Raw genomic sequence first — 66,323 nt, 5'->3', positions numbered from 1 at the left:
TCTATCTATCTATCTATCTATCTATCTATCTATCTATCTATCTATCTATCTGTCTATCTCTCCTATTAGTCCTGGCCCTCTAGAGAACTCTGACTACTACAGATTTTGGTACGGGGAGTGGTTCTAGAGGAACATAATATTAAAGATGGAGTGCTTTCATTGGTTTTGGGGTTTTTGGAGTTGGCTGCTTAATATTATTAGACCCCAAAATACTAAGGACTCTACTTCTAATAGTGTGGAGAACACTGATAGTCCTTAGCATGAACTGTTTAGAGAATTATGCAGAATAAATGCATTTAACATTCCTGATTCACTGCTCATGAGAGGCAAGGAGTTTAGTGACTCTATACATAATACCTTTGACTATATGTGAAGACCCGATGAACATAATGAAGCTGGTTGCTTGCTCCTAAGTTCAGTGGATAAAGTGATGAAAGAAAATGAGGAACTTAGGGATTCCGTCTCCTGACTTCAGAAGCAGATACTGAGCCTGAAATCCGCTAAGATTGCCTTAAGTGAGAGCCTTATCTCCTGTAGAGAAAGCGCTGAAATTGTGGAAAGACAGACACAAGTTCGTATCATGTGAGTGGCTGACCTGCAACGAAAGGTGTGTGCACAGCCTCACCAGGTGTCTACTGTTAAAGTGAGGGCATTGATAGCAAAAGAATAGGACCCTGCAACTTGGAATGGGACGTGTGGGAGGACCCTGATCCAGAGTTTGCAAACTCTGATGAACCTTTTTTGCCAGAAAGAACAGCTTCTCCATCCCCAGTAGTGGCAAAATCCCCTCCCTGACCCATGCTGCCATTAGCCTTTCCACCTTTGTTTGAGGAGATAAACCCTGCACTGCCCGAGGCAACAGTGATGGCCTCCCCTGAAGCAGTTGCCAGGCAAAATAATGTTGATTCTTCTTAGGAGCCACCCCCACCACCCTTGTTTGTTTCCTGACCTATAACTAGACTAAAGTCCTTGCGGGCCCCTAGAGGTGAGGTTGAGAGTGTGACCCATGAGGAGGTGCGCTACATTCGAGAAGAACTGCTTAAGTTCCCTAATGCATATAAACAGAAATCTGGAGAACAGGCATGGAAATGGACATTAAGGGTATGGGATAATGGTGGAAGGAACATAGAGTTGGATCAGGCTTAATTTATTGATTTGGACCCACTAAGTAGGGACTCTGCTTTTAATGTTGCAGCTTGGGGAGTTAAAAAAAGGTTCTAATAGCTTATTTGCTCAGTTAGCTGAAATATGGATTAAAAGATAGCTCACTGAGAGCAAGCTGGAAATGCCTGACCTCCCTTGGTTTAATGTAGAGGAGGGAATCCAAAGGCTTAGGGAGATTGGGATGGTGGAGTGGCTTAGTTACTTTACACCTACTCATTCCAGCTGGGAGGGTCCAGAAGATACAGCCTTTACCAATGCATTGTGATACAGATTTGTGAGGGCAGCACTTGCATCTTTGAAGAGCCCTGTAATTGCTCTTTTCTGTATGTCAGATCTAATGGTGGGAACCATAGTCATTCAACTACAAAATTTAAATACAATGGGCATAATTGGATCCCAAGGAGGCAGGGGCCAAGTGACAGCACTCAACCGTCAAATGCAAGGTGGGCGTAGCTAACATAATGAACAGCAGAGGCAAAGCAGCAATCAGAATAGTCTGACTCGTGTGGAGCTCTGCCATTGGTTAATTAATCACAGTGTTCCTAGAAGTGAAATTGATGGGAAGCCTATTGCATTCCTTCTTAATTTATATAAGGAGAAAAATTCTAGTTCGAATGGACACAAGACTAATTTGAATTACAAAAACAGGGAATCATGGCAGCTCAATCAATTTCCAGACTTGAGCTAGTTTATAAACCCAGAACCCCTTGAGGCTGGGTCCCCTTGAGGAAGGACCCTACTACATCACTGACAATTTATGCAGTGAATCTTTTCCCCATCCTTCCCCAAGGAGACCTCCAGCCTTTCACCAGGGTAACTGTGCATTGGGAAAGGGAAATGATCAGACATTTTGGGGACTACTGGACCCTGGCTCTGAGCTGATGTTGATTCCAGGGGACCCAAAATGTCATTATGGTCCTCCAGTTAAAGTAGGGGCTTACGGAGGTCAGGTAATTAAAGGAGCTCTAGCTCAGGTCTGACTTACACTAGGTTCCAGTGGGTCCCCAGACTCATCCTGTGGTCATTTCCCCAGTGCCAGAATGCAAAATTGGCATAGACATACTTAGCAGCTGGCAGAACCCCCATATTGGCTCCCTGACTGATAGGCTGAGGGTTTTCATGGTGGGAAAGGCCAAATGGAAACCATTAGAGCTGCTTCTACCTAGAAAAATAATAAATCAAAAAGAATATTGCATACCTGGAGGAACTGAGGAGATTAGTGCCACCATCAAGGACTTGAAAGATGCAGGGGAGGTGATTCAGATTCCCTCAACATTCCCATTAAACTCTCCTGTTTGGCCTGTGCAGAAGACAGATGGATCTTGGAGAATGACAGTGGATTATCATAAGCTTAACCAAGTGGTGACTCCAATTGCAGCTGCAGTACCAGATGTAGTTTCATTGCTTGAGCAAATTACCACATCTCCTGGTATCCAGTATGCAGACATTGACTTGGCAAATGCCATTTTCTCCATTCCTGTCCATAAGGCCCACCAGAAGCAATTTTCCTTCATCTGGCAAGGCCAGCAAAATACCTTTATTGTCCTACCTCAGGGGTATATCAACTCTCTGGGTTTGTGTCATAATCTTATTCTTGTGATGGTTAATACTGAGTGTCAACTTGATTGGATTGAAGTATACAAAATATTGATCCTGGGTGTGTCTGTGAGGGTGTTGCCAAAAGAGATGAACAGTTGAGTCAGTGGGCTGGGGTAGGCAGACCTACCCTTAATCTAGTGGGAGCCATCTAATCAGCTGCCAGCGAATATAAAGCAGGCAGAAAAATGTGAAGAGGTGAGACTGGCCTAGCCTCCTAGCCTACATCTTTCTCCCATACTGGATGCTTCCTGCCCTCGGGCATCGGATTCCAAAGTTCTTCAGTTCTGAGACTTGGACTGGGACTCCTTGTTGCTCAAACTTGCAGACACCCTGTTGTGGGATCTTGTGATTGTGTAAGTTAATACTTAATAAACTCCTATATATATGTGTGTAGGAGTTTATTAAGTATTCATATATATATATATATATATATCTCCTGTTAGTTCTGTCTAGAGAACCTCAAGTTTATATTACCAATATTACCAATATTTTGGGGGAGATATAGCAATGGATTTTTTCAATACTTGTGACTTTTCTGTTTTTAAAAATGTTTAAGAAAATCAACTATATTAAATATGCGATTGTATTTTGAAATGTTTAATAGGGTTTGTTGGTGTTAAATAAGGAAACTTCACTTGTTTAATTTATTAGCTAAGTTGTAAAGAAAATAAGTGACTTGAGTTTGAAGGCTTAAAATAGCTTGTAACACTTACAGTTTAAAAAACTTTGGATTACTTTAAACGTTAGTTACTAAGTACCCGTTTTTACACAGATAACCCCTCCTTAAACACTAAATAATAAATTAGCAAGTGTTACTGAGGGCATGTTCACATGAACACTTCAAGTTGCCTCTAAACAAATTAGCAAGAGACAGGGCAAGCAGCATTTAGTTGGGGCAGTTAGAAAAGTAGTCAAAGATATGCAATGAACAAAGAACAAAAGCAAAGAGTGACTTAGCTATAGGCAACCAGTTTATTTACAATAAAAGCATTGTGTTGGCAAACTAGATCCCTGAAGCTAGATGCTCCACAAAGATGAGGATTTTACCCACTGTGGTGGCTCCGCTGTGTTTTCACTGCCTACTCCACAGTGTGAATTCACATCATTTTTGTTGAATGAATAAAGGTGGGTTTCAAAGGACCACTTGCTTCAGAACTACCCAGAGTCCCTTAAAATGCAGATTTACAGGATTCTTCTGGGGGACTGCATCCCGAACCTGCATTTTTTTTACAGCCTCTCTTTCACATGATATACAGTCTGAGAACCACTGAAGTTCAACCTCTTAACTTTGCTAGAGAGAAGACTAAATGGTTTTCTCAGGGTCCAATGGAAAGTAGGTCCAGCTGAAAGTAGACCCCAAACTGTCAGTCTCGAAAACTTCATTGCTTTGTTTATTTCCTCTAGCTTTCAACGTATAGGAAAAGGGAAATAATTCAGCTTTCAGGTTTTGCTGTCATTTGCTCCTGATGGATGGTTGATTAAAAAATCCATTTGTCATGGTTTCAGTATCACTTCTTCTCCAGCATTATTTCATACTGCATTTCTCCATCGTTTTTCGGACTAGTCCCTATTTTTTTATTTTCCAATAAAATTATTTTTGAACTGCCTGTCAATGTCTGTGTTTTCTTATTTCACTTGAGTAGAACTGTGAGAAAGCGTTTATTCCACCTAAGTAGGGCCTTCAGACTCTTAACCTGTTTTTCTAGGAAGACTCTTCTGGGTCTCCGGTGGTGGAAGCCATTCTGTTACACCGCTGTATTTGCTTAGGAAATACCATATTCCTATGCAAGCTTGACAGTGAAACGAGTGGAAGAAGCAGTCTTCACCTGTGTAACAACTTCCTCAAAAGAGCTTCATCCAAAGGCACGATTTCACAGGGCTCCTGCAAAGCTTGCTTTGTTTCCCCCATTTTTGGGGCATGTCGGACATGCCAAACCCAGATAAACGATTTGAAGGAACTGAGGTCATTTTTTAGGATCTTGACCAACAAGATTTCTTTTTGTAGAGTAATGTAACATTGGGCAATGCCTAAGGAGTAATGGAGCCTCAGTTTCCTTAGTTATTCCTGCCCTCTTCCTTTCACCTGTTTGCACTTTGCATATGAGGAGATAATTAGTAGTCAATTGATTAGAGAGCAATTTCAACATTTTTCAATATACTTAATAAAAAGCAATAAAGCAGGCGGCTGAAATAACAAACAACAGCAGTTTACAGAGCGCGGTTTGATCAGAGATGCTCACTTTATTTTAATCAGAACGACTGGCCTTAATTTCATTTTTTAAGTTGTTAACACTAAAACTCTTTAGAAAAGTTCCCTCATTTGAAGAAAAATCCAGCCGGCTGCTTTCTTGGGCGCACCGGTCAACCCTGGCGATTTCACCTGCGGAAGCACTGAAACCGGCCACTCCCCGCAGGGAGGCCAGGGAAGCTGGGCGTGTGTCCCCACTGCCCAGCCCCAGACCTCCTCCGCCCTCTTCTCCCCCACGCGGAAGAGAACGCGGTGCTGGGCCCAGGAGGGCAGGTCGGGCCTCCAGAGCTGGGGCAGGGGCGGCTGGCGTGACGGAGTGGCCATGGTTCCTGAGCTAGCAGGGGCTCGGCAGGTGAGCGCACCCTGCACCTTTGCGCCCAAGGCGCGGCCATCTCCGCTCATCCAGGCCGCACCCCGGCGCTGCTTTTTTCCGTCCCGACCTAGGCACCGCGGGTTCTACTGACCCCGCCAACTAGGGGAATCCGTGACTGACCCCGAGGCTTGAGGGGTGGGGGCGGCGGGAGACAGAGCCCAGGGAGCGCCGCCGGGGCGACGCGGCGGGTACCCTACTGGGTCCTCCCAGGGACGGCGACCAGTGAGCGAGCCTAGGGTCCGGGTCCAAGGCAGGCGTTGCGTAGGGAGCCCTGAGACCCCCTGAGTCCGAGGCTGGTGTCCGCCTGGGCAGGCTGCGCGGACTTCCGAGGGTCCCGCGCGCTGGGACACGCCCTCATCCTGGGGGACGACCCGGTGGCCCCAGGCACCGCCTCCCGTTCCCGCCCCGCGCCCCGCAGCGCTTAGGCTTCGGCACACTGGGGGCCGAGTTTCAGTGCAGCTCCAGCCGACCCCCGGGACGCAGACAAGAGCAGGCACGCGGTGAGGACTGTGGCCGGCCGCGTAGCCGCGCTCTGGTCCAGCTGGCCATCTCTTGGGCTGCGCACCCTCCGGAACTGCGTCAGGATCCTCCAAGAGCCTCCCACTCTCTTCTGCCGGCTTGCGAACATGTGGCCCCTCAAGCCCGGCGCCCCGATGCCCGCACTCCTCCTGCTGGCGCTGGCTTTGTCCCCGCCTGGAGTCCATGGGAGGCCGCGGGGGCGCAGGGGAGCGTACCTCACGGGTGAGGAGCCCAAGCCATTACTTTTCCTCCCCGCGGCCGGGGCCGGCCGGACTCCCAGCGGCTCCCGGAGCGCAGGTAAGATGTCCCCGCCCCGCCCCATCCTTTGCCCTGCGCCTGGGGCTCCATGGATTCCCCTAGGAGCTGGGCGAGGCACTCGCTTTGGGAAGCTTGAGATTAGTACAGCAGAAGAGGTCGTAAGCGTATTAGATTTACCACAGTTGAGAGTTAAGTAAAGAAATCCGGTTGGCAATGGGACCAGCCTTCTATGTCCCCTCCTAGGTGTGGGAGGCCTTTTTGGAAATAAAGTGGTAAAGCAGCCCAAAGATATGAGTTTCAGTCCCACCAGCCTAGGGGTGGTGGACAGGTTAGGTCCCTGTCAGCGCCTCATTTCTGGGTCTTCCGGGGTTTTGAGAATTAACTAGATTGCTGTCCGTAGACACCTGACGGTGCCAGGAATGCCCAGTTCTCTTCCCCTTCACGCTGGCCACAGCGAGTGGCTGAGGATGCGCCAATTTCAGCAGGCGGCAGCTTATGTTACTGGAACCTTTCCTAGATCATTTTAGAAGGGTCCAAGACGCAGACGGCTGCTCCCAAATCAACTTTGGACAAGTCAGGTTCCTGCTACTTTGATGCCCAAGGGGAGTGGAAGGAATGAGGAAGGAAAAAGTCACGCTCTAGAGAGTCATGAGACACCCACAGGCAGAGAAGAGGTCGTGTGAATGCAGGGAAAACGGAAAAGGCTCTGGAAAAGGAGGTCCGAGGGGGCGGCCTGGCATTTGAGGCATCGCTGAAGGCAGGAGGGCAGGACACGCAGGGAAGGAAGATGAGGACAGAAGCGAGAAGCTCCTCACACGTTTCTGTTCACACCCAGCAACAGTAAAGCAACGTGAAGCTGCCGGCGAGGCTGGGACAGAAGGGCCCCTCTGCAGGGACATTTGGTGGCCTCCACCAGGCTTGGGAGGAGGAGAGGGCCTAGGGTGGCCTGGGGATGCCCCGCAGCTAGTGGCTGGCCGTGGGAGCACAGCTCCTGATCCCTTCTCCTCAGGCTTCATGGCTAAGAAAGCAAACAATGGCTTCTTAGTATCATTTTTTTCCACAGTAGCTGTGATATAAATATATACTTATTCACTCCACAAACTTTCTTCGAGTTCCTGTCTGTCACCATGCAGAGGGCGGAGGCCACCCAGAGGAGCAGACAGCAGTGTCTGCGCTCTCCTGCACACTTGGGTGTGGAGGGAGGGCTTGGTGCACACCTACACTGAGTGAGCAGGGTGTCCTGCCCCGGGGAGGGGATGGAGAAGATGGGAAGCTGAGGTGGGCTGCCCAGCTGGTGTGTGGACAACCCGGGCAGAGCCTCTCAGTCCAGCTGGCCACTGGGGAGCCCTCAGGAGGGGGAGGGCACAGGGTCAGTGTCCGCAGCACGGCCATGCAGCAATGGTGCACACGGATCATGCACTTTAACTTAAAATTATTGGTAGCCTGAAATATTTATCTCAGAGAATAAAATGTGACTTTGGAATGTGAAAAGTCTGGGAGAAAGGCTCTCAAAGTACAGAAACATCGAGGGCACACATTCATTCAGACCTGTTTCATTCAACAGATCTTTTCTCTTTGATTCAGACAGTGAAGACTTACTGAAGTGAGTTACGAGGGATAAAACAATATTTTATTTATTTATTTATTTGTTTTGAGATGGAGTTTCGCTCTTGTCACCCAGGCTGGAGTGCAGTGGCGTGATCTCGGCTCGCTGCAACCTCTGCCTCCCAGGTTCAAGCCATTCTCCTGCCTCAGCCTCCCAAGTATTACAGGTGGACCACCACGCCCGGCTAATTTTTATTTTTATTTTTTTATTTTTTTGTTTTTTTTTTTTTGAGACGGAGTCTTGCTCTGTCGCCCGAGCTGGAGTGCAGTGGCCAGATCTCAGCTCACTGCAAGCTCCGCCTCCCGGGTTCATGCCATTCTCCTGCCTCAGCCTCCGGAGTAGCTGGGACTACAGGCGCCCGCCACCTCGCCCGGCTAGTTTTTTGTATTTTTAGTAGAGACGGGGTTTCACCGTGTTAGCCAGGATGGTCTCGATCTCCTGACCTCGTGATCCGCCCGTCTCGGCCTCCCAAAGTGCTGGGATCAGGCTTGAGCCACCGTGCCCGGCTATTTTTATTTTTTTGTAGTTTTAGTAGAGAAGGGATTTCACGATGTTGCACTAGGCTGGTCTCGAACTCCTGACCTCAGGTGATCTGCCCGCCTCAACCTCCCAAAGTGCTGGAATTACAGACGTGAGCCACTGTGCCTGGCCAAAAATATTTTATTAAAAGTTAAAAGTGGCAACCATCTGAAGTTTTAAACAACAATATAGTCAGACAGAAAGTGCCCTGTGGGCACCCTCAAAGACATTGCTTTCTGTGACTGTAGTTGTTTAATTTTTTGATTGCTATACTACATTCACAAGGGGAGAAAAGCGTGGCTCATAACATCCATATCTGAGTCTGTGAATAGAGTACTTGCACGTGGATCAGGGACAAACAAGGACATGAGAATATAGAGGACAAGGGCCTATCTGGATGTTCTCAAGGGGCGCACTCAGCAGGTGGCAGGGGTTATCGTTCATTCAGGAGGAAAATGTCTCGCAGGTCGGGGAGATCAAGGACTCTCATCCCTGTCAGATGTGCCTGGAATGACGGCTCCATATTTCTCTAGTGGCATAATACGCACCATCGCCCAGACCTAACGTACCTGTTCTAGGTTCAGAAATCTTTGCTGCCCCTGCAGTTGCGCTGTCTGCCTTTTTCTGTAGGCCTGGCAACTTCCCTAAGTGCAGATGTGAGCTGGAGGTGGGGGGATCATTTCCAGGGAGGGGGAGTAGTAACTAGGAAACCTTGAGGCAGGAGGGGCCAGACAGCATGCCGTGAGGATTGCAGAGAGTGGGGGACTGGAGGAGATGTGTTAGGTTCCCAGGAACACTCCTGATTCACCATCCTTGGTCCTCCTTCCTTCTCACAGCCCACTTGTTCCTGCATGTATCTGTCCTGTCATTTAGCCATTTAACACACAGCTGAGGTCGCTGCGATGCGCAACATTGTTGACAATTGTGCTTGAGGAGCACAATTCAGTTCGTAATTCCTGCCTCCGATGTCTCTCGAATCTGGGTCTTCCTTCTTAGTGTCCTTCCCACCACTCCAGTTCAGACCCTCTTGAAGCTTTATGGTGACCTTCTAGATCATCTCCAACTCTATTAGTGCCCCTGACAGTGTGTCCTATTGGGATAAGAATTCCCAGTAACCTTCACTCCTGCTGTCTCATTCCTGTTCCTTCCTCCCTTTGTCTTTGGTCCCTGTGCCACCAGCAGAATGGCACAAACAAGGGACCATACCTCAAACTCTGCCAAAGGAAAGAAACATCAGAGCACTCACCCACTGAAAGAAAAACAGAGTCAGAAGGCTGAGAACAGGGCCGTGGTGGGAGTAGAGAGGAGGTTCAGAGTTTTTGACAGAAAGGAAATTGGCTTGAGGTGTGAGAGGTAGCAGTGTAAGGGGACTGTTAGCAAGTATTGATGTATATGATGTTTCCTTTGCTACCTCTGCCTTTTCAAGGTATTTCATGTTTACCTTATTTCTACAGGCTTTCTGGGGTCAGATTTGTGTTGTTGTGGTTGCTGTTGCTGTTTTAATGTAAAACCTCGCTGACGTGGAGCTTAAGGAGAGCATATGAAGGAGTTTTGATGAGGTTATGCTAAACAATGGCAAATGAACGTGCTTAATAAGTAGCATGGGGCTGGTCTCTTCCCGGTCATAAATCTGCTGTGGCTTCTCTTGATTTTCCAAGAAGGTCCTAGCTTCCTTGGAAAGAAAGGCAGACATATACATTATATATATATATATAGTAGAGACAGGGTTTTGCCATGTTGGCCAGGCTTGTCTTGAACTCCTGACCTCAAGTGATCCACCTGCCTCGGCCTCCTAAAGTGCTGGGATTACAGGAGTGAGCCACTGCATCAGGCCCCATTATGAACATTTTATACTTCTTCTTCTTTTTTTTTTTTTTTTTTGAGACAGTCTCACTCTGGTTGCCCAGGCTGGAGTGAAATGGTTCGATCTCAGCTCACTACAGCCTCAACTTCCCACCTTAGCCTCACAAGTAGCTGGGACTACAGGCACATGCCACCACACCCAGTAATTTTTTGTGTGTTTTTAGTAGAGATGGGTTTTGCTACATTGCCCAGGCTGGTCTCAAACTCCCGACCTCAAGTGATCTGCAGTCCTTGGCCTTCCAGAGTGCTAGAATTACAGGCGTGAGCTACCACCACGACCAACATTTTATACTTCTGTTAATATTTTACAATCTGAATATATGAGTCTTCAACTTTGCTTAACTTCTACAGAATCCATAATTACTATTCATCTTATGTTTGTGTCTACTCACACTTGGTAGGCTCTGTTTTCTCTGTAAACATAAGGCAAATTATATAAGCCAACTGTTAAAAAAAAGTCTTATCTTTATTACGCAATGGTTACATGTGAGAAAACAGGAAAACAAAAACACCAAAAAATTGAAACCCCAAAAGGTGATTATTTCTGGCTGATAGTTTTGTAAAAGGTTTTATTGACAGTATCAGATTGGCTATTGATCATTTCCATGAGACAGAAAGCACTGGTTCCAGGCTTGCTGTGGAATTGGGAAGGAGTGGATCTCTGAGTTCCAGGTGCCTTGTCTGCGTCACAGGGAAGACCTCATCATGAGGCTTCTCGTGAAGATGTAACAACAGGGGAGATATGTGGAGCACCTGACCAGGCTCCTGGCCTAGGAGCTGCAAGCAGGCAGCTTCTTACTCTCTCCAAGCACCACCTAGGCATCAGCCATGGTGAACCTGAAAAGATGGATATCATCATGACTGCCTCAGAGCTTGGTTGTATTTGTTTATAGGAGATTCTCTATCGCCAGCAGATATGCCTGATGCTAAGAAAGGAAAAACAACAAGTTACACGTTGGGTTTGGAATACTATCTGTTTGTGTAACTTTTTCTTATAACTATTTTCTGTGATTTCTAACAGATTTGAAAACAAAGTCTCTAATAGATTTAAAAACAAAGTAGGGCAGGGGTCATACTCTGAACTTTAAGTCAAAAGAATAAAAATTAATTACTACATTAAAGAATTACTCATTACTAGTGTATTAATTGATGAATTGTTAAAATAGCCACACCTTAAAGAATTCTTTATAGATATAGCAAAAATAAAAGATACTTCACAAGAAAGAAAGGAAATGTAACACATAGGTTAGGTTATGTGGACAATGAGCAATAAACTTGCTTATCTCATTTGTTGATGAATTAAATTTTGGTTCAGTTGTATTATGTATCATTCCTGTTGAGAGCTTTATCCATCCAGTCTTCTAAACCCACATATATTCCATTCTTAGGAAAAATATTTCTTATGACTGCTTATTCTATTTTACTATCTAATCCAATATTTTACATTACTTTGGTAAAATCTTTAACGTATGGTAATCAGGTAGTAATTACACATTTCAAAAACATTCACAATAAGGTATCTTGAAATACACTGTAAAACTCTTGCTGCATAAAGAATTTCATTGCCTCATCTAGGAAACAACACGCTGTATTTAGAAAAAGTTAGTTTAAAATTGTTATGGAAGATTAGAAGGAGAGATAAAAGCTTTCTTGTAGCCAATTTTTGCATCATTTCCAGCGTATATAAAGTATGTATGACTAGATCACCATTCCATGCAGGATCTACCACCAAGCTTGTTTTAAAATATACCTGGGAATTGTTTTAATCAGAGATAGTGAGACACAGACGCCTGGAAATGACTATCATGAAGGAAGAAGTTTGTCTTCACGTGTCCCTAAAGACAGGAGCACAGCAAACCACACAAGTCCACAGGGGAAGCACCAGGGCGGGTCATGAGGAAGGAGGAACGGGGAAAAAGTGGGCAAGAGGTTGTACTGTGATTTCCCCAGGAAAGCCAAGGCATGGCAGGGTAAGCGGGCTTAGGATTGGCTGGTTTGAATGATTTCAGTGGGCTCTGGCACTAAGGGCTGCCGCTAGTCGTCCGGTACCTGGACCTGGAGTGATTAGGGTGGAGGAATGTTGGCCCAGAGTTAGACAGCCCCAGTAGAAGAAGTGGTGAAGGTGTGGGTTTTGCATTGGCTACTTTGTAAATGAAAGGTGAGCTTGCACTGTTTCTTTACCTTGTCCTTTAAATTTATATATGAATTATCTGTTGACTATCTCAGCTACAGAATCTCGATCTTGACCCTTTCCTACCTAAACCTGTGTCCTGTCTCTGTGAGTTTACTCTCTCTAGGAATAGCTACCCTGGGAGGGGTATTCTCTCCAGGGTCAGCAAGGCCCCAAGATGTCAAAGCACTGGAAATACAGAAAATAAAAATTCATGGTTAATACAGCTCACAGGGCAAAATCCAATATCCTCTGCCAGCTTCATCTGTGTTCCAGCCCTCCATCGCCTCTTCCTGCCCATGATCCCACTTGGACTCCAGTTGACTCCAGTGGGCATTTGTCGGCCTTTATCTTACTTGGCCTGCTGGATGCTTTGCTGCAGTTGACCCGTCTCTTCCTCTTTAAATGTTTCCTGATTCCACAGTTATTCTTGCTTTGTTCTCTTCTTCTCTGACTATTCCTTCTTTCTCTCTCCAAACATCTCTTCTTCAGCCTTTAAGTGTTTGTGTACCCCAAGATTCCATGCTTATCATGGATTTTTCACAAAATCCATGGAAGATTCCAAAAATCTTCTTCCTTTTTCTTTACCTTGTCCTTTAAATTTGTATATTCATTATCTGCTGAATATCTCAGCTACAGAATCTCAAACTTGACCCTTTTCTACCTAAACCTGTATTCTGCCTTCAAATCTGCTCTCTGTCCTTTATTTCTGGTCAAAGTAAAGGCAAATTTTTTATTGTTAGAGATTGTGTTTCTAGGGTGGTTAATTTATTGCTGGATTAACAGCCCTCTGGAGTTTCCCAGTCGCTTAGTTTGTTGGTAAGTCTTCTCACTGCCTAATCCAAGAACATTATTAGGGCTAGATCCTGTGTTTTCTGCAAGTACTAATCTACTGTCATTTGGTTGTCGTTCCTAATAACTGATTACACATAAAAATCTTATCACTTTGTGAAATGTGGTACGTCTATTTGTTTTTGAAATGTTTTAGCTTTTTTTTTTTTTTGTGACAGAGCTTCACTCTTATTGCCCAGGCTGGAGTACAATGGTGCGATCTCGGCTCACCACAACCTCCACCTCCCCTGCCTCAGCGTCCCGAGTAGCTGGGATTACAGGCATGTGCCACCATGCCCAGCTAATTTTTGTATTTTTAGTGGAGACGGGATTTCTCCATGTTGGTCAGGCTGGTTTTGAACTCCTGACCTCAGGTGATCTGCCCACCTAGGCCTCCCAAAGTGCTGGGATTATAGGCATGAGCCACCGCACCCGGTCCTGTTTTAGCATTTTTATAAGAATCTCGTTTATCTTTTTAAGTGTCTATGGAAAAGACCATTTTAAATCTGGAGGAGGGATTAACTAGATTAAACTAGAAACTGAATAAATCATTTTCATGAGATCAGTCTTCAGATGAAATTGCTAAAATTTAAATTAAACATGAATTGTTCTGTGGTTTACAACAAGAAAATAGTCTCCTTTATAACATGATTTTGTATTTTTTCAAGTTTTCTGGGCTCATTTAATATTCTGTCCTTTTGTGAATATGCAATCTAATGGTAGAATTTTATCATAATATTGCATAATATAAGAGGACTTCAAAGGGACTTTAGAGATTATTTAGTTTGTCTACCTGAATTTATAAAAAAACCCAAGGCATGTTTGGAGGTCTGGCTGGACACAGAACTTTACTTTTGCTGAGAAAGCAAAGCGTGACAGTCCAGTCCAAAGAAAGGACATAGGACACGGTTGAGTATAGAGTCTGATTCGATATGATTCTGTGTTTGAAGTCAGATCATTTAAAATAAATTTTAGGCAGTTCTTATAATCAGTGAAATGTTACAGATGCTGCATCTTCCAATTTTTTTTTTTTAAGAGATGGAGTGTCACTCTGTGGGCAGTGGCACGATCAGAGCTCACTGCAGCTTCTAACTCCTGGGCTCAAGGGATCTTTCTGCCTCAGCCTCCCAAGTAATGGACCACAGTCATGCACCACCATGCTCAGCTCATTTTAAAAGTTTTTGTAGAGATAGAGTCTCACTATGTTGTACAGGCTGGTCTCGAACTTCTGGCTTCAAGTGATTTTTCCACCTTGGCCTCCCAAAGTGTTGGGATGACATTGCACCCAGCTCCCAAAACATATCCTATTAAGCACCGTAGTCCAATTTTAGAAATAATTTAAACACCAGATGTATAAAAATCAAGGTGCTCACTTACACCGTACGCATTTTTCCTTGCTCTGTCAGCTTCGAGGGACTAGAAGCAACTACACTCTAGTCACCAGGAGCGCACCAAATGCCCTCATCTTGGTTTCTAATGCCATTCTCCAGTACAAGAATCAAGGTTCACTGGGGAAATCCCTAAAACCAAGACTAGGACGGAAAATAATAAGAAATGAGCCTAGAGTATCTGGTAATGCCAGAAAGTTTTTAAAAGTGATAAAAAATACAAAGCAATAAAAATAACAACAGAAACTTACCAATGACAGAGTCAAAGGAACACAGGAGCCAACTAAAACATTTCGTAATGGCCAGAGCCAGAACCATCTGAGATACAAAATAAAGAAAGTAGTATTAGATTATAACACAAAATATAAATTATTCATCAGTCATTGCTTGTGTAAATAAATGATTGAGTAAATAAATAACTGGAGGAGAAGAGACAAACCTCTCATGCAGAAGAATTCTAAATAATGCATGTAGATACTGTGTCCTCAAAGAAGGGACGCATAACTCCCCTGTCCTCAAGTGTGGGCTGAGCATAGTGACCTCCTTCTGAGAAGTTCAGTGTGGGGCAGGGGGAGGGGAGCGGGGAAGGAGTAGCTTTGCAGTAAGAATCCTGACACACAGGGACTCAGCCAGGAGGTCAAGGTCAACATCAGCAAAAGTAAATTATGCTAAAAGTGGGCACTCTTCACAGGATGTGATGAAAATGGCATTTTCCCTTGGTGGTCTTCCTCCCTAAAACCCATAATCTCAGTTTAATTACAAGGAAAACATCAGGCAAATCTCAAATGAGGGACATTCTATAACATACCTGACCAAGACTCCTCCAAATGCTCAAAGTTATCAAAACAGGGAAATTTTGAGAGACTGTCACAGCCAAGAGGCGCTTAAGGAGACATAATGACTAAGTGTAATGTGGAATCCTGGGACAAAAAAAGGACATCAAGGAAAAGTGAAGGAAATCTGAAAGGAGTGTGGACTTCAGTGAGTAAGAATTTATCAGTATTGGCTCACTAATTGCAAGAAATGTGCCATACTAATGTAATGTTAATAATAGGAGACACTAGGGCAGGGCATATGGGAATGCTTTGTATTACGTCATTTTTCTGTGCATCTAAAACTGCTCAATAATAAAAGACTTATTTTAAAAATTTTAGCTCACTCTTGAAGGTGGTTGACATCTTCCAAAACATTGGGTTTTAGTTTTAGGATGTAAATACTGCCTTTTAAAGCTATCTGTCACAGAAAGAATAATTATAAATAAATAATAATTTATTTTTTTCAAAAGCTACTTAGAAAATAAGAAAAAAAATCTAAATAACACTACTACAAAAACTTTAAGTAATATAAATAACCTGGAGTGAGTGATGTTTTAAAAATATTTCTGGTGGGGCAAAGTGGCTCCCACCTGAAATCTCAACTCGTTGGGAGGCTGAGGCAGGAGGATCTCTTGAGGCCAGGAGTTCAGGACCAGCTTGGGCAACAAAGTAAGACCCCTTCTCTACAAAAAGTTAAAAAAAAAAAAATTAACCAGGCATGGTGGCATGCCTGTAGTCCCAGCTACTTGGGAGGCTGAGGCAGGAGGATTGCTTAAGCCCAGCAGTTTGAAGCTGCGGTGAACTATGATTGTACCACTGCACTCCAGCTGTGGTGACAGGGCAAGACTCTGTCTCTAAAAAAAAAATAAATAAAAATACATATTTTCTATTTTCGGAAGTTTTTCAGTCAGGATATTCTTTGTAGGTGGGTCTTTACAACTTGCATTGGCTAAATAGACTAGCTGATTTCTTTCACAGGAGGTTGTAATAAAACCTCACATTACAGAATATATTTATTTATGTAAACGTTATTCCCCATTGAAATTTTGTAAATAAGTCATGTTTTTTGATGTCTTGGTTAAATCATTTTAAAAAATTTTGAGCAAATTATTGTGAAAATAGTTCACTTTTATAATGAAAATAATTAATTTCAATTTATTTGTTTAGTGAATTCAGATTTCATACATTAGGAGACTAATTGTGTTCCCGTTCCCCAAAATACGTTGAGGATCTAGTTCCCCAGTGCCCCAGAGTATGGCCTTATTGGGAAACAGGGTCATTGCAGATGTAATTAGTTATGATGAGGTCATAGTGGAGTAGAATTGGCCCCTTTTCAGTATAACTGATGTCTTAGTAAGATGATGGCCATGGGAAGACAGAGAGACACAGGAGAACTCCACGTGACAATGAAGGCAGAGATTGGAGTGGAGCATCGACAAGCCAAAGAATGCCAAGGATCGCCGGCAGCCCCCAGAGCTGGAACAGGCAAGGAAGGATCCTTCCCTCCAAACTTCAGAGAAAGCATGGCCCTGCCCACATCTTGGTTTCAGACTTCTTGCCTCCAGAACGGTGAGACAGTAAGTCTCTGTTGATATAAGCCATCCCATTTGTAGAACTTTGTTATGGTGGTCCTAGGAAACAAATACACAGTATATGGTCTTTTCTGAAGGCAGAATCCATCTGTACTTATTCCATATGTAAAGTTTGAGAAAGTGCTTGCAACTACTCAACTCTGTCTCTGCAGCTCAGAAGCGCCACACAAAATTATACCAATGGGAGTCTATCCAACATACTGTGTTCCAGTAAAATAAAAGTCTGACTCTGTAAATCTGGGCTTGGTTTGCATATCTAACATGCTCCCAGAAGATGCTGACACTGCTAGTCTGCAGAACGTAGCAAAAACTTAGAAGATAATAAGCAACAAATTTGAGTTTACTTTTATATCCTCTGCGTAATTTGCAGCCTAAATGGCATGTAGGTCTCATTAAACCACCTGGCTAATGTGTGTGTCAAAAAGAGAGTTACACACATACATCCCTCTATTTAAATATCTTAAACTGTAATAGAAGCAGCATGATATAAAAACATGTATCTACAAATATTTATACATTTACAAGTATATACTGGTACAGATGTTATGTAACTACATAAGGAAAGAAGAAGACACACATTTTATGGCAGTTTATTTTTAAATGCTTTTAATTTAGTATTTTTATGTATTTATTTATTTTTGAGATGGAGTCTCACTCTGTCACCCAGGCTGGAGTGCAAGTGGTGTGACCTGGGCTCACTGCAACCTCCACCTCCCTGGTTCAAGCGATTATCCTGCCTCGGCCTCTCAAGTAGCTGGGATTGCATATGCCACCATGCTCGACTAATTTTTGTACTTTTAATAGAGAAGGGATTTCACCATGTTGGCCAGGCTGGTCTCAAACTCCTGACCTCAAGTGATCCACCTGCTTCAGCCTCCCAAAGTGCTGAGATTACAGACGTGAGCCACCGTGCCTGGCCAATTTAGTATTTAAAAAAAAATATTTCTTGAACATATTTAAAAGTCAGCTTTAATATATTTAAAAGGTTATACTAGAGTCGGCCCTTTTTCAGTACAACTGGTATTGTTAATAAGATGATAGCCATGGGAAGATACAGAGATACAGGAGAACTTCATGTGATGATGAAGGCAGAGGTTGAAGTAGCTTTTTCTACTACTATATATTTAATATAGTATAGCTTTTTCTGCTATATATTTTAAAAATTTGAATTTATCATATTGAAATTAAATTTGAATTTTTCTCCAAAAGCAGTTCTCATCTATAATTCTGTCAGTACTGCTGTAATAAAGGTAATCATTCTTATTTTTGAAATGGGAACGAGTTTTACAATGATTAGATTGATTAGTAATGAGATTAGTAGTGTCTTGTCTTTAAAATAAATAACTGAAAGAACTGTACTGCAAACATTTTGATTTAAGTACCTAATATAATGCTAGATTGAAACGTAAAGTAATGTTCCATAGTACCTCACAAAGGACTGAGGATCAATTAACAAGGCTTGTCAACAGTAAGTCATATCACAGTAAAGTCATATCTTTATGGAAGACAGTCAAATTATATGCAGGTAGAAGCAAACAATAAACATTTTTAATTATTTTGTTTTCTGGTGGTACTGCATTTTTTAAATTATTTCACATGATCATGGCTCATTTTTAAACAAGAATATAAGAATAAGAGATAAGTATGCCAACATATATATGTACATATGTATGCAAATCTATTTCTTTAAAATATTTTGTAAACTTACAATTGAGGAGAGCAGCAGATGGCAACTGTTTTAGTAATAAAAACTAGAAACTTTTACAAATTGGATGAATGAGATAGTCATTTATTCAAATTTTTCCAAGATAATGATCATGCATTACCTAGAGACCTGTTTGATTTTAACCCTCCCAAATGATGTAATCTTTCATATAATTGTAGTTATGTACCACAAAAATGAAGCATACATTTTATTTTGTTTTTTAATTGACAAATAATGGGTACATAGTGATGTTTCAATATATATAATGCACAGTGATCTGATCAAGGTCATTAGCATATCCATCTCAAACAATTGTCATTTCTTTGTGTTGGGAGCGTTCAACATCCTCCTTCTAGCTACTTGAAATTGTATGGTGTATTATGGTTTACTGTAGTCATCCTACAGTGCTATAGAACACTAGCACTCCTTCCTCCCATCTAGTTGTCATTTGAAGCTTACATTTTATTTTATTTTTTCTTCTTTTTTTTTTCCTTTTGAGACGGAGTCTTACTCTTGTCGCCCAGGCTAGAGTGCGCAATCTCCGCTCACTGCGACCTCTGCCTCCCAGGTTCAAGCGATTCCCCTGCCTCAGCCTCCTGAGTAGCTGGGATTACAGGGGTGTGCCACTGTGCCTGGCTAATTTTTTTGTATTTTTAGTGGAGTTGGGGTTTCACCGTGTTGACCAGGCTGGTCTCGAACTCCTGCCCTCAGGCGATCTGTCCACCTCGGCTTCCCAAAGTGCCGAGATTACAGGCATAAGCCACCACATCCAGCCTGAAGTTACATTTCAGACTTGTGCTGTCCAACACCACATCCACAAGCTATGAGGCTACTGAGCACTTGTCATGTGGCTGGTCCAAACTGAGATGTGCTGAATGTGCAAAATACACCCTGGATTTTGAAAACTTAGTGCAAAAAAAGTAAAATATCTCATTAGTAATTAATATTGTTGATAAGTTGAAATGGTAACACTTTGGCTATACTCGGTTAAATTAAATTATTATTTTTTAAATTTTAATTCTAATTTTAACTTTAGAAATGAGGTCTCACTATGCTGCCCGGGCTGGTCTCAAACTCCTGAGCCCAAGCAGCCCTCTAGCTTCATCCTCCCAAAGTCCTGGGATGACAGGTGTGAGCTGCTGTGACTGGCCAAATGATTAAATTAATTCACACATTTCTTTTTACTTTTTAAATGTGGCTACTAAACATTTAGAATTACATGTGTGGCTCCCATTTATCTCATCATAGATGCTACTCTCTTAGAACGTTTTCCATCAGAGGGAAATCAACTAGTTTCATTGTTTAGGGGGAGTTTTCTTTTTATTTAGTTTTTAAAATTAATTAATTAATTAATTTATTAATTTATTTTGAGATGGAGTCTTGCTCTGTCACCCAGGCTGGAGTGCAATGGTGTGATCTCGGCTTACTGCAACCTCCACCTCCCAGGTTCAAGTGATTCTCCTGCTTCAGCCTTCTGGGTAGCTGGGATTATTGGCACATGCTATCATGCCTGGCTAATTTTTTTGTATTTTTTTTTTTTTTTTTTGAGATGGAGTCTCCCTCTGTCGCCCAGGCTGGAGTGCAGTGGCCGGATCTCAGCGCACTGCAAGCTCCGCCTCCCGGGTTTACACCATTCTCCTGCCTCAGCCTCCCGAGTAGCTGGGACTACAGACACCCTACACCTCGCCCGGCTACCTTTTTTTCGTATTTTTTAGTAGAGACGGGGTTTCACCGTGTTAGCCAGGATGGTCTCGATCTCCTGACCTCGTGATCCGCCCGTCTCGGCCTCCCATAGTGCTGGGATTACAGGCTTGAGCCACCGCGCCCGGCCATGTTTTTGTATTTTTAATGGAGATGGGGGTTTCACTGTGTTGATCAGGCTGGTCTCGAACTCCTGACCTCAGGTGATCCACCTGCCTCAACCTCCCAAAGTGTTGGAATTATGGGCATGAACCACTATGCTCGGCCTAGGGTAATTTTCTTATATTCAGTTGTTTATTTAATATTTTGTGGATCAAAACTATTGGGTGCATCTAGTCACTAAATGCAAATTCATTCTCAATTAGTTTTTATTGAAGAATTAATACAGATTTATATTCAAAAAAGTTTAAAGTAATAAAAAGGGTGTGCATGGAAAAGCATCTCTTCTCTCCACTCCTAGAATTCTGTTCCCTGGCACCTCCCACCATTTTAGTTTGTTTTTATACAAATAGGAGTGTGCTGCAGAGCAGGGATTGGCAAACTTTCTTTAGAAAGGGCCACACAGTCAATATTTTGGGCTTTGTGAGTGTTAGATAATTGGTGCTGCAAAGAAAAGCGTGGAGACAAAGGATCTCTCAGCAAGGCAGTCTTTACTATCTACAGAAAGTCTTTACTATCTCGCACATGGAACAATGGTGAGAGCACACCTGAACAAAGGAAAAGCAGACATATTTATCCCTTACGCGTTTGGGTCGTCCTTACTGCTGTGTCCTGCATCCATTGGCTGGAGCTGGATCTCACAGTCTTAAACTGATACCTGATGTGCTAATAACCTAAAACTTTCCTAAATAGGTAAGTTCAAGGGAGAACAAAGAAGAAAAGGAAGTTGCTTACAAAAGGTTTAAGGAAGCAATAACATTTCCAAATAAGGAAGGGGCATAAGCTATGAGCTAAGACTTGCCTGGGCCTGTCCAGACATGCAAGCCAAAGCAACTAACTGGGCTAAAGTATAAGAACTAGTAGGTGATAAGAGGCTTTGGAGTAAGGAGCTGTTATTCCTAGTGTCTATTATTTTCTTTTTAAACCAAGAGGAACTTTGAAGAGGAACTTTTCTGCTCTGTACAGTGAACCATACTATCTTTGCAACAACTACTCAGTTCTGCCCTTGTAGTAAAAAAGCAGCCACTGGCGACCCCTAAACAAATGGATGTGGGCATGTTGCAGCAGAGTTTTATTCACAAACACAGGTGCAGGCTGGATCTGCCTCAGGAGCTGTTGTTTGCTAGCCCCTGCATAGGCCAGTGCTAGTCAATACAGTTACGGTCATGTGCCACAAAAGGACGTTTCATCTACAGACTGCATATACCATGGTGGTCCTTAGATTATAATACTGTATTTTTACTGTTCCTTTTCTATGTGTAGATATGTTTAGATTCACAGATACTCGCTATGGTGTTACAGCTGCCTGCAGTATTCAGCACAACAGGTTTTGTAGCCTAGGAGCAATAGCCTGAGTGTGCAAGAGGCTCTCCCACCAAAGTTTATGTAAGTGCACTCTATGATGCTCCCACAATGAAGGAATCACCTAATGATGCATTTCTCCAAACATATTCCCATCATTAAACAGCACATGACCGTAAACCTTTTAACTTGTCTCTCTGCATCTATTCTTTGCCCTCTACTATAAGCCAAAAAGTATCTGAGACAGGTCTCAATCAATTTAGAAAGTTTATTTTGTCAAGGTTAAGGATGCACCCATGACACAACCTCAGGAGGTCCTGCTGACATGTGCTCAGGGTGATTGGGGTACAGCTTGCTTTTATACATTTTAGGGAGACATGAGACATCAGTCAGTATGTATAAGATGTACATTCGTTGGGTTCAGTAAGGCAAGACAAGTTTAAGGGGGATGGGGGAGGTGAAACGGGTTTGAGGGGAAAGGGGTATGTGCAGGGAGGGAGGGGGGGGGGGGGGGGTTCCAGGTCAGAAGTAGATAAGGGACAAAAGTTTGCATTCTTTTGAGTCCTTGATCAGCCTTCCACTGAATATACAATTTAGTGTGGCTTGGTGAGTCTGCAGTTTTACATAAACAATAGGGCAGAGGAAGCAATCATATGCATTTGTCTCAGGTGAGCCTCAGAGGGATGACTTCGAGTTCTCTCTACCCTCCATCCACAAAGAATTTTCTTGTGGACAAATCATGAGGGAGGTATGTAGCTTTTTATCTTTGTAACTATCTTATTTAGGAATTAACGGAAGGCAGGTTTGCCTGACGTAGTTCCCAGCTTGACTTTTCCCTTGGCTTAGTGATTTTGATTTTGGGGTCCTGAGGTTTATTTTCCTTTCACAATACTTAGGCATAATTGTTTTTTATTATCAAAAATAGTTGATGCTGGGCTCAGTGGCTCATATCTCTAATTCCAACACTTTGGGAGGCTGAGGTGGGAGGACTGCTTGAGCCCAGGCGTTGGAGGCTGCAGTGAGTCATGATAGAACCATTGCACTCCAGCCTGGGCAACAGAGCAAGACTCTGTCTCAAAAAAACAAAGTTTGCTTATTAAAAAATGTTTAAATGGTGTATATAATTTTATTTATTTTTATTGTATGTCTTTAGAGTGCACAGCATAATATATTGATATATGTATACAGAGTGCAGTGGTTACTGTGGTCAAGCAAATCATATCCATCATCTCACAGTTACCCTTTTTTTTTGGTGGTGAGAACTCCTGAACTCTGCTCTCTCAGCCATTGTTCCACATACAACACATCATTACTCCCTGCAGTCTTCTTCTAGATTTGCTCATCCTACCAATCTGCAGCTTTGTATCCTTTGACCAATTCTCCCCATTCCCTCCCTCCCTCAGTGATCTTTTGAAAATGTAGCTTAACCTTGCCTTTCCTTTGCCTAAAGCCCTTTGACTTCTCATCACCTACAGAATTAAGCACAAAGTTTGTGTACAACTTGACTCTAAAGCCCACCTGTGCCTACAGCCTTGTCTCACCCACCTCTTCTTCAGCAGCTCTGGACATTTCCCCCAATACTTAAACAGGCTGCAGTCCTCCCCATTCCCATCTCTTCTTACCTTCTTATCTCTGACTTGTTACTTCAGGTATGGACTTAAACACCACTTTTCTGTTTCAGTTAAATCAATCTGTTGTACATTCTTGTATTCCTATATGATGTTTGTGCTTTGAAGTTAAAATTCAAGTGTATTGAAATTGTGGTTTTCTTGGTGGGCTGTACTGAGTGCAAGGAGGCACTGATGTTTCCATTTGAGCAGTAGCAACCCTCTCGGCTTCCTATTCGTTGAACATGTGCCAGGTGCCTCTGCCAGCAAAGCCGGGTTGTACAGGGGGACAAGACCGCATCCCTTTCCTCAGGAAGCCATAATTGTGGGGAAGACAGACACACACCGTGCCCTGTCATGCTAACCAGAATGTGACATCTGCTTTGATAGAAGTTGTAAAACGTGTTTTGGGGCGGAGATGAGGAGGGTAATTTACTTAAAATATGCAATGTTCTACACACCTGAGTGTCGTCCTTGTCACAGGGTCTAGAGATTAAAATTATACTCTAAAATGCTTTCAGAAATAGAATTATTTATGAAGTCTTTGAGCATGCCTTAGCCACAGGAGGTGCTTCTGCTGTACTCAGCTCTCATTCATTTTTCAGAATGCACCACTGTAACTACCTGGCCCAGCTATTGACACCACAGAAGCCAATTTGCTGTTTTTGGTTTCTGAGAAGTACAGGGGAAAAGACCTATGTTCGAGCTGGAGCATTATCGAAGAGAAGAGGAAAGGTTTATATGATGAAGTACTTTCGTTTTACTGCTGCTTTGTTTTCCTGGATTAGTTTTAATTGTTTGTAAAGTGCAGGTGTTCATTGTCAAATGGGAGGGGAGCTCCGATCTCTCTGCATTCCTGCTGCACCCACACAATCACGCCCTGAACCAGGCTCTCAACTCGCAGAAGGCTGCCCCGAAGTGGGGAGCTCCCTGCACAGGAAAGGTTTCCGATGTCCCTCAGGAGCTCATGGCATGTAAGGAACAGTTAGAATTCCTGCGTCTGCATAACGTGCAGGTTTGCACATGTACCCTAGAACTTAAAGTATAATAAAAAAAAAAAAAAAGAAAGAAAGAAAGAAAGAAAAACAAAAGAGATTGGATGTGACACAGAGGGTATCTTTCGCATCTCCATAGTATTAGGAGTAAGGAAAGTGAAACAGCTACCAGTTGAGAATCTTACAGGAGAAGCAGTATTCTTGAGGGTAGGGAGTTTACTAAAAGCACTAATAATACAATAAATAAAATGTTTTTAAAAAGTGAAAAAAAAAAAAAAAGAATTCCTGCTTCTGCATTTTCCAAGCCTCAGTCACCACTGCCTTGTCCTGGCGCAGTCACACTCATCACCGTGGTGGCTCAGACTCTCCTAGAGGAAGTGACAAACATTCACTTCCCTATTGTATTCTTTTTTTTTTTTTGAGGCGGAGTCTTGCTCTGTCGCCTGGACTGGAGTGCAGTGGCCGGATCTCAGCTCACTGCAAGCTCCGCCTCCCGGGTTTACGCCATTCTCCTGCCTCAGCCTCCCAGGTAGCTGGGACTACAGGCGCCCGCCACCTCGCCCGGCTAGTTTTTGTATTTTTAGTAGAGACGGGGTTTCACCGTGTTAGCCAGGATGGTCTCGATCTCCTGACCTCGTGATCCGCCCGTCTCGGCCTCCCAAAGTGCTGGGATTACAGGCTTGAGCCACCGCGCCCGGCCCCCCTATTGTATTCTTACAATGTTGTATGTTTAAATGTATACCTACCAACAAACCTTGAGGCTCCACTATTTTACTAAAGTTTAAGTTTTCTTTTCCTTTGAAAGAGTTGCACGTGCTCCCAATTGTATAAATTGCATTTTCTGAATGGTGTAGTTTTAGTGAGTACAAGGTAAAGCCTGAGATACAATTTTATTTTTAAATTTTATTATATAGTAAGCCCAAAGCCTTCCAAGTGGGAGAGATCATGACCTATAGTACACTTCAGTTTGTTTGTTCTGGCTACTGGGGAGAAAGACGATTATGGGGAGGAGAAGAGGGGTTAGGAGGCCACTGCCAAGGCATGGTCACAAAAGGACGATGACTTGGGCCAGACTCACGTTGAGGGAAGGAGAAAGAAGTAAGTGGGTCTGGAATAATTTGTTGGAGGTGGGATACATAAAACTAACTCATGGGTTGGGTGTAGTGATGAGGGAAAAAGGAAGTCAAGCATAACTTCTTGAGCTGGGGCCTGATCAAGAGTGATGCCACTTCAGTCAGTCTTTAGTGGACTGAGGAACATGGGGAGAAACAGGTCTGGGCAGAGGAAAAGGAGACCTTCCATTGTGACTGTGAACTTTTGAGAGGGCTGTAAGGTACCCTTCATGCCACAGAGCAAGCGGTGAGGTAGGTGTACTGGAGTTTTGGAGCCCAGGAAATGGTCAGGGCTGGAGATATCAGTTTGGGCTCAGCTAAATAAACTGTCACAAATTCATGTGTTTAGTGCCTTATTAAGTATTTAGCATATTAAGAATTTTTTTTTTTTTTTTTTTTTTTTTTTGAGACAGAGTCTCGCTCTGTTGCCCAGGCTGGAGTGCAGTGGCGCGATCTCCACTCACTGCAAGCTCCGCCGCCTCCCGGGTTCACGCCATTCTCCTGCCTCAGCCTCCCGAGTAGCTGGGACTACAGGCGCCCGCCACTTCGCCCGGCTAGTTTTTTGTATAATTTAGTAGAGACGGGGTTTCACCGTGTTAGCCAGGATGGTCTCGATCTCCTGACCTCATGATCCGCCCGTCTCGGCCTCCCAAAGTATTAAGGATATTTTTAAATGGGAGAAATGCATTCAAGAAATTCTGAAGGTTTTTTTTCTTTTCAGAAATATTCCCAAGAGATTCTAACTTAAAGGACAAATTCATAAAGCATTTCACAGGTAAGTACAAAATTTATCAGTGATTCCATTAACTAAATAAAAAGAATGTGTACAGGTTACTATGTCAGGCACTAGGGATATGAAAATATATGTCTGTAAGGGACTCATGGTCCAGTTGGAGAGATGGACGGATGCTACTAACTTGTGTTAACTGTAATGTAAACCAGCCCTTAACAAGTAATAGAAGTATGAACAACTTTTCAAGAATACACAGGAAGTGAATAATGTGGCCAAGAACTACCAAGAAAGGCTTGTAGTAGACACAGTATTTAAGGTGGGCTTTAAGGGATGAATAAGGCTTTCCCGTGGTGAGAGAGACCTTCTGTTCAGAAGGAGTGCATTGAGTAAGCCATGAAGGCACAGGGTGTGGTTTAGGCAAGGACAGGTATGCATGGACTGTGGGTGGGCTTAGGTATGTGGGATGTATGTGGCCCTGGTCAAATATATGGCTGGAAAGGTAGCTTGGAGTCACGTTGTGGATAACCTTAAATGGCATGCTGGGGAATTCAGACTATGTTCCCCAGTCTGGTGGGGGGTAGGGAGAGAGGGGGCAATAGAAATTTTTTGAACAGGGAGGGACAGACTTTCATATACTACATCTTTTAAAAATATATTTGTTTATTAATTATTATTATTATTTTCTGAGACAGAGTTTCGCTCTTGTTGCCCAGGCTGGTGCGCAGTGGCGTGATCTCGGCTCACTGCAACCTCCACCTCCCGGGTTCAAGCAATTCTCCTGCCTCAGCCTCCCAAATAGCTGGGATTACGGGCATGCACCACCACGCCTGGCTACTTTTTTGTATTTTTAGTAGAGATGGGGTTTCACCATGTTGTTCAGGCTGGTCTCAAACTCCTGGCCTAAGCGATCCGCCCGCTCTGGCCTCCAAGTACGAGCCACCACGCCAGGCCAAAAATATTTTATTTTTGAGACAGGGTCTGGTTCCATTACTCAGGTTGGAGTTCAGTGATGAGATCACGGCTCACTGCAGCCTTGAACAAATAGGCTCAAGGGATCCTCCCACCTCAGCCTCTGAAGTAGCTGGGACCACTGTGCCATCACACCCAGCTAACTTTTTATTTTCTTTGGAGATAGGGTCTCACTATGTTGCCCAGGTTGGTCTTGAACTCCTGGCTCAAGTGATCCTCCTGCCTTGGCCTCCCAAAGCATTGGGATTATAGTTGTGAGCCACTGCACCAGGCCCACCTGCCACATCTTGAGCACAGATAAATACTGTCCCATGACACTGCTTTGTTCTTCATATCAACTTTGTGAATCATTTGCACATCGTCCTATGCCCCAATTTCTAGCAAATCACTGAATTATTGTGAACAGTACACCCCCATATTTACTATTGGCATTACCTCTCTGTTCCCAGTCATCCCAGCTACTTTTTTTTTTCCTTTTACACCTCAGGCCTGTGGTGTAGGAAAGATGTGGTTTGCCCACTTAGTCAAGTCCAAGGGCCCTACGTGTTTATTAATGGAAAGGATGGTCCTGAGGATCAAGTGGAGATGCACCTGCAGGGCACAGGGATGTGTGGGAATGTTGAGCCTTTTGAGGCAGCTGTTCGCGACGTGACTGTGGACCCCACGAGAAGCAGACACCAGAAGGACGGAGGGATGAACATTTTGTTGTTGTTGTTCTGTGTGTATATTTTTTTTAAGAGATAGGGCCTCACTCTGTTGCTCAGGCTGGAGTGCAGTGGTGCAGTCATAGCTCACTGTAGCCTCCAACTCCTGGGCTCAAAGATCCTCCTGACTCAGCCTCTAGAGTAACTGAACTGGGACTACAGGTGTGTGCTGCCATGCCTGGCTAATTTTTTATTTTTATTTTTTGCAGAGACAGGGTCTCGCTATGGAGCTTAGGCTGTTCTTGAATTCCTGAGCTCAAGTGATCCTCCTGTCTTGGCCTCCCAAAGTGCTGGGATTACAGATGTGAGCCACTACTCCCCATCCGGGATGAAAGTCTTGATGGGCCCTACCTTGGATTTAAAGGGAGAGACAAAGGACTTCTCAAGGCCTTGCCCATTCCATTTTACAATTATCCTAGACACTAATAAGACACAAATTACTATAATTAGAAAATAGAATAAATGTCTTGGCATGTAAACATTAATTGCTTTAGATAAAAACAGAAAGTAGAAACCAAAGATACTTACTTTTTGTACTTCTCATCCACTCAATTTGCTCTCTACAGCCTTTATATTTTCTGTCCAGAACTTTTTCCTTTTAATTTTTCTACATAGTTCTACTACATATGAAGATTCCATTATGTGAGATGTTGAGAATGTGGAATGAATTTAGATTATTTTTCATAGACCGCAACTCTACCTCCCACAGACTCTGGGTGGGGGAGGAGCTCTCAGGCACGTTCTTTTAAGGGCATGGAAGTATGTAAAGTGCTGTTATATTATATCCACCCATAAAGTGCTAGGAAATTTGTTTGGAAAACATGCCTATGTTTATAATAAGCATTCTTTTCCTGTGCTCTAGGGCCAGTCACATTTTCACCAGAATGCAGCAAACATTTCCACCGACTCTATTACAATACCAGGGAGTGCTCAACACCAGCTTGTAAGTAACTTGGGTGGGTTTTTTTTTTTAAAAAATATCCAACAATAAATGTGTGTAATTTTAAACTTCAAATGTCTGTGGATGGGAAGAAGTAGACTAACCATTGACATTCTATTTATAACACTGATTTATAATACTGACGGTACCTAAGGTTTGTGTGTACTGTTGCTGTAAGGAATGAAACCACATTCTAATTGGGAATCTATTCAAATCTGATAATAGCCAGATTTCCTTAAAGACCAAAGTGTTTGTTAGGATTTAAACATTTTATCATGATTCAAATTCTTTGGCATAAATAGGGTGCTGTCTCAAGTAAATGAAAAAAAAAAATGAGATGACTGTGAACTCTAAGTAAAAATTTTTTCCTAAGTTATTTTAAAGTAAATATTTTTATATCACATCATTTATATAATGATGCTGGATTTTTCTGAGTAATGATAGGATGTAAAGTTTGCTATAATGAATTCTTTTGGATACTTAAGTTACTGAAGTTAATAATAATTCTAAACATAATTTTTAAGCGCTATCATTTAAAGTGCCAAGATTATGACTATGTGTGGTAACTCTGTTCGCTGTTTCTAAATTCCTTTCTAAGCCTCAACTTTCCTTTTAAAGAACATGAATTCTAAGCATTTTGTTTCTTTTTAACTAGATTGCTCATCTTCAGGAGTATTGACTTTTACTCAGCATGTTAAGTTGTATTTGTTATAATGTTTTTCAAAAACAACTTGTGTTTAGGCCAAGTGGGATGGCTCACGACTGTAATCCCAGCACTTTGGGAGGTCAAGGCAGGCAGATCGCTTAAGCTCAGGTGTTGGAGACCAGCCTTGGCAACATGGTGAAACCCTGTCTCTACCAAAAATACAAAAATTAGCCAGTCTTACCATCTGGCTTCAAAATAAAAATAAATAAATAAATAAATAAATAAGTAAAAAATCCAAAATAAAATAAAATAAAATAAAATAAAACAACTTGTGTTAAATGGCTAGAGAAAGTCAATCACATTGGATTACAGGCAGAATGACTAATGGTAACCAAACATGGTGGAGAAAGCACATGCTTTGGCATAAAGCTTTTGACTAGTTATGGGGTGATTAATTAATATTCTGAGGCTCTTGTCTCACCTGTAAAGTGAATATAGGAATAGCACTTTCCTGATTGTGTTATTAAAAGAATTGATGAGAAAATCAATTTTCACCACTTGACATAGTAGGTATTTATTAAATTGTAGTTATTGTTATATGTATTAGTGACAATAATAACAGGATTTCCCCAACATTTCTAGTAACTCTATACATAATTTACCTTTAAATGCTTTTCCTAGATTACAAAAGATGTGCTAGATTGTTAACAAGATTAGCAGTGAGTCCACTGTGCTCCCAGACCTAGCAAACCTACCCTGTGAGTATATATGTATTTTTCTTATCCTGTTTAATAGTCTAACTTTATTTTTTTAACATTTTTTTCCTTTTCTTTTTAGTTGACACATAATGATTGTACATATTTATGGGGTACAGTGTGACATTTTGATACTTAATCAAAATGTGATGCTAATTTAAAATTTAATTTAAATATATAATTTAAATAATATAACAGCACTTTACATACTTCCATGCCCTTAAAAGAATGTGCCTGAGAGCTCTTCTCCCCACCCAGGCTCTGTGGGAGGTAGAGTCGTGGTCTATGAAAAATAATCTAAATTAAATTTTAAATTTTAATCTGAAATTTAATACTAATAAATGTTTGATATGCCTCAAACATTTATTATTTTTTATACTATGAGCATTCAAAACCTTCTTTTGCAGCTTTAAAAAAATATACAATAAATTATGGTTAACCAGATTCACCCTACAGTGCTGCAGAGCCCCAGAACCCTCATGTCTAGCTGTAGTTTGTATTCACTAACCAACCGCTCCCCAGCTGTGCCTCCCACTCCTCTTTAGCCTTTTTTTTCTTTTTTTTTTTTTTTTCTGAGACAGAGTCTCGCTCTGTCACCAGGCTGGAGTGCAGTAGTGCAATCTCTGCAACTTCCGCCTTCCAGCTCCAAGCAATTCTCCTGCCTCAGCCTCCCAAGTAGCTGGGACTACAGGCACGTGCCACCATGCCTGGCTACTTTTTGTATTTTTAGTGGAGACGGGATTTTATCATGTTGGCCAAGCTGGTCTCAAACTCCTGACCTCAAGTGATACACCCGCCTCAACCTCCCAAACTGCTGGTATTACAAGCATGAGCCACCATTCCTGGCCCTCTTTAGTTTCTAATACCCAACATTCTACTCTCTACTTCTATGAGCTTAATTTTTTTTAGCTCCCTTATATGAGTGAGAATATTTATCTTTCTGTGCCTGACTTACTTCACTTACCATAATGTCCTCCAGCTTCATCCATGCCGCCTTGAATGGTAGCATTTCATTCTTTTTATAGCTGAATAGTATTCCTTTGTGTATATACACAACATTTTCTTTATCCATTCATCCATTGATGGACATTTAGATTGATTGCCTGTCTTGGCTATTGTGACTAGTACTGCAGTTAATATAGGGGTGCGGGAATCCCTTTGATATACTCATTTCTTTCCTTTGGATAAATACCCAGTAGTGGGATTTTTGGGGTTATATGGTAGTTCCATTTTTAGTTTTGTTTTTGAGAAACTTCCACACCGTTGTTCATAATGGCTGTACTAATTTACATTCTCACCAACAGTGTATAAAGGTTCCTTTTTCTCTGCTCCTCACTAGCATTTGTTTTTGTCTTTTTGTCAATAGCCATTCTAACTAGCATGAGATAATATCTCATCATGGTTATGATTTGCATTTCCCTGATGATTAGTGATATTTAGCCTTTTTTTCATATATTTGTTAGACTTTTGTGTGTCTTCTTTTGAGGAATGTCTATTCAGATACTTTGCCCTCTTTTAAATCAGATTATCTGGTTTTTGCTGTTTAATTGCTTGTGTATTCTGGATATTAGTCCCTTGTCATCTGGATAGTTTGCAGATCTTTTCTCCCATTCTATATGTTGTCTCTTCACTCTGTTAATAGCCTAATCTTCTTAAGAAAATGTTTGAATAATGTCAGAAGCCAGGAAGCCTATTTTAGCAATACCTGTGAACTTAATCTATGGATTTTTCACTAAGTGTTAAAACTTGGTCCAAATGAAAAGACCTTTTTAATGATTTAATTTAAAATATCCTCAGCAGTGATTGAATTAAAGTAGTTTTTTGACAACCTTACCAGCCCTGAGAGATTTCCAAAAATCTTTCAGCATTTAGTGTTATTTCATGACTGTGCAGAAACATTACGCAGATAGACATTAGATGAACAAAAGTACTTATACAGTTCTGTTTTTTAACTGTCCAAAATATATAATAAAAATGAAGCCAGGTCTTAAAACTTTGGTACAGTTTTGGTACTCTAAGTAGGAAACAGAGAGAAGATATTGTAATAATAAGAGAAAAAGCAAAGAATAAAAAAGATAATGAACATGTAATTATTTCTTGCTCTAGCCTATTACTTTACAAGAGTGAAATGGTAAACCAGAATTTTCATTCTGGCTAATTTATCCTAGGAGCCCTTGGGCAATAAAGTATTTGTACAATCCTAAATAAATTGAATGTAAATTTGTAACATTTATTTTAAAAAGTAGAATCTATACAAAATACTGAAAGATACTTATTTCTTTGCAAATAGTTCTCTAATCAGTAGTTCTTTCGCAGTGTAGTACCAAGTCAACTTTTTTTGGGTCAGCATTTCAGTACCATGGACAAGTCCTTTTAAGGCAACTGGTTCCTCAGTTGTGAAGGTGGGAGTGAAAGTCATAAGACGATGGCTGGATGGCTGGGCACCGTCGCTCACACCTGTAATCCCAGCACTTTGGGACGCTGACACAGGTGGATCACTTGAAGTCAGGAGTTCGAGACCACCTTGGCCAACATTGTGAAACCCTGTCTCTACTAAAAATACAAAAATTAGCCCTGTGGTGGTGCGTGCCTGTAGTCCCAGCTACTCAGGAGGCTGAGGCAGGAGAATTGCTTGAACCCAGGAGGTGGAGACTGCAGTGAGCTGAGATCATGGCATTGCACTCCAGGCTTGGCGACCGAGCAAGACTCCGTCAAAAAAAAAAAAAAAAAAAAGTCATAGAGGACTTGTAGTCTAAAATTAATCATGAATATTTTGAACTGGCCAGTGTAACTCAGTATCAATATCATAAATAAATGCATGGGGATTTACTTAAACTATCTCACAGTTTTGTTGTGACAATTACTGAGACAATCCTGGCCTATTATTTTTGCTATACTTAGTCTTACTTTAAAATTGATTATTACACATTAATGATAATAATTAGAACTGTTAGTTCTGCATGTCTACAGTTGCTAAATTGAAATTTTTTTTTTTAGATTAAGAAAATCAACTAGATTATTGTAGTGGCAGGATACTTAATTCAATTACTCTCAACCTACCTGTTTCAAAGCTTTTTTCTTTCTTTCTTTTCTTACCTGTTTCAAAGCTCTTTTCTTTCTTTCTTTTTTTTTTTTTTTTTTTTTTTGTGAGACAAGGTCTTACTCTGTTGCCCAGACTGGAGTGCAGTGGCTTGATCATAGTTCGGTGTAGCCTCAACCTCTCAGGCTCCAGTGATCCTCCCACCTTAGCCTCTCAAGTAGCTGGGACTACAGGCTCATGCTACCATGCTCATCTCATTTTTTTTTTTTTTTTGGTGGCAACAGAGTCCCACTATGTTGCCTAGGCTGGTCTCGAGCTCTTGGGTTCAAGCGATCCTCCCATCTTGGCTGCCCAAAGTGTTGGAATTACAGACATGAGCCACCTTGCCTGGTTTCAACTCTTTTGAACAACACAAAATATGAATCAAGATAATTCACTTGGTTATTGAAATTACCTAAACCAAGTTATATTTATCTCTTTCTTTGTTTTTAATATATTCCATGTAAATGAGTAAATTTACCTAAAGTCTCCAAACAACACAATACTGGAAAAGTTTTCCCAAACAAGTGCTGTATTATAATTTAAGATAATGTACACAAATTTACATTCTCCTGGGCTAGATCATAGAAGACAGAGCTGATAAACATGACTTTTAAAAATTATAGATTTTAGAGACTTAGTGATTTTTCTCTATGAGTTATCTGTTTCAAATTATTTATTTAATAAGGCTTGCAATCAATATTACAGATTAATAAATGTTAGGGATATTTAATGAGTTGTTCACAAGGTGTCAAGTTCTTTTCTGTTTTGATATGTCTAGATATCATAAATCTTTAAGGGAAAAGTCAATATTTAAAGTCTCTAAAAGTACTGATCAACCTTCCTGCCCCTCTGCACACACATTAGTCTGCATTCTCAGGATTAGACTGTAAATTAGGAGTCCACAGATTCTTTAAGCAAAATAAAATAAACTATTGAAACTGTACATATTTATAAGTATTCTAAAAACCAGGTCATAAATGATATGGTTCTTCTTTTCCCCCCACAGGCATTTCCTAAGAATGTACATCTAATTTGAAGAAAAAGTGCCTCAAATCATGCGAAATGTAAAAAAAAGATGAAATTTATAATTTTATGGATATGAAGATGAGTAAAATAAGAGACTTCCCAGAAATAACTGATAGCTGTGTCCTGTCACAGAATGGAGTCTTTCTTGCTTTATCTTTTTGTGTATACAGTAATTTATAATTTTGTAAAACAGAGCTTGAATCACATATTGAAAATTAGATATTAAAAATTGTGTGATTGTATTTTATTTTTACTAGATATATTATTTTCTTCATACAGTTTAACATTCCAATTAAACATATAATTGTGTAAATTATATCTGAGAGTACCAGTGAGAAATAATGATTTTTTTGTATATGACTGTTAGTAATATATTTGTCAAATTATCATGAACCAAGTTGAATTTTATAATTCTTATTTAATATTTAAATACATTTATTTAGAACTTGTCTTCACTTGCATTAATTTGAAATGTGAATTTTATTAAAGCTGAAATATGAAAAAATGTGTTGTTTCCTTTGAATTAAAGATGTTTGTAATAGAGGTTATGCTTTTGAAGTGTGATTACCATATATGTATATGTGTATAAATATGTATTGTTTGAATTGATCATTAGAATCCTGAGACAATTTCTGCCTTTTAAAGTTAGAACATCTGGTATTGCTCTCTTAAATACAAAGAAGTCCAGTTGTTCTTGGACTGGCAAGCTGTATATCAAGGAGTGAGAGTAATGTATGGGTGGCCTGGATGCTCTGTTTAGAATGTAGCAGAAGACTCTGATGCAACCAAGGAGTTCTATTTAAAAACAACAATGAAAAAAAAAATCGTGAACCTACAACAAAACAATGGAGAACCTCCATCCCTTTAATGAGTAGACAAATCATGAGTTGCTTCACAATACCTCAACAGTGCAGTCACTGACTTTGTATCACTTGCCAACTGCTTGTGTTGGTGTCATGAAGACATATGTATCTCTGTGCCTCATGGAAGCCATCATTTCAATTATGCAGTGCCTTTTGTCTCTTGCATAACTTCCAGACACTGTATCATGTCTTATTTGTGTATGTATACATACATTGTCCTTTGTTCCTCAGAAAACCAAGCTAAAAAAATGCCCCTTGGCTTCAGGAATATTATGAAGCTCCATTCTCAATTTTTGGTTTTACTTATTTTGGTCTATGAGCAAAGATTTACAAATAATTAAGTTTAAAAATCTGAGGTGGGGGAGAAAATTCTGCAGTAATGCTATATAATAATGAAAAAAGACTACTTTTTAGTTAATTTTACTTATAATAATTATAATACTATATCTGGGAAAATGAAGTAGTTTTTAATTGTAAGTATCTAGGGAGCTGAGGACTGTTTTTATAAAATGAAGAAGCTGTTGAATGATGATATAAAAGAACTTACTGGTGAGACATATTTGGCTGAAATACAGAAAATCGCCTAAAGGGGCTTCGTGATTAGTGTGGTGTTAATAAAATAAATGATTTCAGATGCAATTCTATGAAATTAGATTTTAAACATTCTCATAGATGAGTAGTATACCTCAGGAATGTGTTCCATGCTATATATTTCTCAAAAACACACAAAGATATATTAAATATTACTCCAGTTAAAATCATGTTTATTTTACTACATGATCCTCATTTTCTCATTGTATTAATGAGAAAATTTTCTCACATGGACAAATGAGTGATTGAAATGTGAGTAGGGTAAAATATTCATGGTTACTTGGTAAAGTAATATCCACACATCAGAGAAATGATCTCATTGTCTAAGCAGCAAACCAGGAGGTTAACAATGTTTTCAGAATGTTTAGAGCTACATCAACTAAGGGGGCTGTTCTCAACTAGGCACTTAAGAGATTTAGGCAAACCACCCTGTTAAACTTGGAGCTGTCTGTATAATTACCTAACTTTCTACTTCGTGTAGATCTTTTTGTTTGAAAGGCAAAATGTAGTTAGTAAAGCTACTCCTTGAGACACTCTAGAAGAGAGGAAGTGGGCTTTAACCTTGGGGTGGGGGAGAGGAGGTGTAGATGTCCTATCATTTTCCACATGGTAGAAAATGATTGACTGGAAAATCTAACCCTATCTAAATTAGCCTTTCCCCACATTTTCTGGCTTAATTTGCTTCAAATCATTATCAGTCTACGCAATCACACTTGATGGTTTCTTATCTACCTCGTCACAATAAATGACGATAAATTTTCTCTACAAGAGAAGAGACTGTCTTCTGAAGTATTTCTAGAGCCTACAACAATGCCTGGTTCATAGTAGGTACTTTGTGTAGTGATGGAATAAACAATCATCTCATACGCCAATGAATGAGATTAACGAACATTGTAACCGGTAATAAAAAACAGACAATGACTTATGAAAGCACTATTGAGCAGTTGTCTAGTGACTCATCAAAACTTTTATGTTTTCTATGAAAACGTTGTGTTTACCCACTTCATTTCTACTCCTGTAACTGCTTCAATTTATCTAACTCATGGATTCAAAGAACTTTACACTGGCATTGAAACTCAGTGCCTGTGGGCCAGGTGATTAACACAAGTGATTTGATTGTACCACAGAGACCCGATGCAGTCTGGGGTAGAGCAGGTTTGTAGCCCCACTGCATCTCACTGGCCATGCTGCTAAGTGAGAATGCAGGCTTCCTTTTGATTTTTCTAGGAAGACTGCAATCTGGATTTTTATGTGAAACATCTCAGTTTCTAAATGTTGGCATTTACTAGAAAAATTCCAATGTATATGCTAGCCAAAAAAAAAAAAAAAAAAAAAATTGGAGCCCTGTTTGAGCCTATTTGGCTCAGAAGCTCCTATTATTTGAAATCTGATGGACATTTTTAACTTGGGAGTTTTTCAGTTTGACTTCCTTTCATCCTCTTTGAAGAACTGGGATCCCTCTTCTGTCTGGTCCCTATGGAGATTTAGTGGTGAGTTTTATATTTGTGCCTTGGCTTTGGCCTGGTAGCTCCCTAACACCTTGCTCCTGGGGAACTTTCTCCCGAGCTCCTGCTGTGTAACCCCCAGCAAGGTAAACCACATCTCCTTGTGCTTCACAGAACCCTGAGCTACCTCTTGATCCTTGACAAAGGTGAATCTTTGCCTCTTCAGTGTGTGCCAACCGTAGGTGGGGAGGTTGATGAAGGGGAAGAAATGTAGAAAGGGAGTGCGGGAGACAGAGAGAGGGGAGAGAGAGAGAGAAAGAGACAGAGAAGAGATGGTTTGAGATAAATATACTGCTCTATTTACCTATCTCCATCAAGTCAGATGTATCAGTGTTCTCTTAGAGGGACAGAACTAATAGGATGTGTGTGTGTGTATATATATGTGTATACATATATATGAATTTTATATATGTATACACATATATATGTGTGTGTGTATATATATACATATGAGTTTATTAAGTATTAACTTACATGATCATAAGGTCTCACAATAGGCTGTCTGTGAACTGAGGAACAAGGAAAGCCAGTCCAAGTCCCAGAACTGAAAAACTTGGAGTCTGATGTTAGAAGGCAGGAAGGATCCAGCATGGGAGAAAGATGTAGGCTGAGAGGCTAGGCCCATCTCTCTCTTTTTCACATTTTTCTGTCTGCTTTATATTTGCTGGCAGCGGATTAGATGGTGCCCACCAGATTAAAGGTGGTCTGCCTTCCCCTGCCCACTGACTCAAATGTTAATCTGTTTTGGCAACACTCGCACAGACACACCCAGGACTAATACTTTGTATCCCTCAATCCAATCAAGTTGACACTCAGTATTAATCATCACAAATCCACCTCTTGTCAACTCAAACCCATACATATCTCCTGAGATCATACATAATCTTCAAATTAAGAAAATAATGAGGTCATAATTATGCCTAACATAACACAACTATCCTTCATACAATGGGAAACTCACCAATCCCCAACTGAAATACTGTTACATAAAGTTAACAATACTTAAATGCTGATAGGAAGTCAGTAAATCTTGTGTCACATGATAACGGAAAAGGAAATAAAATGAAGATATTTTCTTAGTACAAGTGTATACATGCACAAGTATGTTTTTAACAAAAGAAGGAGGAAATATTCATGACCGTTATAGTCCTCATTTCTGGAGCTGGTCACGTGGTTGTAGCTGCTATTGATAACTATCTTCTTTTACTACCGATTCTGTATTCCCTTTGCCTTTAGCAAGCACCTCAGCAGGTTGTGGTTTTTTTTTCCCGGTGGAGTGACCCAAACCTTCATTCCTGAAGTGTCTGGACCATTTGTACTCCTACCTGGGCTGAGCTGTTGCAGTTTCCCATTGACCTTAATCACAGGGCATGGTAATACTGAGAGATGCTCTGGTGAATCTCCTGTATTCTATGCATACTCTTCCTTACTTCCATTACGGAGTAGTAGACACATTTCATCTTGATGGTCCGGGTCAATCACCTCATCCAACACTGTAACTCCCTTCTTAGCCTGTTGACTTAAAGGTAGGAGGAGCCAAAGTGTGCAGGTGGCAATCTTAACTTCCAGTTTAATGGAATAGTTGTTGTGTCTCCTGGTGGCAGCGTTCCTCCCTCTGGAACTAAGACCTCTAGGCCAGCAGAACATAATGTTATGGGAACAGGAAGCAAATTTTTGCTAGTGAATCGCTAGGGGTGATGGTGAGTGGCGCCACTTCCACTTCCACCCCTTGATTCCTGGACCTGTGAATCTCAGCTATGGGAGAAACAGCACCATATATTGGATATTGATTTACAGCATACACAGCTTTCTGGAGAACTATGCCCCAGCCCTGCAAAGTATTATTGCTTAGTTGGCATTGTAATTGTGACTTCAAAAGGCCATTCCACCATTCTATCAATCCAGCTGCATTAGGATAATTGGGAACATGGTAAGACCAGTGAATTCCATGACCACGAGCCCACTGCCACACTTCTTTAGCAGTAAAGTGAGTGCCTTGGTCAGAAGCAATGCTGTGTGGAATACCATGATGGTGGATAAGGCATGCTGTGAGTCCATGGATGTTAGTCTTGGCAGAAACATTGCTTTCAGGATAGGCAAATCCATATCTAGAATAAGTGTCTATTACAGTGAGGACAAACCTCTGCCCTTTCCATGAAGGAAGAGGTCCAGTATAATCAACCTGTCACTAGATAGCTGGCTGATCACCCCAAGAAATGGTGCCATATCGAGGGCTCAGTGTTGGTCTCTGCTGCTGGCAAATTGGGCAGTCAGCAGTGTTGGTCTCTGCTGCTGGCAAATTGGGCAGTCAGCAGTGGCCGTAGCCAGGTCAGCCTTAGTGAGTGGAAGTCCATGCTGCTGAGCCCATGTGTAACCTCCATCCCTGCCACCATGGCCACTTTGTTCATGGGCCCATTGGACAATGACAAGGGTGGCTAGGGAAAGAGGCTGAGTGGTGTCCACAGAACGGGTCATCCTATCCACTTGATTATTAAACTCCTCCTCCCCTAAGGTCACCTGTTGGTGAGCACTCACATGGGATACAAATATCTTCACAGTTTTGACCATTCAGAGAGGTTCATCCACACACCTCTTACCTAAATTTGTTTGTCACCAATTTTCCAATCATGCTTCTTCCAAGTCCCTGACCATCCAGCCAAACCATTGACTACAGCACATGAATCAGTATATAATCGCACATCTGGTTATTTCTTCCATGTAAAGTGCACAATCAGGTGCACTGCTGGAAGTTCTGCCCACTGGGAAGAATTGCCTTCACCACTGTCCTTCAGGGATGTCCTAGAAAGGGGCTGTAGTGCGGCAGCTGTCTACTTTTGAGTGGTGCCTGCATACTGTGCAGAACCATCTGTGAACCAGGCCCCAGTCTTCTCTTTCTCTGTCAACTGATAATAGGGAACTTCCCATGAGGCCATCGGTGCAGGCTAATGGAGAGAAGGCAGGTGGCAGAAGTGGAGACCATGGGCATTTGAGCCACTTCCTCATGTAACTTATTTATGCCTTCAGGACATGCTTGAGCCCAATCACATATATACCACTTACATTTGGTGATGGAATGCTGCTGTGCCTGAACCAGTTTATGGCTAGATGGGTCAGAAAGCATCCAATTCATCATAGGCAGTTCAGGTCACATGGTGACTTGATGACCCAGAGTCAAACATTCGATTTCCACCCAGGTCCAGTAACTCGCCAAGATCTGTCTCTCAAAAGCAGAGTAGTTATCTGCAAAAGATGGTAGGACCTTGCTCCAAAATTCTAGAGCCCTCCAACAGCCTAGAGCTATTGCAGAGCCTTCTCCTGTTCTGGACCCCACTCAAAACTGGCAGCCTTTCGGGTCACTTGATAAATGGGCTGGAGTAACACACCCAAATGAGGAATGAGTTGCCTCCAATATCCAAATGGGCCCACTAGGTGTTGTGCCTCTTTCTTGCTTGTAGAAGGGGTCAAATGCAGCAACTTATCCTCACTTTAGAAGAAATATCTTGACAGGCCGCACACCACTGGACTCCTAAACGTTTTACTGAGGTAGAAGTTCCTTGAATTTTAGTTGGATTTATTTCCTATCCTCTGGCATGCAAATTTCTCACCAATAAGTTCAATGTGTTTGGTACTTCTTGCTCATTGGATCCAATCAACATAATGTCATCAATGCAATGGACAGACCAGTGTGATATCTTGTGGAAGCAAAAAGTGGTCAAGGTTTCTCTGAATAAGATTATGACACAAAGCCAGAGAGTTGATATGTTTCCATGCTATTTACAATAGCAAAGACATGGAATCAATCTGGGTACCCCTCAATGGTGGGTTGGATAAAGAAAATGTGGTACATACACAACAATGAACTACTATGCAGCCACATAAAAGAATGAAATAATGTCCTTTGCAGCACCATGGATGAAGCTGGAGGCCATAATCCTAAGCAAACTGACACAGGAACAGAAAACCAAATGCCACATGTTCTCATTTGTAAGTAGGAGCTAAACGCTGGACACACGTGGCCACATGTTCTCATTTGTAAGTAGGAGCTAAACGCTGGACACACGTGTACACAAACATGGGAACAATAGACACTGCAGATTATTAGATGGGGGAAGAAAAAAGGTGGGTGTGGGTTACAAAAACACCTATTGGGTACTAGACCAACTACCCGGGTGCGATATATGCATGTAACAAACCTGCATATTTACCCCCTAGATCTGAAACAGAAGCTGAAATTTAAAAAAGAAATGCAAATTAATACCACACAGAGATATTATCGTATGTCAGAATGTGACATAGTTTGCATGTTTGTTCCTGCCCAAATCTCTTGTTGAACTGTAATCGGCAGAATTGGAGATGGGGCCTGGTGGGAAATGACTGGATCACAAGGGTGGATTTCTCATGGATGGTTTAGCATGATCCTCTTGGTGCTGCCCTTGTAATAGTGAGTGAGTTCTCACGGGACCTGGTTGTTTAAAAACATGTGTTCCTCTCTCTTGCACCTGTTCCGGCCATATGATATGTCTGCTTTCCTTTTGCCTTCCGCTATAATTAAAGCTTCCTGAGGCTTCCCCAGTAGATGCCAACACCATGGTTCCTGTAAAGCCTGCAGAACTGGGAGCCAATTAAACCTCTTTTCTTTATAAATTACCCAATCCCTGGTATTTCTTTATAGCAATGCAAGAATGGCCTAATACATAGTGGATATTATTAAAAAGTCAAAAAAGAACACATGTTGGCATGGGTGTGGAGAAAGTAAAATTTTATACATTGCTGGTAGGAACAAAAATTAGTTCAACCTCTATGGACAGTAGTATGGAGATTTCCCAAATAACTAAAAATAGAACTACAACTTAACCCAGCAATCCCACTACTGAGTATCTACCCAAAGGGAAAGAAATCATTATATTAAAAATATGTCTGTACAGGTATGTGTATCACTGCACTATTTACCATAGCAAAGTCATAGACCCAATCTATGTGTTTATCAATGGTTGGATTAAAGATATACATATATATTAAATATATATTATATATTTTATATACATTATATATAAGATATATATGTATAAAATGAAATACTATGCACCCCAAAAAAAGAATGAAATCATGTCCTTTGCAGCAACATGGATGGAGCTAGAGGCCATTATGCTAAGTGAACTAACTCAGAAACAAAAAAAAACAAATACCACACATTCTCACTTGTAAGTGAGAGCTAAACAATGGGCACAAATGGTCATAAAGATGGAAATAGTAGACACTGGGGACTCCAAAAAAGAGGAGGATCGTGGAGGGGTTAAAAAAATTACCAGTCAGGTACGATGTTCACTATTTAGGTAATGGGTACACTAGAATCCCAATCTCCATCAGTATGCAACTTACCCATGTAAGAAGCAAGCACATGTAACCCTTGGATCTAAAATAAAATAAAACATAAATAACATAAAATAAAACATAAAAAAGAATTGATATTGTTAAAATGAGCAACTACCCAAAACAACTTACAGATTCAATGCAATCCCTATTAAAATACCAATGGCATTCTCCACAGAAGTAAGAAAAAATCTTAATGTTTGTATGAAACCACAAATGACCCTGAATAGCCAAAGCAACCCTGAGCAAAAAGAACTACTAGACTTCAAAAATATACTACAAAACTATAGTAACCTAAACATCACAGTATTGGCATCATAGTACTGGCATAAAAACAGACAAATAGACCAATGTAACAGAATAGAGAACCCAGAAATTAATCCCTATATCTATAGTCAACTGATTTGTGACAAAGGTGCCAAGAACGCTCACCGGGGAAAGGACAGTGCTGGGAAAAGTGGAAATGCACAACCAGAAGGATGAAATGACCCCCGCCTCTCATCTTATACCAGAATCAACTCAAAATGGATTAAAGAACTAAGTGTAAGATCTAAAGCTATAAAACTACTAGATGAAAACATAGGAAAAATGCTTCAGGACATTGGTCTGGGTAAAGTTTTTATGAATAATATCTCAAAAGCACATCACATAGAAAAAAATGGGATTATACCTTTTTTTATTTTTTCTTTTTTAAGCAGACTTTTTTTAGTATCCAACAAACAGGATTATATCAAACTAAAAAGCATTTGTGAAAAGTGAAAAGATAACCTATAGAATGGGAGAAAGTATTTGCTATTCATTTGACAGGTGATTAATATTCAGGATATACAAGGACTCCAAACATGTCAACAGAAAAAAAAAAAAAAAGATTTGATTAAAAGATGGGCAAAATTTCTGAACAGAAATTCCTCAAAAGTGGACATACAAATATGGCTAACAAATATATGAAAAAATGCTAAACATCTCTAATCATCAGGGAAATGCAAATCAAAACCACAATGAGGTATCATTTCACTGCAGTTAGGAAGACTATTCTAAAGAAGACATACATGCGGCCAACAAGCATACAAAAAAATGTTCAACATCAATAATCATTAGAGAAAGTCAAATCAAAACCACAGTGAAATATCATCTCACACCAGTCAGAATGGCTACTGTTAAAAACTTAAAAAACAACAGATGCTGGTGAGGTTGTGGAGAAAAGGGAATCTTTACACGTTGCCAGTGGGAATGTAAACTAGCTCAGTCATTGTGGAAAGCAGTGTGGCAATTCCTCAAAGAACTTAAAACAGAATTACCATTTGACCCAGCAATGCCATTGTTGGGTATACAAGCAAAGGAATATAAATCATTCTACCACAAAGACACATTCACGCATATGTTCATTGCAGCACTATTCACAATAGCAAAGATGTGGAATCAATCTAAATGCCCATCAATGGTAGACTGAATAAAAAAAAAAAAGTGGTACATAAATACCACGGAATACTATGCAGTCATAAAAAGAAAGAGATCATGTTATTTTCAGCAACATGGATGGAGCTGGAGGCCATTATCTTAAGCAAACTAACACAGGAACAGAAAGCCAAATACCGCATGTTCTTGCTTATAAGTGGGAGCTAAATATCGAGTACCCATGGATGCAAAGAAGGCAGCAACAGACACCAAGGCCTACTTGAGGGTGAAGGGTGGGAGGAGGGTAAGGATAAAAAAAACTACCTGTGGGGTACTATGCTTATTACCTGGATGACAAAGTAATCTGTACACTAAACTCCTGGGACACAAGTTTACATAGGTAACAAGAAACAAAGTAAGAAACCTGCACATCTATCCCCGATAAAAGTTAAGGCCGGACATGGTGGCTCATGCCTGTAATCCCAGCACTTTGGGAGGCCGAGGTGGGAGGATCACTTGAGATCAGGAGTTTGAGACCAACCTGACCAAGATGGTGAAACCCCATGTCTACTAAAAATACAAAAATCAGCCAGGCTTGGTGGTGGGTACCTGCAATCCCAGTTACTCTGGAGGCTGAGGCAGGAGAATCACTTGAACCCAGGAGGTGGAGGTTTCAGGGAGCCGAGATTGCATTACTGCACTCTAGCCTAGGCGACAGAGCAAGATTTTGTCTCAAAAATAAATAAATAAATAAGTAAATAAATAAAAGTTAAAAAGAATACAATTTAAAAAAAAGTTAAAAAGTTTAATAAAAAGAACCTTTTTAGTCACTCTGAAACATAGGAATAAATACATAAAGAAATGTTTAGCTTTTTTATCTTATAAAATATATTTGTATACATGTTTAAAATACTTTGGTTCCAAGAAGCAGAAACCATCTGATTTAGATTAAACAAATAGAGATAATCTCTGAGTTAGTGGGGCAATCCTTGGGGTCAAACCTGGCCTCTGGAAGGACTATAATTGGAAAGCTCCTAGAACCTCAGCAGTGAGAATTTGCAGAACTTCCTTCCAAAAACATTGCCGTTGGTAAGATCCAGCTCTCAGCATGCTCACTTCTACATCCATTCCGAAGTGGAAGTTCTCAGTAAGGAGAGTCTGACTGACTTAGACTGGATCAGGTGTTGACAGCAAAGAGTGGGCTTTTCCTAGGAAATAAAACTGCAGTTCACTTGCCACTTTGTGCCCTAGAGGGCAAACATTTCCAGCAGTCTGTCAAAGGTTTTTGCTTCCGTGAAATATTGAACATCTCTTCAATCCATTGGCTTGAGTTAAATACCAAGAAAAGAAGCTATAATAGGGACAAGAAGGAACAAGGTGCCTTCTGTTTATTTTACTAATTCCACTGCATTGCTGATTTACTGCCAGTGTGCAAAAGGGCCTTCAGTGAGCCATGGAATGTACTTGGTTTGCTGTAAAGAATTAGAATCTCACTTAATCATCATTTGGAGTTATGTAATTACTATTAAAATAGCAGCTTCCAAAATTAGAATTTTAGTTCTGCAGCTTTAAAATATTTGTGTAATGACTTAAAATATGAAAATATCAATATATGAATTTCTCACCTGTGTTCTAATGGAAATGACTTAATGATGCTGATTACAGTAAAACCTAGACAATAACCATTTACTTTTGAATGTGTAGCATGTGCAAAATATTAGGCTGAGCAGTTTCTCATGTTCGTTAATTTCATATGAATAGGAGGCAGACACCACCAGTGTTCAGCCTCATTTTAAAGATAAAGAGATGGAAGCCAAGTGATTTTTAATAACTTCCTCTAATTTAAACAGATAACAAGTAGCAGAATTAAGATTTAATCATAGGTTTTTGACTCTAAGTATGACATTCTTTGGACTATATTACACTGCCTCAAATAGTATAAATCTTTCCAACTGGGTCTGAGTCCAGTGGGTACATTGTTATTCCTGGGATGGACATGCTGGTGTCTGTGGGGCAGATTGGACTGGAAGTGGAGTTCATGAATCAGCTTGGACAGAGAGAATGAATTACATTAAAAAAAAAAAAAAAAAAAACCCAAAATCATAACCAGAAAAGGCAAAAGCATGCAGAAAATCTTAGATGTGAGTCCAGGGTACAACAGAGACATAGGATTGGTATCTGGGAAAGTAAAGACAGAGTAGATGAGATTGGAAGAGGCTGTGGTTAAAATATTTAAGAGCTGGGCACAGTGGCTCACGTCTGTAAACCCAGCACTTGGGAGGCCAAGGCAGGAGAATTGCTGGAGCCTAGGAGTTTATCAGCCTGGGCAACATAGTGAGACCCCATCCTTACAAAAAACAAAAAAATTTAGCTGGATGATGTGGTGTGGGCCTGTAGTCCCAGCTACTCAAGAGGCTGAGGCAGGAGGATTGCTTGAACCTGGTAGCTTGAGGCTGCAGTGTGCCATGATCACACCACTGCACTTGAGCCTGGGAGACAAAGTGAGATGCTGTCTCAAAAAAAAAAAAAAAGATATTTAAGAAGCAGTGTGGGAACAGGAGTAGATTAGATATATTGAGGTACACAGGGCAGGAATGGGCTAGGGTCACAGTTTAAAGGAACCATAAGGAGCGGGGTGTCTCCTTTCTTCCTTTCCTCTGTACTTTGCCAAGCTGCACAGAACCGGGGCTTCTCCGAGGCTTGTTGGTGGGAGGCTCTAGTGTGCTGGTAGCGTCTGTGAAGTGACGTGCCAGATGCGCACCCCCAGCCACAGGTATCCTACCGAATCAGGCACCAGCAACAGTTGTCGGTGGTACGTGGCATCTAGGATCTCTTGCTTCAATGATTTGGGTTGTATTTTCCCCAAAATGAACATAAGACCCTTCTAAGTATGCCGTTTAGAGAAAGAGATGGTAAAGATCAGTGAGACGTGAATGGAATGGGAGTTCTAAGCTACACAATTTCAGATATCCAGACTATCCCCAATGACTAGTGTTTTAGATAGTGCAAAGGGGCTTCCCCCTGACTGACCCCAACTGCCTTCAGGTTAAACCCATATAACACACAAACTCATTCACAGATCAGGTAGTTATTCCCAGCTTTTCTCTCTCTGTCTTTGTTTTTTTGTAGGCGGTGGTTTTTTTGTTTTGTTTTTTTGAGATGTGGTCTGGCTCTGTCCCCCAGGCTGGCATGTGCGATCTCAGCTCACTGCTGCCTCCACCTCTTAGGCTCAAGCAGTCTTCCCCGGGCTACAGGCACACACCACCATGCCAGGCTAATTTTTGTATTTTTAGCAGAGATGGGGGTCTTGCCATGATGCCCAGGCTGGTCTTGAGCTCCTGGCCTTGTGATCTGCCCTCCTCAATCTTCCAAGGTGCTGGGATTACAGGCACAAGCCACTGTACCCACCAGCAATGCATTTTATATTGTCTTGGTGAAAGGAGTTTCTTCAGGGCCCTCAGAAGGAATAGTAGGCAGATCACTCCTAATGGAATCATAAGAAATATCCCATTTACCATGACTTTTGAACTCCTCTCTTTTTAATGCTTTAGTGATGTTCTGACATTTGACCTCAATGACTGTGGGACATTGCTGATTTCAAGCATCAATCATCCAACTGAACAGACTGTTAATACCACTCACAAAGCCTCAAGCCAACCCAATAAATCCCACATCCCAGATGAAGTTGTATAATTTCAATAAACTCAGACAGATTGAGTCCGTTATTCCATCCTTCTTGGCCTTACTTCTTCTTCTTTTTTTTTTTTTGTTTTGTTGAGAAGGAGTCTCCCTCTGTCTCTAGATTGGAGTGGCGCGATCTCGGCTCACTGCAACCTCCACCTCCCAGGTTCAAGGGATTCTCCTGCCTCAGCCTCTCAAGCAGCTGGGATTACAGGCACGCACTGCCATGCCCAGCTAATTTTTGTATTTTTGGTAGAGACGGGGTTTCACCTTCTTGGCAAAAATAGTTTTGATCTCCTGACCTTCTGATCTGCCCACCTTGGCCTCCCAAAGTGCTGGAATTACAAGCGTGAGCCACTGCGCCCAGCCGGCCTTACTTCTTAAGAATCTATTTCCACAGATGCACCTGGGCATCTGTCAGTTAGTTTGGCAAAATTATCTCTTTCTAGAGCAAGTTTTATTTCTCCTCATCTGGGATCTTTGAGGATCTAACTCATGTAGGCCTGGAGGCAATGAGAAGTAGTGGGGTGTGTCCTGAGAAGAATTGTCGTTCATAAAGTATTGTTTATAGGTGTATCATTGAAAGACTTGTATTTTGAAGAGGACTGATTTCCTCAGTGTAGGGGTGGTAGAATGAGGTGGAGAAGGGAATTTCAGTGAATTTAGATGATCAAATTTAACTTCATTCATTTCTGCCCATATGTCCCCACCCCATGACTCAGAGACCCGTGTCTTCTGAACAGAACCCTTATTTTAGCATAAGAGAGGTGAATGGGTCAAGCATTCACATGGTGTTGTAACTCTGCTAACATTTCCAAGAGACCCTGGCTTGGTTACATCTCAGTTATACCTACTCTGTGATTAGAAGTTGAGACACCTGTTCCATTACCATGGCGGGCTTTCTGGTTCTCTATGAATGCACTAAATTGTATGTTCAGATTCATGTTCATGTGCAAATTCGAATTCGTGTTTTTACTTTTTAATTTTCCTTTTCCCCTGGTACACTCTCCATGGCTATTAGGAGAAGTGGCGCAGCTCCACAGCCTCCATCCGCACTACTGTGTCCACAGTGTCACAGATACTTGAGGCTTAGTAACTTGATCTCCATCTATACATTATGCCGTGCTACCTGCAGTGACAATTTGAGTAATCCTGATGCTCTAGCGTGTTGTAGATGACCTGTGTGCCATTTATGCCCGGTAAGAGTCTTATTCTTGCATTTTTCAAATATACAACCATGTGCCACCCAATTCCAGAATCCAGATTGGAGAGTCTGCTTCCTGGAGCTGTGACATGGTCAGGTTTATGTGTAAACTTGGCCAGGCTATAGTCCCTAGCTATTCGATCAAACACTTATCTTGGTATTGCTGTGAAATTGTTTTGTAGACGTGATTAAGGATACTGAGGTGGGGGATCATCCTAGATTATCTGGGTGGGTCTGAGGTAATCACAAAAGTCCTTAGGAGAGAGCAGCAGGAGGAGTAGAGTAAGAGAGCAGAAGCAAGAAGCTGGAATGATGGAAGGAAGAGACAAAGAATGCAGGTGCCTCTAAAAGCCAAAAGGGCAAGAAAATGAATTCTCCCCCTGAAGCCTCCAAAAGGAATGAAGCCCTGCTGACACTTTGATTTTAGACTTCTGACCTGTAGAACTGTAAGGTAATAAATTTGTGTAATTTTAAGCCACCAAATTAGAGGTCATTTGTTACAATGGCAATAGAAAATAGATACAGACTTTGGTACTAGAAGTGGGGTGCTACTCCCAGTGTCAATGACTCTATTTATTGGGATGCCAACAGGATATAGAAAGCATATTCAAAATAAGATAACTTGAAGGGGTTTATTTACAAAGGGACTGTTTAGAAAGATATTGCTGTAGAAGAACCACAAGTAACAGTGCAGTAGTTAGGGACCTAGTACCTCTCGTACTATCATGACTTCTTCTTTTTTTTTAATTAATTAATTAATTTTTTAAAATTATACTTTAAGTTCTAGGGTACATGTGCATAACGTGCAGGTTTGTTACATATGTATACTTGTGCCATGTTGGTGTGCTGCACCCATCAACTCGTCAGCACCCATCAATTCATCATTTATATCAGGTATAACTCCCCAATGCAATCCCTCCCTCCTTCCCCCTCCCCATGATAGGCCCCATTGTGTGATGTTCCCCTTCCCGAGTCCAAGTGATCTCATTGTTCAGTTCTCACCTATGAGTGAGAACATGCGGTGTTTGGTTTTCTGTTCTTGTGATAGTTTGCTAAGAATGATGGTTTCCAGCTGTATCATGACTTCTATGCTGAAAAAATCAGGGCAGGGAGCACTTACTGGAATCCAGAGGAAGAATAGTGTATGAATTTGGTTACTTTTTGAAAAGGTACACTTGTAGGCATAGAGGAAGCTGAAGAAATAAGCAAACTGGCTTCACTTTCCTCCCTCCTATGATTCCCTACTGTATTTGCCACGGTCTGAACCAGGGGGCATGACTGCCGATGAAGTCACACACACTGTCCTCCTGGGACAAAGATGATGGTGGACAAAGCTAAAGAGTAGATCTGGAGGGGAAAATAGGAGATTTTTAGTGCATCACATAATGCTTCTAATTACAGCCTTCAAATTGGGAATGACATATAAGAAATGAAATCGCATTTATATGGATAATTAATTGTTCACAAAATAGTTGAACCAGCATTTCTTGTGTGTGTGTCCAAATATGTATTCTTCTTTATTCCTAAAATGATTTGCAAAAATATTTATATTTTGTTTGTATCTTGTGCTGATTACTCTGAAAAAATGAATGCCATCACTGCTGAATTGTTTAAATTCTGACCACAACCATGGAAACAGAAACCAGGAGATGGCAATAAACCTTAAAGCTACCACTTTCAGTAGCAAAGAAGACACAAAGACAGACCCTTATGCTGCGTATGTTTCTAGGCCACCTGCTGTTTTCTCTACATGTCAGCCTTATGACCTGTACAAACCTAGTATGGGCCATGCTGTTAGAACATTCACAGAAGCAGGGGAAAACCCCACACTTTCTGGCATGAATACTTATCTTAGACATAGGTAGTGTTAACAGTATGCTACTTGTCTTCTGAATGATATAAATACCTTAGAACATTTTTTAACTCCACTCACTTTTTACATGATGTCATGTAAGTTTTGTTTAGTATTTTAGTTTCACCTTTTTATATTCCCAAATCAGTCATTGTGATTGTTGGTACTTTGTTCAGCCAATGCTAGTTTACATTTTTCATATTTTGGTCATAACATTTGGACGCCTTTGTTCCTTGCATCCCACTAATTCCTCTAGGTTTAGTTTTCTTCCTCCTGAAACGTATCCTTTACAGTTTTTCTAGTGCGAACCTGTGAGGATTTAACCTTCTCAGTCTTTGTTAGTTCAATAACATCTTTATTTTGCCCTTATTTTTGAAAACAAATGGTTATAAACTTCTAGGTTGAAAGTTATTTTCCTTCTGCCTCCAAAACAAAAAAGTATCTATCCCAAATTGCTTACGGTGCTGAGGCCAAGAAACACTGATCTAAGGATGTTATTTAAGGTAATATGTAAGAAAATGATCTAAGAATATTATGTGAGAAAATGTCTTCCTCTTGTATAATCTTGATTTTTCTCTGGGATTCTAGTATCATATTTTTGATCTTTTTCATATTAAAGATGTTGTTTAGATCAGGGTTGGAAAAATACAGTTTGTAGGCCAAATCGTGTCCACGGCTTATTTTTATGCAGCCCATAAGCTAAGAATTGCCTTACACTTTATTTTCTTCTTCTTCTTCTTCTACTTTTCTTTTCTTTTTTTTTTTTTTTGTGAGGCAAAGTCCCGCTCTGTTGCCCAGGCTGGAGTGCAGTGGCACAATCATGGCTCATTGCAGCCTCGGCCTCCCAGGTCCAGTTGATTCTCCCACCTCAGCCTCCTGAGCAACTGGACCACAGGCGTGTGTCACCACAACCTGGCTAATTTTTTTGTATTTTTTGTAGAGACAGGGTTTCACCATGTTGACCAAGCTGGTCTCAAATTCCTGGGCTCAAGTGATCCTCCCGCCTCAGCCTCCCAAAGTACTGGAATTACAGGCATGAGCCACTATGTCCACACACTTCATACTTTAAAATAAAAAAAGACTATGTGACAGAGATGGTACTGTAAAATCTAAATAACATAAAATATAAAACAAAAACGAGTGGGAGAGAGAAGAAGGTGGAAGTACAGGAAGCATACACAAGAAAATCTGAGGGTCCATCTACGTTGCCTAACATCTGAATGCTAAGCATTTAAAGCACAGAAAAAAAGTTGAGAAGACAAAGTCACCAATAAACTAACCCAGAATACATTTCAAATGGAAAGGTATGAGTTTTTAGATTGGAAGGAATAGCTAAGTGCCTAGTGACAAACCATTATGAAGTTTAAGAACACTGAGTGCACGGCAGAGGTTTTTCTCAACTTCTGGAGAGAAAAAACAATTTATGTCACCTACAAAGAATCAGGATGATTTTGGATTTCTTGGCAGAATACTTGAAGCAGGGAGACAAGGTAAAGACATCTTCAAGACTCTGAAGAAAATGATATCCTCCTTCAAATTCCACTCCTAATGAAATGATCACGTGTAAGGGTAAAACAAATATGTTTTCAGGCTTTAAAGGCTTCAACACTTACTGTCATGCTCTTTTTTTTTTTTTTTTTCTCAAAAAGCTATTGGAGGAGGATGAGCTCCACCAAAACAATGACAGTAAGAGTAGAAGAGGAAAACATAGCAAACAGGAAACAGTAGGTCCATCACAGCAGAAGGCCATGGGCATCCGGAGAATGACAGTGAATGAAGACCCCAGGATTACACTTGTGCCCTAAGAGAGGCTGATCAGTCTAGATTAGAGAGCAATGTGACTCAAGAGACAGATACCAGGTGAACTGAGATCTCAGCAGCAATTGCATCCTCTTTTTAACTGGAGAACATGCACCCACTTGCAAACTCTGGCCAAGGGTCTTTCTCACCTTTGGCTTGTCTTGACCTCGTGTTGATGAGCTTCCTGTAATCCTCTGCATAGTTCACCCATTGGCTTGCCCAGAAGTGGTTTTATAAGATCCCAGGGTAGCCCAGTCCAGATTATAATCCAGAGAGCCTACATTTTTATTCTTCAGGGGAACTTTATATGCTGTGGGAAATATTGGCTTCTCTTTATATGGCTAAGTTCAATTTTTCATATGATATTTCATTTTTCAAACCTGAGTAATATTTTATATAGGGACACAATCATAAAGTAAAAACACCATAAAATAAAATAAATAAGTCAGGACAGTGGACACCTCTGGAGAAGAAAGGAGAAGACGTAATCAGAGAAGGACCATGGCAGCCTTCTAAGACTCTGTGACATTCTTTTATTTGGAGTAGCCTGTCAGTGGGGGTTTACTATAATTCATTATTTTTTGAACACTTTGTACATATTTTAAATTTGGGCAAAATAGGCTAGATATAGCCTAAATAGATATAGTCTCTAGCCTAGTTAGAGACTTTGCTGATCATTTGCAATTCATTGTTGACAATTTGGAATTTATGGGAGATGCAATCTTAGAAGAGTGGATTTTTGGAATGGTTTGATCAATTCAAGTTCTCTTTTTTGTGATATTTTTCATAATAGTTTAAAAAAGAAAGGATGATTTGCATTCCATGTATCACCAAAAAGAAAATCAACTCACTGCTTCATTCAGTATTGACTCTTGAGTAACTTCCATGTGCTGGCTTGTTGCTATGAGCAGAATGAGAATATCAGAAAGTGGTCGTTTTCTTTAGGGAGCTACTTGTCTAGGGGAAGAGACAGGTATGAGACTTAATCAGACCATGAGTTCTAGCAAGATAGAGGATGAAGTAATATACGAGCCCTCCTGTTGTAGCTAGAAATGCTGGAGACCCAAATACTTTAAAATGCATGGTTGGATTTTCAGAAAGAAAAGGAAATTCTCAGATGACAGAAGTGAAGAAATAACTAAAAATTAAAGAGATAAGTATACGAGTTGATGCTGTGGCTTCCCTGAGTTCGAGATTTACTGATTTCCCCGACAGGGGCCTCAGTGCAAAAGGGAGATCTGGGTTCATGCAAGGTGGGCAGTTATTTGAATACCCTTACAAAACTCATTAACTACAACCATGAACATTTAATCTTAAAACATTTTGTTTAAAGGAACTAAAAAGGAGACTGTAGTGGACATCAAACCAAGGTTCTGAATTTGGGCAAAAAGTGGCAAGATGTGCCTGAGGCAAACTTTTGCATAGTGATCTGTGATCCCAGTGCTGATGCCTGTGGAATTTACGAGGGTTATCATCGTCAAGGCGTGAAGTTTCAGAGAGTCTGGTCAACCCGGAGGCCATGGCCATAGATGTCCTAGGCCTCTGATGTCTTGATACATAAAGAAGCAAAATTAGGAAGGCTTCTTTTATGCCCTCCTAATCTTGCTTCTTTATGGGTCAGGAAAAGCAGGAAAACACTTCTGGGTTCAAAAAGCAAAGATCAAAGCAAAACAGCAGTAACACACCCAGTTAGCTCATTCTCCTCTAAACTGAAGTTATTGAAATGTAAGTGATTATGCCAAATTTGTTTCTTTCTTTCTTTTTTTTTTTTTTTGTTAAAAAAAAAAAAGCTCAAGTGCAGTGGTAAGATCTTGGCTCACTGCAACCCCTGCTGCCCAGGTTCAAGCGATTCTCATGTCTCAGCCTCCCAAGTAGCTGGGACTACAGGCACGTGCCACCATGCCCAGCTAATTTTTTTGTATTTTTAGTAGAGACGGGGTTTTGTCATGTTGGCCAGGCTGGTCTTGAACTGCTGACCTCAAGTGATCCACCCTCCTTGTCCTCCCAAAGTGCTGGGATTATAGGCGTGAGCCACCGCACACAGACTAAACTTGTTTCTTGAAAGGCGCTGTTCATACAAATTAATTGAGGACCAAAATGCCTTGTGTGAAATCTGTCCTTGGTTCCCTTTCTCATAAGCAGATTTGCCCCTAACCCTTATGTCATGTAATCAGTTTAGATTGGGAGTTTCATAGTCAGCAAAATATTAAAAATGGATTCTTTAGGAGGAGAAAATAAAAATTCGTTTAGAATTTTCTTTTTCTTCCCTTAGAATGCTTACTATTCTTCGCAAGCTGGTCAGTGATCAGCCAGTATGGCAGAGGGGATGAGGAGAGTTGAAATTCTTGGTATGGTTCAGTTAAATGTCTCTCAATTAACTCTGCAAATAAAGCTCACAAAATTCTTGTTATTAATAGTAACTATAATAGTAATGTATAATTGAGATAGAATCAGGCATTGTTTTACCATATTTTTGAATTTTGGAACACTCTAAACATACAAAAGTAGTAAAGAACATCTGTGTATTCATATGTGGACATATTGACACATTTCCTTCATCCTTTCCCCAGCTTTCCTCAGCTTCTGAGTTATTTTGAGGCAAGTTTCAGTCATTTATTTAATCAATGAATATTTCAGCGTACATATCTAGAAGACAGGACTCTTTATTAAACATGTGACATGCCCTTAAAATCATTATTGCCTCTAAACATTAATGATTATTCCTTAATATCATCGAACACCCAGTCAATGTTTGCATTTCTTCAGTTGATCAGCCATTGTTAACTGGCACAAGACTTAACAAAACAAAAAGGGAGTCCTAACTATAGCAGGAAACTTTGCAGTTATGATAGAACACAAAGAAGACACTATTTTGACATTAAAGGCAAATGTTAAATGCAGTGTGATTTCACTTGGCTGTAGTTCAGCTCTGCCTAATCTATGTCAGCCAACATGGTGGAAGACTGTTCCTAAACTGTGTCAGCTGTATCTCTTGATGCTTAGTCATGTGCTTCCATACATTTACTGGCACATGGATTAGACCCTATGTTACCTCTGATTTTTCCTCAAATACACACATTTTTCAGAAAGGTACTGTAGAATGAGCACCTGGCTCTGTACTAGGCATATGGGGAGATAATTGTGTTTTGGGAATACGAGAGAGCTCATTGAGTGATGGAAGACAGGATAATTAGACGAGGAAATAGAAGGGAAATTCAAGTGGTCTAGGTATCCAACTTGACAGAGCCCAGCTGCTGGAATAACAAAGGGGCATATGTTTTGTCCCTCTGCTCAGGTTTCAGATTCTAAGAAGAAGTGGGATTGCCTAACTTTCTAGTCATGCATCCAGCCTTGGCTAAAAGGAGCCGGCACAATCTGATTCACAGACTTACTAGATAATACTTAACAGGGCAAGGTAATTCTCCCAAAGCAATTCAGGTGCTAATATAGAAATTAAATATGGCCGAGCACAGTGGCACATGCCTGTAATCCCAGCACTTTGGGAGGCTGAGGCGGGCGGATCACCTGAGGTCAGGAGTTTGAGACCAACTTAACCAACATGGTGAAACCCTGTCTCTACCAAAATTACAAAAATTAGCCAGGTGTGGTGGCACGTGCCTGTAATTCCAGCTACTCAGGAGGCTGAGGCAGGAGAATCACTTGAACCTGGGAGGCAGAGTTTGCAGTGAGCCGAGATTGTGCCATTGCACTTCAGCCTGGGTGACAAGAGCACAATTCCATCTGAAATAAATAAATAAATAAATAAATAAATAAATAAATAAATAAATAAATAAAATGCGAGGAAGTCAAAGAGTTACAGGGAGAGTGGAAATGGCCATGATGACAGCTTTCGGCTTCAATGGGGCAATTAAGACATCTAGAATGAAAAACAGAAACTTTGTTTTTTAATGTACTAGGGTAAGGCTGAAAGTAAAATGGCCAGAAAAAGAGCTGAATACTGCAATGAAAGGCTGAAAGGTGTTGTTTACTTCTCATTGAGCTGAGAACTGACCAACTAAAGAATCTATGGTGTGCAGAAATACGCTCATACCTTCAAATTTTCAATCTATGTTTTCTCTTACATTAACTATGAATAGCTAACGCTATGTGACTTTTCTTGTTATCTTGCCATTTCTCAATTATCAACTCAACTTCCGTAAGAGCAGACTTTTAAAAATAAGCTGTTTTTAGAACAATTTTAGATTTGCAGAAAAGTTGCAAAGATAGTATAGATTTCCATCTACCCCTCAAGCAGTGTCTTTCATCAGTGAAATCTTTTTCATGGTTAATTTGTCAAAATTAAGGAACCAATGTTTGTACATTCCTGGTAACTTAATTTCAGACTTTATTTGGGTTTCACCATATTTTCTATGAATGTCTTCCTCCTGATCCAAGATCAAATTCGGGGACTCACACTGCATTTAGTCATCCTATCTCCTTAGTTCTTCCAGTCTGCCACAGTTTCTCAGTCTTTCCTTGTCTTTATAACCTTGACAGCTTGAGGAGTAGTGGCCAGGAATGCTGAAGAGTGTCCACGAGCCTAGAACTCTTTATTAAACATGTGCAGGAATGTTTAATATCTTTAATGTTTTCCTCCCAATTAGACTGGCATTAGAGGTTTTAAGAATAGAAATCAAGAGGTGAAGTGCTCTTTTTGCCACATCGTGTTAGGGGATGCTTCATAGACATGTGACTTCACCAGTAATGTGACTTCACCTGGTGAAGGTGATGTCTGCCAGGTGTCTCCACTGTGCAGTTACTGTCCTCCCTTTCCCTGCTGTACTATTTGGAAACAAGTCACTAAGTCTAGTCCTTCCTGGAGAGGTGAGGGTGGAGATGCAACTCCACCCACTGGACAATGGAGTATCTATATGTATTGTTATGAATTCTCCTGTAAGGAAGGTTTGTGAGAGAAGACTTTTTTTCTGAGACAGAATCTAGCTCTGTCACCCAGGCTGGAGTGCAGTGGTGTGATCTCTGCTCACTGCAACCTCTGCCTCCTGGGCTCAAGCGACTCTCCTGCCTCAGCCTCCCGAGTAGCTGGGATTACAGGTATGTGCCACCATACCTGGATAATTTTTTTTTGTATTTTTTAGTAGAGATGGGGTTTCACTGTATTGGCCAGGCTGGTCTTGAACTCCTGGCCTCAAGCGATCTGCCTGCCCAGGCCTCCTAAAGTGCTGGGATTACAGGCATGAGCCACTGCATCTGGCCTGTGAGAGAAGACTTTTTAATTCCACTTTGGAATATTTAGGAAATAATGTATGCTTGAAGAACACAGGAATTTGACCAGTAGCTTCTATGACAGGAAGTCAGACAAGTAATAGGTCTTGGTCATATGGATGCTCTAGCCTCATTCTCAAGGTGTGACTATGGCAAGCTAAAAAGAAAGAGGGTGAGTTTGTATTTAACATGACATTAGTGGGCTCTTTTCCAGACAGAAACTTAAAGGGTTTCAAAGAGAACACCAAATACGAAGGAAGTGGCAGATGGCGCCCACTTGGAATGAAACCTGAACCTTTATCTGTAAATAAAAAGGAAGGTGGTGTCTCATCCTCTTTCAGACTCTGGGAATCAGAATCAGAATAATTTGGCTCAGAATCTTGGCTTCTGCAAAATTAAGCAAATACCATTTTTAGCCTCTGAACACAGCTTCTGGTGATTTCTGATGCTGCTGCACACTTTGAACTCCCTGAGGAGGCAAAGACACATATTTGAATTATCCTCAAACACACACATATTTATGCTGACAAATTCACGAAGATGTAACATCATTATGACAATGGGTTTATATGATAAACAAGAGTGCCGTACCATATAGGACACCATCCCCAGAAGTTTACAGCTGAGAAAAGCATAACATATTTCTCAAAGGGCATAGGTAAAGACTTGCACTTAATAGTACTTCATGAAGACCAGTTAAAGATATATACCTCTGTAGGCCCCGATGATTATTATTGTTGTTTTTTCAATCACAGGATAATGAATTATGTTCTTGTATTATACTACTTCTCCCACAAGACTGTAACTATATTTTATCAGACACCAGTCACCATTGCATCTGTAGCACATAGCATTATATCTGATCATGAGGATTTCTGCGCCTACATGAGGGAGCCAATCCCTCGTCTTGACGGTAGGGGTCGCTACTCCTGGCCTTACTCACCTGATGTGAACCAGTGTTTCTCTGCGCTGTTGACCTTCCTGTAATCCCTCATACAATCTTCTCAGGGGAGAATTCGGCCTTTAACTTTTTAGGCGTTTGGAAACACTTCAGCTCTCTAGGCTCTCAGTTCTCCTTGTATCCAGCATAAACATATTGTTAAAAGATAAACTGAGGTATATTCAAATATTCAGGAGTTTACTTTAGCAAACAGTAGTTCAGGAATGAGCAGTGCCAGGGTTCCTCCTGCTACGAAACCCCAGGGGTTGGGTCTAGGTCCTGCCGCTCACCGCTGCAGGTAAAGCCAATCATGGAGACAAAGAAGGCCCTTCAGGTGGCGTCCCCGAAGAGAAGTGGAGATTGTTTCAAATCTGTCTCCCCCACGAACTAAAATGGGAGGGGGTGGGGGAAGGGGTGGTTTATACATTAAGAAATGAAGGTAACCACCTGTGGAGAAAACAGCAGTTAGGGAGGCGCATGGGAGCAAGCGCGAGGAAGGAGGGGTCTGTGTGTCTTCCAGATGCGGCGACCTGGTGAGTTTCAGTCTCTTGCCTGAGGGTTGGTTTCCCAAAAAAGGAACTCAGACAAGACAAATATAAGTTTCAAGTTTTAAGACCAGGAGGGTCAAATTCTCTGTTTATTCCTAAATATCATTCCTATGGGGAAATTGGGCGGCTTTCACAGGGGATGAGCACAAGGGGAAGGCTTTTTTTATAAGGTGAATGAGGAAGCAGAGAAAAGAAATTATTTAATGGACTCAAGTTTGAGCAATTCCTTGATGGCTCTTTGTGTATGCGTGTGTCCAAATTTTCTTTCCATATAAGGACAATATCAGATTGGATAAAGGTTCACCCTAATGGCCTCATCTTAACTTAATCACCTCCTTAAAGAGCCTATCTCCAAATACAGTCAGATACCAGGGCCTAGGACTCCAATACAGGAATTTCGGAGAACACAATTCATCTTGTAGCAGTGCCTCTGCCTGGAACAAGAGACTGTGGTTTGCGCTGCTCCCAGGACTCCGCTTTCTGGCAACTTCTGGCAGGTACCCCAAGACAGAAACCGCCACTGTAAGGGAGCCAGACAGATGGATGTCCTCCATCGAGCCTGATTCCTGACGTGCCTTGGTTAGAATAGGCAGATAGCCAGAGATGAACAGGCAAGGGAGCCCCTGGAAAAATAAGTCCTGAAGGCACTGCCCACTGACAGTCAGCAAAAAGACAGTGGCTATGCTGGCTACTTCGGCCCTGTGATTGGGCTCTTCCAACCCGGAAGGGGGCTTATCGCGCCTTAGCCAGAGACAGCCATGCTAGGAACTTTCCCCGCTGAGAAGCATGCCAGTCCTCCAATAACTCACGATGGGGTATGCTTTTGCTCAGTGTAACAGTAAAAAACACACCTCCTAGTGGAGATTTTAGATACTAATGTGACATAAGGAAAGTGTACTAGCATATACAATCAACAGAGCAAGCGTGCCTAAGGGGACTGCCTAAAACATGATTGCACGTGACAACCCCTCATGCCCCTTTGTGAGTAATCATGTAAGATTCTCCTAAAGAGAGACCCCGGCACTGGCTGCTGCTGGCTCACTCCCCAGCAGCCACAGAACACCCTGTCTCTTTAGAACACCCTGTCTCTTTAAATAAACACTGCTACGGTTGTTTTCCCAACTGGACCAGCCCAAGTGGTTTCCCACTCCTCTGTCGGAGTGTACTCTTGTTTCCTTAACAAACCTTTGGCTTACATTACGAATTGTCTCTTGGCCCATTTCTTTCTCTTATGTTAGACCAGAACCGAGAATTCCCGCACTTCCAAGTAACACTCCCTTCCCAGTCAGCCTGGTCTGCGCGAAGCTGATTGGCGGAGCCATGTTCACCTGCCTGAGAGTTCTGGCTGCCATGCAGGGAAGACAAGACTTAAACGGCAAAAAGATCCCCAAATGTAGAAGACTCTTCAGAGTGTGATGGCAGCCCCATCACTACCATGCATGAACACATGCCACCAGAATACGGCACAAAACAGAAGAGTCTCATTCATGACGGCCAAAAGGTGGAAACAGCTCATGCTCTGAGAAGGAGACCCTCAATCTCCAGAACCATTTGTACTGTAGAGCGGAAACTCTGTCCCCATTAAATACGAAGTCCCCATTCCACCTCCCTTAGCCCTTGGCCACTCCTGCTCTGCTTTCTGCCTCTCTGACACTCATCTTAGGAGAGACATAGTTTCTTGGTCTCCCCCTCCCTTGGACCTCCACTGAGATCTGGTGCCGCGTCTTGGCTTCCTGGGGGTTTGTGTAATGAGCGTGGGTGGCAGAGCCAGTGGTGCTTGGAGAAGGCCCTAGGAGGGCTGGCTCCACAGCTTCAGCTCCTGGAAGGAATTAACCTGCTCAGTGCTGCTCAGAAAACAGGCAGCTTCAGTACCATCTGAGTAGTAGGTTAGCATGAAATTCTCCAGCCTCACCCCAGATATGACCAGACAGTTTTCAGGAACTCAAGTTGACTTTATGGAGCTAATACTTACAAAGCCCTCTTGAGAAAAAAAAAAAAAAAAAAAATGTGCTGGTACCTGGCTTATAGGGTTCCTTGCCTTACAGATGAGTAAGAAAGGTCGCTTCCTGGACCAGGAAACTTGAAACATCCTAAAGACTCAGAGAAGAGAGGAATTCACCCTATAGATTTTATAGGTAGTGAAGGTGAAGTCTGATTTGAAGTTGAAGACGAGTTCTTGATTTGATTTTCTAGCGTTAAGCGTCTTTTAAAAGTACAATATGAGATTCTTTATGAAAAGTTCCAGCAAAGCAAACTAAGCAAAGGCCTTTTGGTGAACTACCGTTCTTGCTGCATTTATGAAAATGATCAGGCCAAGATTAATTAGCAGTATTAACCTCTACCAAATTAGAGGTATTCCCTCCACTCTTTCCGCTCCTTCTCACATCATCAAAAAGCATATCTAACATGTTCCAGGGACTATGCTGGACACACACATGTTCTCCTATGATTTGAAAACATTCACTGCATTCATAAAATACAGGTATTCAAACTGATTGCTGTGAGCCATGTAGATAAATGGACAATTTCCCAATTTTTTGTCTTAGAGATTTGAAATTCTTTCCTTTTCACTTTCACAGAATTTGCCAGCAGAGGGCCCCTGGAAAAATCTCAAAGTCTTTGTCTTTCACTGTGTAAAAGAAATGTTAACTAATTAGGTATATTTGATAGGCTAAGTCACATGGGAGATGCTGTCAAATGAAAAGTTATACTTAACCTTCCCTATGTTATATTTGTATAGGTAAATGTTGCTAATGTAAGTATTTCAGAACTGCTGCAAAGTTCATAGAAATCTGTTCGTATGTTTGCTGCTCCTATTATGTGTGGCATAATGTCATCAGTCATAATTCCAGTTATTATGTAAAAATGTTATATGCTACAGAAATAGCTAACTTTTCTTACTAAATGAACTCTTATCAGATCTTTATGGCTATTTTAAGTCTTTTGTTGTTCACAGGCTGTTTTACTCTGATGCTTTCCTCAGGCTTTTATAAGCAGCTGTAATCCAGAAGTGTCACCTTTAAAGATATTCACAAAAATAAACTGACAGGAACAGGTTTCTGAGAACCTGAAGATCATAGCAGTGGACTGGGTCAGAATTTTTAGAATGCTCATGAAGAAACTGATGGGTTCATGAGACTTCATCCAAGATTAAGCAGCACAGGTGGGCTGCAGGGGACTGAGAAAGCAGGATTACAGTTTTTATTGTGGAACATTTCTTGTGCTTCAATGTTTTGTTTGCCAGATATAAGGAACCCTTTTCCCCCATCCACTTTAGCTATTTATAGCCTACAGCTATGTGGTAAAGTATGCCTTTATAAACAAAAATGAAACATTGATTTTTTTTTTTCCAGACTTTGGAAACTCCGCACGGACTTTGGAAATGCTTGTTGAGTATTTCTGTTTTCATTGCAATGTAGTTATTTTGCATAAGCTCAATAAGAATTTGTTCTCGTTATAACAAGACATGGTTTTATTGGAAACATTGGTCATATTACATGAGTTTTGACTGGAATGTCATATTTGAGAATGATGTACACAAAATTAGGTATGACCAGACAGTTTTCAGGAACTGAAGCTGACTTTATGGAGCCAAGGCTTACAAAGCCCTTTTGGGGGGTGGTGGGAAATGTCCTTGTACCTGGCTTACAGCATTCTTTGCCTTACAGATGAGTAAGAAAGGTCACTTCCTGGTCCAGAAACTTAAAATATCTTAGGGACTCTAAAAAGAGAATAATTCACCCAAATCTCTAGGTATTGAAGGTGAAGTCTGGTGATGAGTTCTTGGCTTGACTTTGTAGCCTCAAGCAGCTTTAAAAAGTCTAAAATGAGACTCTTAATGGAAAGTTCCAGCACCACAAACTCAGCAAAGCCTTTTGGTGAACTACTTTTCTTGCTGCACTTACAAAAATGATCAGGCTAAGGTTAATAGAATGAAACTTACCTTGCAAACAAAATAGTCTTACTTTGATAGAAATAATGGTGGTTTTAGAAAGAAAAATTACATTCCAATAGAAAACTATAGCACAACCTGAGAGTTATGAGGTTCTGTCCCTGTTCTTTATCTTTGAGTTTTATTATCGGCCTGTGAACCTGACTGGTCTTGCTCAGTTCTTCTAGCTTCCTTCCATATCTGGTTACAACTCTCTAAATTAATGTTTCCAGTTTTCTCCTACCTTGCTGACCTGGCATCCCTAAAAACTAAAACTTTCATTTTCCTGAAGCCCTGCAAGTTGAAGATAATAGGAACTTATATAAACTTCAGAGAAATACCCACAACAAATCCAGTAGACAGCCTTCGTGCCTGTTGATGTGTGGCCACTCGGAAGGTTCAGTAGAACACTCAATACCATCACCACAAGCATTTGGCTACAAACCAGGGACTCTGTCGATGGCCATACCCGCCATCATGGCTCTACCAACTGAAGGTGCTTCAAGCTTGGCTGGCTGTCCTCTCGACTCAGAAACGGAGTTTCCAGTTATTAGTCTTGCTTTCTTGTGTTTACATAGAAACTCCACTTGTTAAATATCTGACTGTGAGGGCCATCCAGGAGGCCTCCTCACCATCAAGTTCCAGCAGATGGATCAGCAGATCTTCAACGAACAAAAGGTGACTGAACGAGAAATTGGATTTCTATTTTCCAAAGGAATTAACAAAGTTTCTTCTCTCCTTGAACAAAAGGGAGGCACTAACAAAGATTCGTTTTTTGATCAAACTTTAGACAGGCTCCTGAACCTTCTCTTAGGTCCATCTGTGCACTTCCTTGTAAAATCCACTTCTAGTCTACTAAGAAACCCATGAAGTCAGTTTAGCCAGAACCCTCTACCCTACATGTCTCATCACCCTCAATGTCTGGGTGTCTTATCCTCCCCCACCCTCCAGGTGGGGTCTGATTAGCCTGGCCTACCTTTGAGACTCCTCCTAGGCCAGGTTAGCCAGAATCCCCCTTATCCCTGACTTTCCTCTTAGTAATTTTCCATTCCCTGACCCCAATCTGGCTCCTTGGATATCAATTCTCACTTGCCAAGGCTGTATTCAGAGTGGAGCCAAATTTCTCCCCTACTACAAATTCCCATTGCAATTGTCTATGCCTACTGAGATGGTCTCAAATAAAGTTGGCCTTCCCGTGAATAACTTTTTTTTTTTAAACAGTTAATGGTTCACAATAGAAAGAAATAAGTAGTCTTCTTTAGAAGAAATTTAATTAAATAAGACAAGTTATATATTCTTTAAAATTTACAAATGGTTAAAACTAGAAGGAATAGCACTTTGATGAAAATTTGTTAAATCTGCAAATGAGAAAACAATAAAAACCTACTTGCTCAATTGGTATTGAATTAAAATTTTATGCAATTAAATCATGAATGAAAGGCTGAGGAGCTTTCAGTCGTCTTACAAAGATAGAGACTTTAAAAGTTGTGAAATGCATGTGCTTTAGAGATGATGAGAAAGAAGAAAATTTATTTTAAAATAACTTGTACTGGGGTCACAATAAATTTTCTGCTGAGATAATCATTACATGTGATTACTTGTAATTTGCTTTTGTTAATTTTTTCAAATATATTCTTAGGCAACTGGTTAATGATTGATCCTTATTTCAAGTTTTAATTTGTCATTCTTCTGGACACTATTTTAAGATTTGGTGATGTAAGTTAATGTTTATATCTGTGTTCAGTAATGTTGACTGAATTTCTCTGTTCTGGTTGATTTATTTCTAATCAGTCAGCTCATTGTCAATTAGATTTTCAATAACGAAACCTTAAACACCTATTTGATTTTTAGCCATTGTATTGAGTTGTTCTTCACCATTTAGTCATTGTGATGGCATTGTGTAATGATGCTGAAATGTAGAATGCAAAGTAAATAATGAAAGCAAAAACCTGATAAACAGAGATTTAAAAAATCCTTATTAACTCACAGCAACAGATTGTTTTAGAAATATGTACTCTTTCTCTTTTTTAAGAAGCAAAATACAAACAACAACAAATTTTATTTATTTATTTTTATTTAAACAGCTTTTTAACCTTTCCAACTGGGATGAAAAATTTAAATAAATGTCAGAAATCTCACTAGTGCATGGTGATTTGGTGGTTACTTCAGGACCAGTGTAGAATCTATGTTTGTGTTTAGACAAGCATGTTTATTCTTTCTTCATTCTAACAAAGGTAACTCTTTCTGCAAAAATAAAGGTTCTTAGGTATATATTTTGCATGTTAAACAATGCAACGCTACTCAGACTGTGGACCCCAGCTAGCCTGCACACTCTGGCCCGGGATGAGGACAGGGAAAGCCAGCATTGGAAACTTTCATAGCAATTCGAATCTCAAAAAAAAAAGACTTTATATGTATGTTTTCTTCGTTTTAGTTTTCCAAATTGTCATTATCTTTTACAAAACTATTTTCAGTCCTTGATAAGTTGGAGGAAAAATAAAGCACAACAAACAAAACCAAATCTTGCCCACCACACTTGTAATTTTTGTGCAGTGCCAAGATCCTTCCACCAGATGGCGCCTGACCGTCAGAGTTGCTCCTGAAAGGCTGGGGAAATTCTGGGCTTGAGCGGCCACCGTGTGTGCGGTACCCTGCACTGTTGAAGTTTCTGGCTTGGAACGGAACGTCAGTCCTTAACAACATATGCCAATAGACTGCTACTCGGTATAATTCTTTTAAGGGTATTATTTCACTGAAGGACGGGTGAAATTTGTGAGAGCACCTTCTGGGTGACTCGGGGTTCTGATCTCACACCAGGAAATCATGGTATGTTGTGAGGATGCAGGAGCGTTCCTGACAAGGGAGGCTGGTTGTTGGCCTTACAGACTATATTTTAGGAGAGTGGTTCTTAGAATTTCGTGTGCATCCGAGTCACCTGGAAAGGCTGTTAAGCCAGGGGTGAAAGGCTTAAGCCAGCCCCAAGGCTCTGACTCAACAGATCTGATGCAAAGCCAGGAGATTTCGGGCTGCCGACCAGGG

General features: G+C 41.0%; 1 protein-coding gene across 2 annotated transcripts; it reads left to right on the top strand.

Annotated features, from left to right (window-relative positions):
* The first annotated feature begins 5,820 nt into the window (after nucleotides 1–5,820).
* Nucleotides 5,821–34,826, top strand: ALKAL1 (ALK and LTK ligand 1). Of its 2 annotated transcripts, XM_023184226.2 has the most exons (5): nucleotides 5,821–6,200; nucleotides 26,248–26,301; nucleotides 28,795–28,875; nucleotides 30,200–30,276; nucleotides 34,362–34,826. In XM_023184226.2, exons 1-4 carry the CDS (start codon nucleotides 6,011–6,013, stop codon nucleotides 30,262–30,264), a joined length of 390 nt encoding a protein of 129 aa, XP_023039994.1. In that variant the 5' UTR covers nucleotides 5,821–6,010; the 3' UTR covers nucleotides 30,265–30,276; nucleotides 34,362–34,826. The 2 variants fall into 2 exon arrangements, with proteins under 2 accessions (XP_023039994.1, XP_023039995.1); XM_023184227.1 differs by lacking the exon at nucleotides 30,200–30,276 and having other exon boundaries at nucleotides 5,865–6,200; nucleotides 34,362–34,420.
* The last annotated feature ends 31,497 nt before the right edge of the window (nucleotides 34,827–66,323 follow it).

This window comes from Piliocolobus tephrosceles, chromosome 7 (genome assembly GCF_002776525.5).
Source record: "Piliocolobus tephrosceles isolate RC106 chromosome 7, ASM277652v3, whole genome shotgun sequence".
NCBI classification, from domain to species: Eukaryota; Metazoa; Chordata; class Mammalia; order Primates; family Cercopithecidae; genus Piliocolobus; species Piliocolobus tephrosceles.
Note: the sequence above shows the minus strand (reverse complement) of the source record. Positions and strands in the feature narration are given on the sequence as shown.

Coding starts and splice junctions, on each gene's coding strand:
- ALKAL1 (XM_023184226.2), top strand. CDS start 6,011: ATGTGGCCCCTCAAGCCCGGCGCCCCGATGCCCGCACTCCTCCTGCTG. Junction 6,201..26,247: donor CAGCGGCTCCCGGAGCGCAG/GTAAGATGTCCC, acceptor TTTTCTTTTCAG/AAATATTCCCAAGAGATTCT. Junction 28,876..30,199: donor GGAGTGCTCAACACCAGCTT/GTAAGTAACTTG, acceptor TGCTTTTCCTAG/ATTACAAAAGATGTGCTAGA.